Below are 61655 nucleotides of genomic sequence, written 5' to 3'. Positions count from 1 at the left end.
GGGGGGCTACAGGGGTGGCTTCTGTTAGAAGCTGCTAGAACCTTCCCCTGTCCGGTAGACCCAATGCCAGACGGCTTCAGGACAGGCTACCTGCTGCTGGCCAAGGCTGAGCCAATCAGGAGTGATAGTAACGCCTCTGTGATAACATATTTAAGAACTGAAGATTGTTGTGCAGAAGGAATCCCAGACAGGGAAGAATGGAGTGAGAAGATGGGAATAACAAGGTGGACACCAAGGTCAGAGCAGAAGGAGGGGCAGGAGGTGCTCCAGGCACCAGAGCTGAGGCCCCTGTGGCCCATGGTGCAGACCATGGTGGAGCAGCTGTGCCCCTGCAGCCCATGGAGGGCCATTGGGGTGGAGAAACCCACCTGTAGCCCATGGAGAAGCCCATGCTGGAGCAGGTGGATGCATGAAGGAGGCTGTGACCCCCGTGGGAGGCCCAGGATGGAGCAGGGTCCTGCCAGAGACCCGCAGTCCGTGGAGAGGGAAGCCCAGGCTGGAGCAGGTTTTTCCTTGGTAGGACTCGTGGCCCCTGTGAGGGACCCACATTGGTACAGCTCATCCATGAAGGATTGCACCCCATGGAGGAGTGATCCATGGGACAGCAGTTTGGGAAGAACTGCTGCCTGAGGGATGGACTCACATTGGAGAGGTCCATCAAGGACTGTCTCCCATGGGAGGGACCCCACGGGAGCAGGGGGAGGACTCTTCTCCCTGAGCAGCGGCAGAAACAACAACTGACTGTAACCCCCATTCCCGTCCTCCTGCACCGCTGGGAGGGGAGAAGGGAGAACATGGAAGGAAAGAGGAGTGGGGGGAAGGTGTTTTTTTAAGGCTGTTTGATTTCTCACTCTTTTGCTCTTATCCTGTTAGTACTAAATTTAAGTACTGTCCCCACTTTGAGTCTGTTTTGCCCGTGAAGGTAATCAGTAACTGACCTCTCCCAGCTGTAAACTCAACTCATGAATCCTTAGCTGGTTTTTTTTCTCTCCTCTGTCTGGTTGCAGAGAGCAGCCTTAGTGGGTGCCTGGCATCTTAAAAGGCTGTTACATATTGTATGCTCCGTATCTGTCCGTTACGATTTCCCTCAATTCGTCCCGGTCATCAGAAAGCAATTTTACTATAGGGAGAACAATGTGACAATTAGGGCGGATTTAGCCCTACTTGTGTATCAGCCTCCCAAAATTAACAAATTAATAAACTTTGCCCTTGATTACTATACACAAAAAGAAGGGATTTTGCGATACTTCTGTAAACAAGTTTTCGGCATTCTGCAATCAAAGATAACCGAAAAGTCTTCTGCAGACTTGGACATCATTCTTTCTCCTAGATATTGTATTCTTTGTCTGAATCACTTCCAGCATGCACAGGTCTGTTCCTATACAAACTTGTTGATATTTAACAATCTCCTGGCTACCAAAGACTTCAGCCTTAACACTTCTAGGGAATTTAGTGCTAATTGCATAGCTCTCAAAAATGCAATCCTCACTTGTTAGGAAAAGCACACCTTAAAATCTTAATATTTGCTGTTACCTGTCTGTAGAATCAGAAGACGACAAAAATCTATACCATATGAAGTCACTGAAAGAAATGCAGAATTTAGTTGTTAACTACTTTGACAACCTCTGAGACTTATATGCAACTACTTCTGCTGATGTCTAAGAATCATATGTCCAATAAAGGACAACCTTCCTTTGCTAACTCCTGTCGTGGGTTGACCTTGGCCAGATTCTAGGCACCCACTGAAGTCGCTCTGAGCTGGGAGAGGCCACACAGGCAAAACAGACTCAGTGTGGAACTAATACTAAAATTTATTACTAACAGGATAAGATCTAAAGAGTGAGAAATAAAACAGTCTTAAACACACTTTCCACCCACCCCTCCTTCCTTCCATGTTCTCCCTCCTGCCCCCGCAGCAGTGCAGGGGGACAAGTCCACCCCTCGGGCCACAGGTCTTCCAAATCTGCTGTCCCGTAGGTCACTCTTCCATGGGCTGCAGGGGAACAGCCTGCTTCACCATGGTCCTCACCACAGGTTACATGGGTGCCACAGCACTGAGTCATTCCCCTACTCTGTGGGGTCCCTCCCACAGGTAACAGTCCCTGATGGACCTCTCCAATGTGAGTCCATCCCTCAGGCAGTAGTTCTTCCATATCTACTGTCCCAAGAGTGACTTCTGCATGGGGTGCAGGGGGGGTCTCTGCACCCCGATGGTCCTTCATAGGATGCAGTCTTTCATAGCATGAGCTGTACCGATGTGGATTCCCCACAGGGCCATAAGTCCTACCCGGGAATAACCTGCTGTGGTGTGGATTTTCCTCTCCACAGGACACAAGTCACTTGAAGGACTCCGCTCCATCCTGGGCCTTCCACGGGGGTAACGGCCTTCTTCCATGCATCCATCTGCTCCAGCATGGGCTCAGCTGCACCATGGTGGGCTGCCCCAGCCCCGGCCACCCCTCCACAGGGGCTGCTGCTCAGCTCGGCCAGCACTGCCGAGAGCAGCACGGGCGGCTCAGCTGGGGCGCCACTGCTTGCTCTGGGCTAGGTGCCGAGAGGCCCAGGCCGGGCTGCCGCCACCCACCCCCACAGCAGAGGAGGCAGCAAGGCTGCCCAGGAGCTTCAGTCAGCTCTCCCCTGACTGGAAATCTTCTGCGCAACAGAACTTGTTCTTAAATATGTTATCACAGAGGCATAATTATTGGCTATCCCTTGGTCAGCAGCAGGAAGTCCCTCCTGTAGCCAACTATCACTGGCTTCACTGGGGGGAAACTTCTAGCAGCTTCTAATCGAAGCCACCCTATGTGGCCCCCCCCCACTACCAAAAACCCAGCCACCTCAACCCACAACACTCCCTTTCTCTCCTGTAGGAAACTTTCAAGTATCTGTAGGATTCATATTATGAAATATAGCATAATTCAAAAGGTCACGAAACATTCCTGGACTAAACAAATGACAAACAGGCAAAAAATTTTGGAATATAATTGTTCTGTGTTCTATCCTTCACTGGTAATACAGTAAGAGTAGTTACAGAACAACGTAATTGTAACTCTCAAGAAGAGTCATGAAAAAAGTCTTGTTGAGGAGATTTAGCCGAGAAACAAAATTTTCTAATCTCTCCACCCACCTCTTAAAGCTTGGAACAATATATTTAAAAAGTGAGATAAAAACTTTGCAACTTGGCTGCTACACACCCTATTCAGCAGCAACTAGTTGATCAATCAGTCACCAGCCAGAGAAAGCAGCAGTTACTTTAGGCCTATCTTGCTAAATTAGGTGGTGGTGACATGTAAGAAATGGGCTACTGAAATATTCCACTAAGGTTCAAGACATGCAAAATATTCAAGTCCAGCAAATAAATTTCTTTTTTTTTTCCCACTGCTTTTTTATCATTTTCTCATTAAGCATACCATTTTGGTGGTGGTGATGACTTATCCATCATAGTTTCCAAAGCTCCCTCATCTTTCTCACAACGTTCTTTATTAAGAGAGTCAAAAATACCTAGAAAAGCAAGTAGAAAGTTTTATTATTGCTTCCATTTTCTTTGCTCAGGCTTTCCAGGTGACATGACTGACTCAGACCACTTCTGTAGACTACTCACAGAATGGACTTCATGAAACACTTCAAGAAAAATAAATTAATATGTAAGCAGGACAATGTTATCAATCCTTTTGCTCAGGTACCACCTGTAGCCACAGATGCCACTAGTAGCCAGCTCTTTGTGTTGTTCCTGAACACATGTTCAAGAAGAATGGTACTATCTGCTGCCCTACATGTATCAATCACACATTCCACCTTCTTCCAAACTACAATCCCAGCCACATCATTATTATCCCTCACCTCTCCACAAATGCATCAGCTGTGTGGCACATCAACTACACAAAGCACAATTCCACTCATGTTTACCCCAACTGCATTAATTAATAAATATCTCTCATCCCTTTTGCTGCCTCAGTTTAAGCAAGGCAAAGCACACTATAAGTAAATGTTTTGCACATTATCAGAGGTACACATACCTCAGCTAAGGACCCTCTAGAACAATAAATACTAATTTTGGCACATCTTTAATGAAAAGCTGAAGTTTAACCTCACTAGTTCTCTACTAACCCTAAATTTCAGCTTCTGCAAAGACAAATGGCATTTCCTGTTGCATTCACCTCAACAACACATCCAAAATCCAAGCTCAGTTCAGGTAGTTAGGTGAGGTTAATTTTTAGAGCTTACTATATCAACAGGCAGAAAGTTAAGTTTTCTTAATGGCTGGATTCTCCAATCAAGCATCTTAACCACAGAGTAGAGAGAATGTCACAGACACAGTCTGTTTCAAGCTTTTGGATATTACCAGCTCACAGCATCATTGCACAATCTTCAAAATTTTTAAGGCAAACTACCTTCCTTCCATTTGCAAATCTGTGCCCTTTGCTTTGCAGCTTCTAGCCTTATACCCATGTATCCTCAGACTGCTGGAGAAGCACTTTCACCTTTGTAACCAAAAGGATCTTCTTGCTATTGTTTTGCATCTTGAAATTCCAATACACCTCTGCTATGCCATTTTTCCTAAGAGGGACTACAAGTGACACGACTCAAGCAGTCTTCCGCCTTGCTTTGTAGCTTCTAACTCCATAATAGGGACATCAGCACTTTGTCAATAAGCATTACCCAGTAAAATATAATCAGCCTATCAGCTTATTAGCATGTACAACAACCATGATCAAAGTGAGCTTTGATCAACACTGGTAACCTAATGACTAGAAGCATCAAGTAAGGTCCTAATCAAATGGCACAGTTACTATGGAATTAAGTATTTCAGAAGGCATCAGGGAAAGATAGTTACCTGCGAGGACACCTTCAATTTCTTTTCCTATGTGACCAGTGGGGAAGTTTTATCTTCTTTCTCTCTTTCTTACTACTCCGTCAACCCAATATCTTTACTGAATGTATTTCCTAGAACTCATGAACCTTTGTACACATAAATCTGTCTCAACATCATTTGTACAAGAACAACAAAATATCAAACAGCTCAGCATTGGGTTTTTGCCAAACTTCAGAGGATCTCCCAGATAGGACAAGGCTGAAAAATTGTGACAAAGAGTCATTCAGAACCAGATTACCAGAGACTATTATAGAATATCTGCAAACACAGGCAGGGAGCTTTTTTGACTCCAAGTAACTTTTAACAATTGTGGCAGTGGGGGAGAAGAAAAAGAAGCTTCTCCTGGTCACCCACCTGAAATTGATGCTAGATATTGATGAAGGTCGCTGTCTTTACCTTCTTCTGGAAGACTAGGAGATTGGGGTGGTGAAGCTGTTGAACTAGGTTCCTTTCAAAATGAAGGAAAAAGTTACACAAGGCTGAAAAAATCTGCTTATCAACAGCAATTAACAGACAGTTATTTACAACAGCTTTTCTGCAAATCAGCTGTCAGACTCAACATGAAGCTTCTCTCTCTGCTGGGTAGCTAGGTAAGGGTATAATCTTTGAGTGTCAGAATGGAAATTATTGTTCATTCATCAAGCACATCACTCTAAAAGGAAAAAACAGAACTCGGACTGAGAGCACACAAATGCTCAACTTCCACAGGGGGGTGAACAGAGACAAAACCAAAACCAATTAATTCACTCTTACACTGATCTACTATCTTGACAAGATGGTTCCATTCCCCCATCTCAAGTGAAGACACCAGCTGTCATAAAGTCAAATGTATTCTCTTTTAGAAAGACTTCATAAAGCATAATCAGCTATTCTGCACTATGTAATTCCCCCAGCCTCACATATAAAGCTTAAGTGTAAATCTACATCCTCCCTCACCTTCTCTTCCCCAGAATCAGATAAACTGAACACTACTTACTAGATCCTCTTTAAAGATTGAATTGAAAGGATAATGGCCAAGAAATGTTTTCCACTTCATTTCCCAGTCTTCCTCTTTTCTAGAAATAGATTCACACACTGACACACAATGTTGTTGCTCTCTTTCTAGCCTGTAACATATAAGTACAGAAAATGGTAACACATCTGTTTGTGGAGATAACAATTCTGCATAAAGATGTACAGTATTATGTGTTCTCCTTATTCTGCCAAACCTGTGATATGTACAAACTTATTCATGCATTTGTGCCTGTACTAAGAACTAACTGAAATTCCCAACCGTCCTAGTTAGAGCAGCCAAGAGCAGTTCATCACTGTGTGGGTGCAACCCAAACTGTGTATTCTACACCCTCTATGTCATTTCCCAGGAACTGTTAACAATAGACCATTTGCAGCAGCTGCCCAGAGCACACCTGACCCCTCAGGCTATAAGCTGGGTGTTAAGAAGCCTGTGAGATAGGAGGATGTTCCTATCCTCACACCAATGACTCAGGTGTGATAACTCCCTCCAGGGAGTTATTAGCATCTCCACACCCAGCCTGAGGGGTCACGTCTGCTAATGGGCCATCAAGGATTCCAAAAATACCTCACAACTCACAGTCACCTACTATGGAACTCCCCGCCCTGGGGGAGGTACTGGGCATTCCCACTCAAACCTGAGTGTATATCATCTTGGGGTTGTGGGATTTCTGGGCCCTACTCGTTGGATCCAGAGGAGGACCAGAACCTCGACCAGACTGTGACCACCACCCTTGACCGGACTGCGACCAGCACTCTCACCAACAGGTTTTTCTCCCCTCTTACTTTGGACTCAGGGGGACCACGTGGGGCTCAGTACAGGGGCCAACAAACACCATTCTGTTTGTGCCCCAGAGTGCTGGGTTATACATCTGGGTTTTGTGGGTTAAAACCAATTGTTTGTCCGTATAATTGTATTTATAATCTCTTTTGAGTTGGGTTCATTTCTCCTGCCAGTTTACCTTTAAACCAGCACAACAACCAAAAAAGTGGCTGTTAGGTATCCTTATGTTCTTGCACCAGAATTAGAAGAACTATATTTAAATACATACATAAATGAAATACACTCTTTAAACTTCCTTAAGCTAGGTTCAGGTAGAAGTTTTAAAAATCTCAGAATCTATTAACATAACAAGAAAAAAAAAGTAAAAATCAGATCAGCTAGCAAATGAGGTTCCCAGGAACAAAGCCTAGAATATTAATGAAGCCAAGACAGAAAGCTGAAGTTACTTACAGAAGAGTCTCAATTAAAACTTATATAAATAATCAAGACAAACGTTAATTTCCCAGAGGCAAAGGAAAATGACTCAACCAAATGTCTTTCCTATAAGTAACATTTTTCTAGAAAAGTCTCCATGGCAGTTAGACATGATCCTAAGATTTAAGAACAAGGGACCAGAGAAAATTTGCCAACAATTACCTCTTTGTGTTCAAATCCTGTAATAATTTATTGCAAGATTTAACCATGTTCTCAATCCTGTGAAGTTCTTTTAATTCAGACTGACAGTGTGCATTTCTCAACATCCTCAAGGCTTCATTTAACACCTGAATGACTGCTAAGAACTTCAATTTTCCATCTTCATATACATTTTCTGTAAAACTCTTGAAGTTTAGCAAGCAAGAAAAAAAAATTAATGAACAGTCCCATATCAAAAAGTTATGTCTTCTGCAGTAAGAGCAGGGACACTATATACTTTGATTCAGTTCCTGATTGTTTCATTTGTCAAATAATGCATTCTAGATTAAACCAATATGAACCAAGAAAACTTCAACCAATGAGGTATTCCGTTTAACCACTATCCCAAAAGCTGTGACACAAACAACACCAATGACGTAACTAAACAACACCATATACTACACATTGGAAACAAAAGCGAAAGTTAAAGCAATAGTTAAACCAGTCAACCTAGTTTTAATGTCTAAGCAACAAAAAAGTCAAGTACTAACCAGGCAGACTTATCAATGTAGCTACTGAACCAAAAAAGTTAATGGATTAAACGTAACAAATACAAAAGAGCATTATAATCCTAACATTTTGCATACAGACTACGTATTTTATGCATCCTTTAGCAATCATCTCTTATAATCCATGAAGTATTTATTTTTTAAGGTATCTAACTGCACCCCTGGGGACTAAAAAAAAAAAGCAGTTTAGCAATTTAGCAAGAAGGACAAAAACTACTTACTTCATCACTTTGAATTCTGTGAGCCAGCAACCTTGGAACTCTCAAAACAACATCAGTTCCATCTAAAATACACTGATGCACACAATTTTCAAGTACAGAATCCACAACTTCCTTATCCTTTTTCAGAGATGTAAGCATTTCCATTATAAGTGTCCACATACTGCGGACCTTAATGGGCAAGACAAAAACACTATGCTAAAATGTTTGCCATAATATCTATAATGACAGAGTATCAAAACAGCGTAAAGGCAGATGAAGGGGCCAGCATAATCAGAGGTAGACAAGGGGAAATAAAAGCATCTGAGAGCAAGTGTTGCAGAAATGTTAGAAGAAATACAATATACTGCCACAGCAGAAACAAAATCCTCACCTTTTCAATTCTCTCAACTGTGTCACTTTTGTTTCGGTCATTTTGTTTCATCCTATATGCACATGCAAAACAAAAGTTCAAGTAGACCGTAATGAAATTACAGTTCCTATTTCACAAAACCGAGCAAGTAAACAATTTTATATATCCTAACATACAAGGAAAAACACTTACCTCGAAGACTGTATCTGCATGACTGCATATTCAGACTTTGTCTCTTCTATTTCTTTAATCAAAACCCTAGGAAAAAAATTAACAGTTACTACAGGTTTATCAGAATTACTTGCAGCCACTAACTAATCTTGCTCATTCTTTCAAAATCTGCATATTGAAACAGTTGTGGAATAATGTTAAAAAAAAAAAAAAGGTTAATAAAACTTCCTTACCATGACTTCATGTAGAATTAGTGTCAAGAAAGCCACTAAGATATATATAAATTAAGCAACCAAGCTGTCTCAATAGAATGGTTTCTGTTATACCCAACAATGATAATGAAGTTACTAGAAATGTACATTATCAACATAAACATCCAAACATATTCATCAATTGTACCACATACCTCAGTTTCAAGACCAGAGAACAGAATATGGGAGTACAAGCAGCTGGACCACTTAAGTTCTTTTGCTGAAGCGCTTTTATTGACTTTTTAAGCATGTAAAAACATAGTGGTCTGATTTTCAGAAACACTGGGTGCCTAATCATGCTGAATTTGCAAGGATCTTCACAGTTATGATCCCTTGTCAAGAATGAAAAAACTATAGAGAACTGCATTTTTGAAGGGTATCATTATGCAACAGCAGTAATGTTTCCCAAGTGGGGTCACAGGAGATACAGAATTATAGAAATCAGAGAAGTTCATGAGAGTTTGACCTCTGGAAATTGTATTGCTGAGCCTTCCATTGAAAGCAGAGCCTTTAGTTATGTTACACATAGTCTTGTCAAACCAAGTCTTGAATATTTCCAGGAATGGAGATTCCATTTCTCTGTGCAACCTTTTTCAGTGTTTAATTGTTCTCATATGAGACTTTTTTTAAATCCAGATAGAGTTTTCCCCCACATACCTTGTGCCTGTTACCGTACATCCTTGTTAAGAGAGTACCTCCATCTTCTTTACAACTACCTTTTAGATACTGAAACTGTGATTACACTCCCTGAGCATTGCCTTTTTCAGGCTAAACAAACCCAGCTTCTGCAGCTTTTACTCATGTGTCAAGTTCTCCAACCCTCTAAACACTGTGGTCCTCTGCTAGTATCTCTCCCACCTTTCACTCTTCCCTCAATTGGGCAATCAAAACTCAACATAGTATTCCAGGTGTGGCATTAGAATTGCCAACCCCAGCCAGCAACTAAGTACCACACAGCTGCTCACTCCCTCCCCGCTTCCCCAGCCCCAGCAGGATAGGGAGCATCTGAAAAATGGTAAAATTTGTGAGCTAAGAACAGTTTAACAACTGAAATAAAGTAAAATATTGTAACAACAGAGATGTAAAGCAGAAAGAGAGAGAGGAATTAAACAAGAAAAACAAGTGATGCTCAATACAATTGCTCACCACACCCTGACCAGTGCTCTTTTCCATACAGCATAGCACACTGCTGATCTCCTTGGCTAACCAGGGCACTCTGCTGACTCATACTCAGCTTATGGCCTCATACTACTCTCACCTCTGGTTCTTCTTAGCAGAGCTACTCCCCAGACAATCATCCACAATCCTGTGCTGCTGTTGGGAACTACTTCATCCCAGGTGCAGGACCTCACACTAGTCTCTGTTAAATCTCACACAATTTTTTTTGTGCAGGTCTACCAACACAGCAAAGTCTCTCTGTGTAATGCCTCCTCATTGCAATGTATCTCCTTTCCTCACAGTTTGGCACCTTCTGCAAGTTTGGCCAGTTTGCATTCAATCTTGTCATTCATATCCCTTAGGAAGACACAGTATCAGCCACAGAAGAACTCCACTCATGGACAGCTACACCAGTTACGACTTTGAGGCACTATCACCCTTTGGGCTCACCCCTTTAGCTGTTCTGAAATGATGCCAGGTAAGTATCCCTGCATGCTTCGATGCATTCCATCAGGTAGCAGTGAAACCTCCACTGTACCCTCTTCTACTATCAGTGTGTCGTTGCTTCTTTCAACATTGCTTCTTGGCACAGCGGCTGGGCTACTGACCTAAGCCATGCACACTGAGGCAAAGCACACAGTATTTTAGCCTGTGAAACTTTAAACTTACCATTTCATTCAGAGGTAGACCTAAATCCACCATATACTTCCACTTCCTAACAACATACCTACATGATTCTTTTTCCAGGCTTTTATCAGGTTCTTGAAGCTTTAGGTGAACTTTGACTCTCATAGGTACCTCACTGCACACCTGAGAAATACTTCTGTATTCATGTCTGGGAGTCAGTTCCCTTTTCTATATTCCATATCCTGCTACTCTGGTTTGTGAACTCTATCACAGGCTCACTGCCCTAATCTGGTTGGTTCTTTGTTACCCCTGCTTCTTTTTCCACTTAAGGTGATGGACCACACGTAAGCTTCATCAAGGATCTCTGAAAATATCACTCTTGAGCCTTTCTGCTTTCCACAAGATGCCTCCTAGCAGTTTCCTGGGCTAGTGAAAATTCACTCAAATTATAAATCCATTGTTATTAGTTTTCCACTCAATTTCCTCACATTCCTTAGGATCTTAAGTTCTACAGTCTTAGCTACAGTGACCATAAAAGTCCTGTAATGTCTCCAGAGAAGTTTCTCTTACTTATATGCAGTGAGTTCAAAAGAGCACCAATCCTATATGGAACACTGTGATTGCATTACAAAGTCATCCTCTAGGCACTCCCACTTCCCACATTGCTAATGCATCACTGAAATGCTTTCTCAGCAAATACCAGGGTGAGCTGAAGTTGTCTGTAAGAATCAAGGCCAGCTGACATCCACCATGAGGTCTCCCTGGATGCTAAACCCTCAGATCTTGATCCAAAGCCATGAAACCTGATTAGTCCTTTTGTATGGAGCTATGCTACATGCACTGTCACTGCTCTTTTACCTATAGTGCAACTCATCGCCCTTTGCTGCCATTAACTGAACAGCTCACAACTGCCCATGACAGTGCTCCAGTCACAAACTATCCCACACCAATCCTTTAAATTCCATTGATACGTAACTCTGTGCCTGCACAGAAAGTTCCAGGTCTTCCATAAAAAAGAGTAACGAATAGCATACTTTTGGTGAAATAATTAAGGTTCCTGTAAACAAAATGTGTCTCACAATTACTAAGCAAAGCCAAACGTTTCATCCTGAGACAGTTATATTTTAAATATATGACCCTTCAAAAGTTAAGAAATCATAGTGTGCTATACATGCAGAATTCCCTGATCATTTTAATGCCCTACTAATCATATCTTCCAAAATACAGCATCTCCTAAATGAAGAACTAATTTCTTTAGACTACTATGCTTCACAAAAGATCTACAAACAGTAGAACTGTCAATTAAAAGACGTAAAGGGGGAAAATATGGGAGAACTCATGAGGTAAAGCAGATGTAGCCTCCTCAAATCCCTTCAAAAACACACACGCATAAGTCAGCTTTTATGAAAAGACTCAATTTCTTTAAATGCATTACTTACTGTGCTTTTTTCCCATATTCTTGAATAACAATGTCTTCCTTTTGAAGAATTTGCAGCATTTTATTGTATCCAACTCTATGTCTTGCTTTTGCAATGTACATGTCCTCAGGTCTCAACATTACAGCTTCAGCAAAAGGTATACAAGTGCCTAAACACAAGTTAATGTTTGGATGACATCATTCACTTTTAGCAAATGGATAGCTTCCTAATCTACCTAGTTTCAACTGAAATGATCACAAATCAAGATGCCCATTTTACCTGGACTGAAATAGAGCATGCAATGTACTGCCTTTTTTGCCATTTTTTTTCTGTTGTATATATCTTGAATCCCTCACTCTCTTTCTTTTTTCTTTAGGTTATCAAAACAATACAAGATGCCTAGAACAGACAGTTCTGATGCTTCAGAATTCATCAAGTTCTGAGGAAGAATATGATATAGTGAGCCAATACTTTTGGACCAAATCACTGCTTGTGTAGCCAATGGTGTAGAGCATTGCATAGATGAGCCTTGGAACAAGACCCATAAAGCAACAGAGAGCAAAACAATTAGCATTGTTCTATCAGCAGTAGCTCTATACAAGTGCACAGGACACTGTGAAAGACTGAACTGAGCAGCCAACTCAGAACTACTTACAGCTCTTGTCATACATTAAAGACCTGACAGATGTACAAACATAACAAACAAAGCATTTTTATTGTTCCATTACAACTTACCTGCAGAGAACTTTTTCATGTCCTCAATCATTACATATCTTGCAAACCAGTAGACGAAGCGAACAAATTTAGCACCAGCAGGAGAAAGAAGTGATGAAGGTGTAATCTTTGGAAGACCGATTTTCCCTTGACTCTAGAAAAGTTAAATTGTTTTAAACACAGACGTAATCTAAGAAATAAAGCATAAACAACAGCTATCAAACACGTAGCTGAGTACCAAAACACTACAGACTACTTGCTAGCAAGCTTGATGCAAAGCTAAATGACTTTGCTACCGCAGCTGACACTTTCTCTAGTCAGCAGAAGAGAACAAAGCTTTTTTCAAAATTCCTACCACCACCCCTAGCTCTGTACACAAGACAGCTTCAATGCAAAGACTGAAATTAGTGTTGGATAAATGTGAGAAATCGCTGCCCTCCTAATTGGTAATCCCTATCTTTGAAAACACATTAAAGTTTTCTTTCGTATTTTCCACTTAAGTAATTAATTAATGCAGTTTTACCATATTCAAAGATACTGCATTGTTGGCTTACACTTTGTCCATTATTACTAAAAAATCGAAAGTTTTGCAGTATATAAAGATGTCAAGATGTCATTTCTAGAACAATTATTAAAACAAAGGCAGCATAACAAGGTAACATAATAACCAATGATATCTGAAGCAATCAATTTTGATTTATCTTTTTAAAAAGCTTGCCTTAAATTTTAGTCCCTTTTCCTATATACAAGAAAAGACTAATATTAAAGTTTTTCATGCATGTGAAACAGCTTTCACAATAATAAACACAGGCAACTTAAGGCAACTTAAACAAACACCTCTCAAACTGAAGGAAGTTATTCTCACCCAGAGCTAAGGAACTCTCTAGACTTATGTTTAATTAAATACCATTACCCAGAAGCAAGCCACAGCAGTTTTAAGACCTAAGATTAGGTCCCTGTCATCTAAATTCCACAATGCCACAATCATTTCTTCAAAGAGGGCCAAAATAAACTATGTGAAAGAATACACATGGTAAAACTGAATTCTTTGATAAAAGTCCTTATTTAAAACTCTGATTTAAAGGAGTTTTCTAAAAAAAAAATGAGGTCACAGAAACCAGTACAGCATCAACTTCCACTCTTCATGATACTTACTGAAATTTCTCTTAGCCAGTCACAGCAGTGCTTCCTAAATTGAAGATCGGCATCCATTCCCAACACATAATTTCTTTCCATTTAAAAAAGATGAGGGAAAAAAAAGAAAAAAAATTCAAAACATGTTCAAATATCCAGATACCTAATTTACCATTATAAAAACAAGACTAAGACAAAGATTTCTTTTTATGCCTACTGGAGGAGCCAGCAAATGAGGGACATATATCCTAGACCAAGAATAGCTAAAAGTTTGTTAAATGACAATGTTTTCTTTCCATAAGTTAACTACAGACTCTTTCAGAGACAGATTTGTCTGCAGCTCTTTCTAACTTAGGATAAGGGAAGAAGAACAAAAAAGGGGTCATAACTCTGACCATTTCCATATCACTAGTCTTCCTCCTGCCATGTCTTCAGATGCATAAGCTAAAACAGCTCAGCTATAAGAGGAAAACCATTTAATGAACATAGGGTTCTTCCCATGCTGAAGATCCTGGCAGCAATTCATAAATGGGAAATGTTACTCTCTGTTTGGTCGGCAAGATGAATGGAAAAGATAGATTACTTTGCAGCTATTAAGTTTATATCAAAGTCACCAAGCTATAGATACTATCAGACACAACTTTAATTATGCCAAAGTTGTGATACAGAGTAGTGATGAAAAGGAAACAAATATTCTGACTGTATGCTCTTCTTCCACAGTATTCCCCAAGTGACCACTTCCCTCCCTCCAGCAACTGTATAAACATATTCTTAATTAAGGGTAGAGCAGTAAATAACCTCACAAGCCAAACACTTACCGAAAAGTTTCTTGTGCGCGGTCCTTATCCAGCTTAGTAAACAAGAAGAGGGCAACAACAGCAAACGCTTTGGGGTTTGGTTTATCAAACATGTTCCTAATACACAAATAAACAGCCCCATCACAAGTAGTTATGGTGACAAATTAATAGAGCATTTTTACTGGCCACTAAAGATTACAAAACATTAGGTTATATTAAAGCATTACAAATTATACATTGAATACTTTGTTACTTGTGTGTAAAAGTATACATCGTCCAGCCTATTTAACACAGGTGAAATCCAGGGCTGCATCAAAAGCATGGCCAGCAAGTCGAAGGAGGTGATTCTCCCCCTTTGCTCTTCTGAGACTCCATCTGGAGTACTGCATTCAATTCTGCTGCCCCCAACACAAGAAGGACACGGAACTGCTGGAACAAGTCCAGACTAGGGCCATGAAATTGATAAGGGAACTGGAGCACTTCCCCTATGAAAGCAGAGAGAGTTGGGCTGTTCAGCCTGGAGAAGAGGAGGTTCTGTGGAGACCTCCCAGCAACCTTCCAGTATCTGGAGAGGTCCTATGGGGAAGCCAGAGAGGGACTCTTCATAAGGAACTGCAGTGGCAGGACAAGGAGTAATGCGTAAAACTTGAAAGAGAGGAAAGGTAGGTACAATATTAGAAAGAAATTCTTTATTGTGTGGGTGGTGAGGCACAGGAGCAGGTGGCCCAGGGAGGCTGTGGATGCCCCATCCCCGGCGGTGTTCAAGCCTTGAACAACCTGGTCTACTGGGAGGTGTCCCCCCGTCCGTGAGGGAGGGGGTGATCTTCCAACTCCTTGACGTGCTATTATTCTATGACATAATTCCAGTGAGAGCGTTGTCTTTCAAGGCCAGTTTTGAAAACGCGCTACGGAGCCGCTCGCCTCGCCTTCCCTACGGGACTGTGCGGAGGAGCAGCTCTTATCATTCCTGGGGTTCATTTCTTCGGACAGAGGTAACACGGACCGCAGTGGCACTGCGGGCTTTTACTCTGCGTTACATATTGCCAGGGGCACCGGGATCCCCGGTGGCTACGGCGAAACGCCCCCGCCCCGCTCCAGCCGAGGGCTCCCGGGTGAAAGAGCTGCCCTCCCCCCCGCCCCCGCCTAGCCCTTCCCCGGCGCTCCCTCGCACTGACCGTCCCACGTTCACGTCCTCGGGGCATTCGTCCGGGTCGAAGCCCAGGGCCAGCAAGTAGAGCCAGAAGTGATTCTTCTCCCAGATGGCGGCCATGGCTGCCCCGGGCGCTCGAACCGCGCGGGCACCCGCGTCTCGCGCCGCAGCCCGCCAAGAACAGCCCCGTATCCGCTCGCCCGCGCCACACCCCCACCCTCGCGAGACCGCTCTCCCCAAAGCGAGGCGGGGCGGCCGCGCTGCCTCACGGGAGGTGTAGTCCGGGCGCCGAGGAATCCGCCAGTGGGCCCTTCCCGTTGAAATGGGTTTGTGATCGGACGGCGAAATTTAGCACGGAACAAACAAACAAACTGAAAAAAAAAAACAACCCCACACTGGCAAGCAGGCTGTGCGGTTCAAACTTTTATTCCAAGGCATTTCAGTGACTAGACTTGCAAGTGCTCACAAGCAGAGTCTCCCAGGGTGCCGCGCAGTAGGGCGATGCGGTGCGAGCGGCGCTGGACGGATCAGCGCCGTAACACGGCTCCCGACGGGCTGCATCGCCCTGGCGGAGCAGCTCGATCTGGTCCTTAAAAACAAATGTTAACAAGCCCGCCTTCAGCCCCGTTCTCACTCTCCCCAACTCCTACAGAACTTACTGTGTGCGAGCAAACGCGGCCTCAACATACCTCAAAAAATAACTGACATTTTATTTAAACAGAAAAAAAACCCCACACTGTTACCAGAAGTATCCTCACGTTCAGTTCCCTCTTTTTTTTTTTTCATTTTCTTTTGTCCCACATCTGTGTCTCTTTGTCCTCCATTTTCCCTCACTTCTTACAGTCTCTTACCTTTGCTAACTGCTACCCTTATTCCTGGAAAACTTTAATTTTTAAGCATTTACCCTGTTCTAGTCTTAGGGTTCAGCCACAACTGATAGCATCACAATGGCCAAAATATTTGCACACAGAAGGTATGTGGAGAGAAAGGGAGTCCTTCTGTGCATAAAGCACTCTTGCCAAAGGAAAGCTCTAAGCTTCTAAGCTCTGTAGGTGCAGAGCCTAACAAAAAGAACTTGAGAAAATCTGAGATAGACAAAGTCTCTTACCCCTTCCAGCAGCAAAGAGGTAGATGCAGAACTGCTTTTCACGTAGACTGAAAGGGGAAATTTTGTGGGCAAATCCTCATCAACTCCTTTTGTTGGCAGCCCTTTATGCAAAGCACTGGGGTGTTCTCATGGCTGCTACCAGCAGGAGAACAAATCATTAACAAAGATCAGATCAGTTGGATACACTGGTTAGGCTATACCTGGCTTATAGAATGGGAGCTTGACACCCATGCTAATGAATTAATGTAGTGTGCATTCCTTATGTAGAAAAAAAACCCAGATTTTTGATGCAGCTAAATGAAACGGTAGTGATTTTTAAAAAAATATCCCCATAATCCCTAAACTAGGCAGGTTCACCTTTAAAAAGGAGAAATCTAAATTAAACATGGCAAAGGTACATTGTATCAAAATACATTTTTATCCTTCTCTATTCAGCTCTTTGCCCTGTAGTGTAAGGGCCATTTGTGCGTGAAAAGTCTTGTTGATCCTCTTCATCCAAATCCAAAATGTCTGGGATATCATCTGACTCTGAAGACAGGTCTGTAATAGTGAAATCTGGAACCTGTGTTGGAATGAAATTTCAATCAATTTAAAAGTAAAACTAAACAAATTTGTGCAGTACTCCTCTCTGAAGTCATGACACAAAGATGCATAGCATCTCTAGAAATCAGACCCAATATACTGAATACAGAGTAAAATATGCTCAGTCACATATGAAACACATAGCATTAAGACAGACCAAACACTGCAAGATGCAGATCAGTTGCTTAGAAAACAGGATTTTATAGTAGATGTAAGTGTAGAAGGCCCTTCTGGAAGATTTTACTGTGAGGAGATTAGGGATTTTCACTTAAGAAAGCTTTCCTCTTTGGCCAGAGACAGTTTTAGATATTTTCTCTTCTTGCATTCCAGAGAAGCTCTCCCTGGCATGAGAAAAGATAAGTTCTTACGGACATGTTTGAAGCCCGGTAGGGCCTGAGACGATAAAAGTCCCGAGAACAGCAGGCATATCTTTTCCTAGGCCTGGTGCAGTTTTGTGCTGATATGTTAAGTGTTCTTGACTCTGAAAATAAATTCTCCTAAATCCTTCCACTGCCTGGTATTTTGGGGGTAGCTGTGCGGTTTTGACCCTTACATTAGAGATGGAATAGAGCTGAACTCAGTGGACTGAATTTGGTGAAACTGGTAAAAGTGGTGACTGGAAAATTAAGAAAGGAGGTTTATAAAATTATTTTGCCTTTCTTCTTTCCATAAAGGCAATGGACTATATTCAGTAATCTGCCCTGAGGAGATTGATACGGATTGCTCTGTACTACCCTGCCTGCCTACTGAATTAAACCTTTCCTGAGGAAACAAATACTTGGAACTGCAATCTCACTTTTGTCTCTGTTTTAACTACATGTGTAGTATTCTGTACTGTTAAGCAGCACCAGGTTTCAGAATTGCCAGAGACATTAGTGGATACATGGATGTTACAGACTTCTAAAAATGTTGGCTAAGACACTTAGGAGCTTAAGTCCCAACCCTTAAGTCCCCTTAGTAAGACTTAGATTACTCAGGCACTTCTGAAAAAGGGGATATAATTAAGCAATTTACTCATAACCGTAAGTTTTTTACATCAAGTGAAAAATGCTTACATCTGTAGTTTGATTAGTAGTTAGTTTTAATGTTGGTGATGAGACATACTTGGAGCCAGATACAGTTTCAGCAAATAACAACTGTTGCATGCTGAAAGGACTTTGGTTCTGCATGTTCAAAGCAGCAACAATTTGCAGGTTTCTATGCATTTCTGTAACTTGATCTCAGTGCTGACTGGAGAAGCAGTTTTAATCCATTCCCTAACTGCAAAACACCTTATGACTTACTTTTATGAAAGACAGTAGGCAAGAAAAAAGCTATGCTGTGCCTGCTTTGAAGACATGTGAGAAGGGCAGAGAATATGTCAAATTATAAGGGGATTACTGTTTCAGCTACCAGGCTGTACACAGCACGGAATCACTGCATGCGAATCACTCAGTTTCTTACGGAGTTGGTAAGTCATAGGGCACCAGGGACTTAGAAATATTAATTATTAATTAAAACTGAGTTTTAGAAGAACTTAAGCAGTGTGTGACTTTTCAGGCACTACTGTTGACAACCTAAACTTGATCAAAATGAGATCTGTAATTTTTGCCTCAATAAAATCAAAATCAAAAGGCACTAAGAATGAGGGAAACACATCTTTCTACCAGGAACAATTATCTCGCATCTTTCTGCTTATGGCAATTTACCTAAAACTCTAATTACTCAACTTAGAGAAATCAACAAGTTTTCCCACTATCAGTATATGACCCTGTATTCCATACTGTAGTATAAATCAGGGTATCTTAACAAGACTAAGGCTAAGTAGTCCATATACAAAACCCTTTAAAAATGTGCCTGAAGGAATTGTTTAAATTAGTTGGTTTATTCTTTATTTACGCTGAGCAGGACACATAACCACCTGTGTCTGATCAGTGAAAATTTTCACTATATCCTACATTTAAGAGGCTTTTACTTATATCCGCGTTGTTCTTACTGATAACAGAATAATCACTGAAATTTAAGTTTGCGCTTTCCTCATCTCCTTAATGCATGCAGTAAAAGCACCTGACTCCTTTAATGTACCAGTAAGATTTTCACAGCCATGAAAGAATTTCAAATTGAAGTGTATGTCAGCATCAGAGTAAAACAGAGTGGATGTCAGTATGATTTATCTCAGTTTTGAACATGCTAAATTGTATTACAATTGCACATTCTAATATCTGCACCAGTCTAACTAAATCAATGCAAAGCTCTTAGCATTATGGGATTGCTTAGGTAAAGGACCTTCACTTCCATACCACTTTTCACAGTTGACTTACTGCTTTGTTTCAACTTTCTATCAATTCTTGCAAGAAGCATAAGATACAACCCTTCTTCATGCTATTTCTCCACAAGATGCAGTTAAATCATTTACATAGAAAAGTGCAAAACTTGCAAAAACCTTACATGGAATAGTACAGAACATACTTCAGTGTTTTGCTGTCTTCATATACAAACATTAATGTCAATACTAACAACTTTGATCAATGTTTTCTTGCTAAATATGTTTTCAGAACTGAGCCACAGTTCGCTCTGGTTTTGTGCATTTTCAAAACAAAGCGCCTATTTTTAGTCATCAGAGACTGTATTATCCAAAAGAAGTGAAATTGCCACCTTAATACTAACACAAATAAATTTAACAAAACACTATGCAATACCTCCAGCAAGTTGTTGCATGTAAAACTTTCTGATCGTGCAAATTACTAACAGATCATGCTTAAAATGTTTAGTTCTGTTTCCTCTTTTTAATTAGATGGTTTAAATAAGTTTCTCCTTGGTAGTTATGCTTTTTTTTTTAAATAACAAAAATAATTCATCAATTGTTCCCAAATCCTTTCACCTATTTTATTAGCTATAAAATATTATTCTAACTTGAATTCCAGAAAATATTAATGCAAAAAAATTAATCTTGAAGAATAGATGACATTTCAAAAGTTTTCCACCTTTCTTTAGTTTGAGGCAAACCAGCTGCAACTCCAGTTCTTACATAAATCTTGTAATTTGGCTTTGGCCAATGCTATAAATATGACGTTTGCAAAGCTTGCATACCATATGGAGTTATTTACAAATGCTTATATTTAGAGCTCTTGTAGAAAAGGATTATTTGCAATGAAAGAATAATAGTTCTCTGTTGATTCACCTAAAAAGACGAAGTGTCAATTGGCATGAACAATTTTTGAGTGATCTCTTAAAGAGAAACAGTATCTGAATTCTAAATAAATGCTAAATAGCCTAGGTAATTATGTTACTATTTTAACCTTTATCTTCCCAGGTTATGTATGGCTATCAGCCTTTGACAGGCTTCCATTTCATCTAGTTTATCTGCCTTGCTGCAAATAGTTAAACCTATTTCCTATCATTTTCAACACATATGGTCTTACCTTTTTTAGAAGGTAACTTCACAGCTCAGAGAAACTTCACAACTTTCTAGCTCAAGCTATATCCTCAAAAGTGATTTTGGACTAAGAGCAAGCAAGTTTCTGTGCAGTGCACTTGAATTGTTTGACACATGCAATTACAGAGAAACAGGTAAGATGGCAAGAAAATTCATGAGCAAACTCTGCTCTGGTTTCCCTCCTTTATTTGAGAGGAAGCACCTCAGCTTCAGTCAAAAACAACAGCGGCAAAAAGAGAAAGATGACTTTGGAAGGTGTCTGCATCATTCTTGCCTCCAGTGGGCATTTTAATAGTTGCTCTCTCTTGCTGCACTACAGATAATAAGTTCTGTCTGTACAGCTGCAGTTAGAGTGTGGGGATATGCTATGCTAAATTACCTACAAGAAGATACCCACACAAGCTCCAGCTGCAATTCAATTTAAACATTCAGTGCCGTCTGTATTAGCAGAGTATAATAATCTCAATCCAGAGAATTTTATTCTATATAACAAATCAAGAATATACTTATTTGCTGTTAGTCAGTACTTTCGTCCACTAGGGAAGGGTTCCTAATTCTATTTGGGGAATGGGGGGTGGATAAAACTTAAAGCACTCGGTGGCTGGGCAGCATCAAACAAAACAACCACTTATCACAATAGCACAGCACAGAAACCTACACAGAGCATTTCAGTCTAACAGGCTATAAGCCCAGCATTTAACCAGGCACTGCTGTTTGCAGCCACCAGTTGTAGGTCAGCTGTCAGAAGTCAATGAACTTCACACAGAAGCAACCTAATAGTGCATGGTGAGGGAGAAGTGCTTTGAAGGTCTAGGCTGGTATCAGTTTCCCTTGCTTTCTATTTCAACTGCTTGCTGAGGCTTAGTAAAGCTGGACAGCCATGTAATGGTACGAACCAGTAGCACAACTTAAGGTTGAATAGAGAGATGTACTGCTTGTTCACTAATAGCAGATGATGCTGTTTATTTCTCAATCCTTAAAAAAAAAACAGTGAAAAGTTTCAGTATTTTATTTGATTGATCACCTCAAGATGAAGTCCCAGAGCACTTAGATTTTAAAATGTATAGAAGAATGGGAATCCCCTTCTTTAAACATCCAGCTGCTCCCAGACCTAATTAGTTCCATTCTGTTGCTGAACACATCTACAACAGTGGATGGAGATAAAGAAGGATAGTCTCTGGCTGGCTCATGCAATAGTTAAAGCAAACTTTAAAAGAAGTTATTTGCTGAAAGCAATCCAGAAGTCTTAACTCAGGCACTAATTGGAGAAGAATATCTCATCCTCTCATGTTAATTTTATGCTAAACAGCTCCCCTATATAAAGTAAATATTTAAAGCAGGGAGGATTATAGATAACACTTCTTTAATTATGTTGTTACAATTTGTTTAATATTGTGCTTAAAAAGTCTTCCTCACACTTCTAGGCCAAACCTGACTTAACAGCTAAGCAATCCCTCTCACAGTAGATGGCTAGATAACAGGTAATTTGTGCCAGATGGAGGTATTGTTCCATGCAGCAATGTGCCACTATGTGATAAGCTTCCTTTGAACTCCATTTGCTTTACACTATTTGGTGACCTCTTTGAAAATGGTGGCCAGCATTGCTACGCTAAATGATTGCAACTCAAAAGGTGTACAGGGTATGCACTAGGAACACAGATACAACTTACCTGGAGAGCCCCAAACCAAGAAAGCTTATTTCCTAGTGACAATAATTCTTTTCCAGTGGAGGGATTCACAGTATTTACTGAGGAAAAATTGTACCTAAGTAGCTGAGGGTTAATGTACATTTGTCACTCAAGTTCAAAGGAGGTTAGATAAAGTTAAACAAGTTTAAACTGGTGTTGCAGGTGAGAAGTATACACTGTTTATAGGTAGCCAACAGACAGCTAGCAGTTTCATGCACACCGAACACCTACTGTGAAGGGAGGAGAGGGTTCTTTTGTGCATATCCTTCTTTTTTCAATATTAAAACATCCAGTAGCTCACAGCTTAGATCATCATTAAAGGTGGACAACAGCAAGGACCAAAAAAAGCAGCAGTAAAGCTAAGATTCAGTGGAGGGATGCACACAGACTCTAAGGGAGGAAGGAAATGCTGCAGCAAACCTTATCTATCTATAGATACACAAACACATTTTCAATGCACATCTACCTCATTTGCACGTCAAGCTTGCTTTCTGCTAGACCTGGTTTGAAGGAGTCACAGAAGAGCAAGTTACTCTGTTTTAAAACACCACTGAAATGGAGACAGACTTTGGCTACTAAAGCATTTATTACTAACATACAACATGAATTACAAAAGGATGCCTATAAAAAACACACACATACAACAGCAGGCATCTGGGTACAAACAGCATGAATGAATACCTTTATACTGCATATGAAAAAAATGTATTGATAATTATTTGGTCCACCACTGGAGCAGAGTACCCAAGGAAACGTTCAAAGAGCATCTGGACGACACTCTTAATCATATGGTTTAGTTTTAGGTAATCCTGCGAGGAGCAGGGAGCTGGACTTGCTGATGCTTATGGGTCCCTTCCACCTTGACATATTCTATGATTCTGTGGTCAAGTTACTGTGTTAAACAATAGTTAAGTTTATTTTAATGTTAACACTGTCACAGCATTTAAATCCAGCCAACTTGTTCAGAAACCCCACTTTCAGCTTTGGCATCCTGCGCTCACAGAACTTTTGTCATGAATTGTGTAGCAATAGAGTCTGAGACAGTCAGATCCATAATTATCAAAAGTGTGATCTGCAGCAAACATAGACTGAAAGCATATCTAGCTAGACTGCAAGGCTTTTAAATGCATTTCACAGTATTAAGGCTTTTATAGCCTTCTGGTAGAGATCAAAGAACAAAACAAAAGCTTTTAGCTAGGGTAGGTTTCATTTATACTAATGGTATTAATACCACTGATAAGCATAGTGAGGTTTCTCGACAGACAAATAAGGCATCTTGACAACTGTAAGCTGACAATACTCAGGCACTTGAGACAGTTTGAGTTTTTAGAGTGGCTACACAGGACAATACACAGCTTATATGTAAGAGTGTCCTGTCTCTGTAGATTCCCCTACTCCTATATTTATGGATTTTTCACCAAGGCTTTTTTGACAGCTACACTTGGTAAGGTCACTCGCTTTGTCAGTCAGCAGAGTACATGCATGCTATGCAGTTTATTCAGTAGTGTGTTCAGGCTGTTTGTCTTTCTGGCTGGAATTTTTCTCCCTTTCACCTTTGCTCTCAGCGTGCTGAATGCCAGGCAATTGTGGGTAAAAGGGACCTACCAGCCAGTTGAGAGGCGTGTTGTTAACAAGATAATCCATCACATCATCCAGAGACTCCTTCATTTTCTTCAGCTGTCCTTTACTAGCTGTAAGAAAGCTGTCTGATAATTCTTGGAAGGAGGATGCAGACCGAAAGCTCTGGTAGACATCACCTGCCATTGACCCAACACTGTAAACCTGATCCTGCACATTCTGTGGCAGCCCCTGTAGGCTTGAGACCAGTGTGAGGCAAGTGGTCTGAAGTTGCTGAGTGAGGCTCTGTGCAATAGCTAGAGTTCTTGACTCAATGTACTAGAAAGAAAAAGTATAACAGCATATTAGTGTCTTTTTATGACTGTAGCAACTTTATGTTGCTCAAGATACATGAAGAAGCAAAGTAAAGGGGATATAAGTGAAATAAAGCTATAGCAGGTAATAAAATGGGCGTTAAGTCTGAAGAGTCAGAGACTTATAAGTATTTGATATCTCTTCAGCACTCAAGTACTTTGTGAACAGAAACATTGATGGCTTCTGCCTAGTGACAGACAAGCAGACTCTTGTTTCAGCTCCGGATAACAAGTCACAGCAGGTAAGCATATTCTAATCAACGAACCACTGTTTAAAGCTATATGTAGGACTACTTGAGTTTGTGTCTAAGACTGCTTTATGCTGACAAATTGTTATTTCTGGTCTGGGCACATCAGATAAGTGAGTTCTAGCTGATTTACATGTGGACATCTCAACACAGGTTCACATACCAAACAGGATGAGCATTCTCATGAGAGGAGAATGAACCCTAGAATGTTTGCAGGAAGTAGGCTCATTTAAGAGCTTAGGTCCCCTACTTTTCATTAGTCAACTGCCCTGAGCTTCAGCATCCCGATTTCATGTTTGCACATAAGCTTCTCTGATGCACACTTCAGGGACTGTTAGTTTTCCATTACCTTCACAGTATACAATCCATTTATATCTAGTGTACATTTACATCTATTTACCTCAGCACTACGCAGTTCACCACCGTCATTTTGGCCTGTATTTTTCTTCCATTCTACCCAGGATTGATAAAGCTTTTCCTGAGCACCAAGAAGTTTCTTATTGGCACTATTCACATTCTTTCTGGCATACTCGATCTGAAAGACAGCCAAATAAGGAAGTAGAGCAAAGAGTCCAAATAGTTCCTTTAGGGCTACTCTACCTTGACTGTTTTATAATCTTCTTTTTAAATACATCAGAAGTTCAGGATAAAGGACTTTGGGAGTATAAGAATGTGTTTCTTCTCTTCAAAGAACTGAACACTGGAAGCAGTTTTGAGACATTACATAGTGTTCCCCTCTGCCTCAACAATTTCTCCCTCCCCCGCTGGCATCCTACAGAAGGAATTGAAAGTGTACAGGTGGCCATGACTCTTTATGTGCAGTTTGTCCTGTACATAAAGGTACATTGTTAGGATAAGACTACTGAAGTACCCAGAAATGCTCAGAGACAGAACCAGCAAGAGCAGCAAGCCCCAAAGGAATCTGACATTTTTTTAACAAAAAGGACCTAAAGAACTGAAGTCTGTCTAAATTGCAAAACACTTGTCACTGAATCAAGTGTCAAACCCAGAACTACAAAACATGAATACAATTTTAAATATGTCACTTTTATTTCTGCGGTGCTTACAGTTACAAGCAGCTGCACAATCGCAGCTCAGCCTGATTTAGGACATCTCCTGAATGGTGATGAAAATCTCTTAATGGCAAATGCTTTGTATTTAGAAAATGCATTTAGTGTGAGGCAGCAATTCCAGTCTTCCTATTACTCTTTCGGCTGTTTTCTTCACTCTAAAACTATGCCAAAATTTGCTTTTTATACATCAAGTGAAAGCTCAAAACTTACCAGACTAACAGTGTGGTGGAGCTGAGAGATTGTTTCCTGGCTTTTCTGTTTAGCATCTTTAACTTTGTTTAAGGCTTGTTGGTAGGCACGTGTGCGGAGTTTTGAAGACAGAGATCCTAATCTAACATAGTAGCTTGGCTTTTGAACTCCAACTTCAAAACCTTCAACATTTGCAGCTTCTTTCTCTACATATGTTGAAAGGAAGCAAATTGATCACTGGAGGAAAACTTAAAGAGGTCTGAGACAATTTTATCTGTGTCGTAACAGCTGAATACTGAAGTTGCTGAGTAGTCCTTTAGCAACAAGATAGATCACCCTACATGGAAATCCTTACTTTCATTATGTTTCCCCTGTGAAGATGTCATTACACCCAGAAAGGCAAAAGGCGGCTTAGGAAGCACATGCTCCCTCCCCACTATACATAAGCAACAAATGGATGATTGCTTCCTTCTCGCTAATACAAACATTCCAACAAAATAAAAGCTTCAATTGGTCTTACCTAGTTCTGCTTCTGTAAGTGGGAAATACTGGTCTACAAGGGTCTCTGATTTAGTGAGAGCACTGTCCACTCCACTGCTCACCATTTGCACCACACGACTTCTCAGGACAGTGTTAATGCTCCCATTGACAACTGACTTTGTCATTTCTAAGCTGTCTTGCATTGCTTCTTTAGTCTTGCCCACAACTCCAGTGATTGTGTGAGCAACAGATTCCTTGGCACCAGTCACAGTGGTTGTTACAGCTTCTCTGGCTCCAACAACTACATCCTTGGCATTGGCAACAACCTGCCGTAGGAAATACATTGATTCACTAAAAATATTTATTGGTGAGAGCTACATAATCCAGGAAATAATAAATTTATGCTAAAGGTAGTAAAAGTATAGGTTATCTAGGAGAAATTCTGCCCTGAAAACATATGTCCTGAAAACATATGTACAAGACACAACAAGATATGACTGCCATGCAGCCTTCAGCTCAAAACACTTCAGGGATTGTAATCCAATCACTATTTTATTCACACTGAGCAGGAAAGAGACAAAGACTTGAGTGTAAAAAAATGACACCCACCAGTGAACTGCACCTATAGACAGTGGTGTCAAACGACGGGAAAATTTAAAGTAAAAAATGCTTAATGGCCTCACAAAGGCATCAAACAGTTCGACAGCTACACCTTTGACTTCCTCATTGCTTTAAAGCTGAGATTCAGGCATGGCTTTTTGAAATCTGTCTCCCTGGTTTTCAGTGATAACAAAAAAGAAGGGTGTATGATTCTTCACCTTAGCAAATTTACATGGAAAGAACTTACCTTATCAGTGGGTTGATTCAGTATAGGCAGCCTCTCTTCAATTTTGTCTAGACCTATACATGCATAGTTGTTGGCAACTACAACTATAAAAGAAATTACAAGAGTTGGCTTTAATTATTTTTTCCCCTGGTATAAATAACTCAAATTGAATATTCCTCTTGAAACAGAACTCATGCAACACTCTTAAAAGTAGTTTCCTTCCCCCTTCAGTGAGATTTGAGGCAACAAAGCCCAAGAACAAGGCAGATTTACAGTGCCAGAAAAAAAAAATCACTTGTAGGAAGAGAAAATCCATTCGATAATTTACAAGCAACTATTAGAAAAAGCTGAAACACCCTGCCCATTGCCATATCATGAAACCAGGCTCTCAGGACAGCCTTGCGACACAGTTTCCAAAGTAACCAGTCCTCAGTGTGAGGAAGTGAAACAGTAGCATTTGAAACCAGGTGAAAGGCAAGAAAGGTGTTGAGCAAGAGATTACTTAATCATCCTGCGTATCAAAAGGAGTCAATCAGTTTAGTACTACAAAAGATGGAATCTGCTTTCGCTCTGCACTGTTTTTTTTTAAGTCATACCCATCTATAGTCAGTTACTTAGACCAGGCAACAGGTTTAGTCAGCTACCCGAGACAGCACTCCAGACCTGCATGACCATGTTAAAGTATAAGTGCATCTGGATATATAAAACAATCAGCTGAACTGAAGTTATCAACAGCTTCATCTTTGCCTTACTTTGCGGTTCCAGCTTCTGGATGATAGGCATAGCACTTGTCACAGCTACCGATGTAATTGTCTTCACTCCTTTCTCTGCTACCTCACATACTGACTTCAAATAAGGATGGTTATCCTTAGTGGTGATGTAAGCTGTAGAGACCATATCATAGGTGGAGCTCACCAAAGGAAGGTTGACAACCCTCAATACAATATTCTGTTTAAAAGAGAAAGGGGTTAGCTGACTCCTATTTTTCTGATCTAGACAAAAAAAATATGGGACTAACTCAGACATACCTGCTGTGGATCAATTGCTGCCAATGCCATTTTTTCAGGTCTTGAACCTTACACAGTCTGTGAAAGAAGCATATACGAGTGATGGTGTTCTCATATCCACTTTATCTAAGCACCAAATTTGAAAACAACAACCTTCTTGTGATCCACCCCATTTAATGGGATCAGAATGTTCACTTCTTGCATACAGGAATTAGATTTTATTGTAACAATTTAGAAATCCAAAACTTGGTTTAGGCAACACAAGCATGGCACATACACGAGATAGGCTTTGAGATACAGCAGTTCATTGCTGAATAACCAGAGTTACCAGCTGGTGGATTCCTTCATTTTTCTAGAAGAATTAAGATACAACTGGGTTTACCTGTTGAGCCAGGCCATAAGGCACTAAAATCTAGTTTAGGATGTCCAAGTCAGATGAAGAATCCACCGGCAACATCTTTAATCAGATTACATCTTCTGTAGGGAGCCCACCTAGGGCTCACACTTGTTCAGTTTGCTTAAAAGTTAGCATTTCTATAACACACAGAAATATTACCCATCCTCCACTGAAACAGGTTGCAAACACTGGTTATTCAACAAGTCTACATCACTCAACATGTATTCCAACATGTATTCCCATGGAGAAAATACTAACAGCTTTCCCCACATGAACCCTATAAAGGAAGTGGTATTGTAGTACCACATAACAAGAGAACACAGAAGCACATTGTCATCGTATCACACATGTAGGGTGAACTAAATGTGCAAGAAGCACTTTTTGCATTGATAATTTCACATGACATTTAGGTTCCAGAAGAACCTGTATAAATGAAGGTAACAAAAAGGCAAAGAGTCCATTCTCAAAAGGACTGTGGTTTACAAGGCCTTTTGCTAGCTTTGTCAAAGAGCCAACAGCAGTTTTCTGTCTCATACGTATGACAGCATCAAAAGGAGTGTGTTAATATTCCCCTTGAGGTAAAGTAAAACTTTTCCCCATTACATAATGGGGAACAAGGACAAAGGCATGCTGTTAATATTTTATAGGCATATTTGCACATATTAACATACACGTGCCATACAGTAATGCCTGTAATGAGATTAACCACTGTACATGGAACACACAAGCAGGTAACAGACAAGGGTTACAGCAGTAACAGAGAAGTTTTCCTTCCATTTATCAAGAACTGAAATATCCCAGAAACATGTTCTATTTCTCACATAGCATTACAAGTCAGATTATTTGGAGCAAAACTGAATTTCACTATGAACTGCAAAGCATGCTGCATAATAGAAGAGGCTAGCAGCACAGAATCTGGAATGGGGAACGAGGAAGGGCCCTTACTTCAAGGATTATTCAATATCTGTAATGAGTCCCACAAGATCCATCCACACACTAGTCACTAAACCATTGGAGTTAGCCCCTGAAGTTATTCCTGCTCTTAAAGAAGATGAAGATAACTAGGATCTTGCACGGTTTCAGAGATCCCTTGAAGAGGTTTAGCCTTGGCAAAAGTCAGATCCGCTTCTCTGGAGCAGGTGAGTAAGACGCCTGGAATCGAAGTCCAAGCATATTTCAGAGACAGCAAAAGATTCTAAACAGGAAAGCACACTGAGCTACGTCACAAACTTAATATCTACTTTTTCCCCTAGCTATGGGAAGAAGTGAAAGACCAGCAAGCAGAACGACAGCCATGCAGAACCGCCACGGCGCCCGCCCTGGCTCACCGCTCTACCCCAGGCAGGAAGGCGCCCCCGTTTCTCAAGTGCCACCACGGGCCGCTTCCGGGATGAGGCTTTTCAACGCCACTCCCGGGGGCGTTCGAGGATCTCGAGACTTTCTGGTCCCGAAAGAACTTCTGCCAGCCTACCAAAACCCATTGGGACGCGGGGCGAAGGGCTCGCGAGGGCAGAGGCAGCGGAGGCGGCCCTGTGGCGAGCGCCGCACCCGGACCCTGAGCCGCAGTCCCCGCCCGCTCCGCCCGAGGCTCCACCATATTGCGGAATTAGCGCCGCGGGGCGGGCGGGCGCCGAGGGCTCTTGCGGCCGGCGAGAGCCGGGCTGGAGCACCGGGGCTGCCGTACTCACCCGGGAGGAGGGAGCAGGGGCCGCCGCCGCCGCCTGGAGCACGGGCAGGGGCAGGGGCAGGGTCAGGGTCACGGGCGCCGCCGCCGCCGCCGACTGGGGAACCCCGGCCTCGCCCCGCTATTTCTGGGGCGTCACCGCCGGCGCGCGTCACCGCCGGCGCGGGGCGGGGCCCACACGTAGTGAGCCCGCGGCGGTCAGCGGGAGGGCACTGCCGCGGAGTCCGAGAAAGGAGAGTGCTGTGCGACTGGGCTTGCAGAAGGGCACGTCACAGAATCACGGAATATGCTGAGCTGGAAGGGACTCGCAAGGGTCACCGAGTCCAGCTCCTGGCCCTGCGCAGGGCAGCCCCAAGAGTCACAACATGACAGCATTGTCTAAATGCATCTTGAACTCTGTCAGGCTTGGTGCTGTGACTACTTCCATGGGGAGCTTGTTCCAGTGCCCTTTTTCTAATATCCAACCTAAACCCTCCCTGGTACAACTTCATGCAGAGCAGAATAACTGGAATAAAACAGAAATTTTCACTTCTCTGAGCTGATTTATTACACCTCTGCTATGATGCATACCAAACCTTTACAGGCACCCCACTCCTTTGATTACATTGTCGTCATCTGAGACCTCCTTTTGTTTCTCAGTCACAGTCATGTGGCTTCTCAAGTGTAAACCGCTCAGTGTACCCATGACAACCACAAAATAAATTAACCCCTTTTCTCAGGAGTGTCTCTATTGAGAATTCTTGAGTATTCCAGGGATTTATTTACTAATGTATATCATCACTATTTGTAGTACAGGAACACCTATGACTTGCATAGCCCAGGGACACACTCTGCCAGAAGGTAGTAATTAGAGACAGTATCAACCCCTCAACAGTCCTTGGCAGGCTAAGTATTTATATTCTGGACATGTTTTTCTTCACATCTAGGTGCCTTTCTGTATTTGATGAACTCGGAGAGGCTTATCTGAATTTCTGGAAATCTAGGAACTTGCCTCTTGGGATCATTGCATGGGTTATGGCTGGGGGGAAAGCTGGGGGGAGAAAGAGGATGATGTTACCTCTTGGATGGACCAAATATCTTAGAACAGAAGTAGGTGTGGTCCCAGCCAAGACTGAAGAAGAGGAAGGCAGGACAGCATCAAGTAAAGCAGTAGAAACAGATAATGCAAAAACATGCAGCGCCAGCCCTTGCTAAAAGAGGAAGGCAATAATAGTAGACCCTACTCTTCTTCTCCATGAGGCAAAGGCAGATGTTTAAAGTCACGTAATGCATCTAATGAAAGAATTGTCATTCTTTCAATTCTACAATTACTACTATAGAACGTAAGTCAACCTACCTATCCTTAACCTCAGAAAAAAAAATAATTAAAAGATATGAGATAATGGATAAGACAATGAACTTGTCTATCCTCCAGTGCATCTCTTTTAAACTCATTCCCTATCTTCCATGATAGGGAATAGCTCAGGTTTCAGCCTCACAAGCTCTGTAACACAGCTCTGCCAGAGATAGCAGTGATAGATAGAATATGGGTCCTTCAGCTTTTCTTACAACTTTAGTACACCCAAATGGAGGAGCTGCTGGGACAACAACCCCAGGGCTCAGCAGGGTTGAGAGGAGCCAGAGCATGACCCTGCTGTGGCCTCACTGGGGCAGGGGCTGGCAGCCCTGCAGAGCTGATGTGGCAGGATGCAGGAGGGTCTGGGGAAGGCTGGGCAGGGCCAGTAAGCCTGGTCAGTGCCATCAAGGCCTGACCGACAGTTCCAGCTGGAGACAGGTATTTCCACTTCAGCTGTGAACCTCATGAGACAAGGTTATCTGCTGTTCCCCAACAAGTGACAGAAAGGCCAAAGGGGAGTGCAGTGATAAGTCTGTAGGGTGCTGAGTAGTCTGCTACTATTCCTTTAGGAACAGATATAGTTTAATATGCTGAGCTAGGGCTGACTGACAGAGTGCTAGTGTATTACCCAGATCTGATACAGGGATCTTCACTTGGCCTCACAGCTGGTGGATGGAGTGATACCCTGGGAACTCAAAAATGGGGTAGTGAGAGCTCTCACAACAGATTAAAGCTACTTTACTAAAAAGTAGTCATGCTTGTACGTCAAGATAGCTAACCAGAGTCTTTACTCAGCCTTTAGGATGAATGTTCAAAGCAATGAAGTGGTGACATACTCATAACTCATAACTCATATGAGAAACTATCCATGCCCTTGTCCTGCAAAACAGAGAGCACAGAAGGGTGGCCATCTGGAGTTGCCAACAAAATATGTCTAGACACAGCCTTAGGAAGCTGGCAGGCTTTAAAGGACTGCCTCCAGCCACAGTTCGAGTCTGACTGTAGGGAGTAGAAGCACAGGAAAATTCTGACATGCCTTCTGTGCTTCAAGGTCTTAGCAGCAAACTACCACTGAAGTAGTTCTCAGCAATCAGGATTGCCACAGGGACACAAAGGAAAATAATCACAGAATCACAGAATATTCTGAGTTGGAAGGGACCCACCAGTAGTATCTCCAGATACTATCGAGTCCAACTCTTAAATGAATGGCCCATACAGAAATCAAACCCACAACCTTAGAATGTGTTCTCAGCTGTGAAGAATAGATGGTTCAGGGTTCATAACATAAATAATCAATTCAATTGGTTACACCAGTGCATCTGACCTTAAAGATACCTAATATTGAATTTACATGTTTATAGATATTGCTTTGTCATGTGAGATGCAAATGATTCTCTTGAACTGGGAATCAATAGACTTGTGTTGAACACCCAGACACTGTTATCTGTGAAAAAACACAATTGTCAAAGGCAGTCTTCCCTTAGCTCTCTCACTGCTCCTTTTTCTTTCCAGTCCCACAGAAATCCATTTCTTGGCTTTGTAATTCTACCTTGCACCAGTCTGTCTTTGGATTTGCAACTAACTTCTTATCCACTTAAACTGTCTATCTACCTCACTCCTTGGTTTTGGGATTAAGCCTTTTGTATGCTACTGTATGAAAAGCTTTTCCCTGGTCTTGGTTAGTGATGCCTTAAACCCCAATGGTTTTCTTATTTTTCTACCTTATAAGTTTTATAGGTAATAGAAGTAGATTTTAGAAACACTCCTTTCTCCCTCCTCCCCTAGCACCCCTTAGTTTATACATTCCTTAAGCCTCTTACCCCATTCCATACTCCCCATATCAACCCTATTCCCATATCCAGTAGAAAATGTTTAGTCTCTTAGTCAAGGCAAGCCTGTCTTGTTTGAGAACGCTTGTATCTTGGCCTAAACTGCAGGACAGAGTCAAGGAACTGGGTGACTCTGCTCTCTGTACCCCGAAGATGATGAAGGATGATGAAGAGGGGGTCCCAAAAAGCCCCCCGACCCAATTCCAGGAGGTGGGCCAGGGGGTGGACCAGGCCAAAAGTTACGGGGAGGACACACTTGGGATTGGCCAGATATTGTTATAAATGTAACATCTCGGGCACAGCCCGGGGCGCGCGCGTCGTGTAACATCTCTTGCCCTGGCACAATTAAATCCTTTCCCTATCTCACCCCAACTAACGGCTCCTAGATTTTTTTCCTAAACGCCAGCTGAGCAGGCATCATTAGTCATGTCAATAGTGTCCCTGCTGTGACTCACTTTGTTTTCCCCTCTCCAGAAGAGGATATCAGATTTTTCAGGCCTGATCCTCCTTTTGTAAGTCCACACTGATTTTACTTACAAAGAATAGCATCCTTATTCTCCTCTGCCCAAAAGTAAAACACTCCCACCCTTTGTTTCTGAGCAGCAAGATCTGCAGGTTTTCTCTGTTTTCTCTGGAATGTAGTTATTTTGCAATGTGACTTATCTTTAGTTAGCTGTCCAAAGCTCTTCAGCTGTAACTGAGTTAACCTGATATTTGATTCAAAAGTGACTAACTGAGTCAAAGCTAGTTCTCCACGAAAAAAGGCAAAGGCAAGCAACAGTACCATCAGGCAGACAGGTGCTATAGCCCAGGTAGTGAATATGAACCCACCCCTACAACAGATGTGACATATTTAATTAGAGAGAAGAAGAGGGAATGGAATCAACTCATGCGTGATAGGGGCAGAGAGTCCCTATCAAGGGGCACATATCTATATACTGTACAGGAATTATTTTTCATTTGGCTACAGTTTGTCTATAACCCTGCCAGATGTACTCAGGAGGCTAGGCAGCAGTTTGTTGTTACGGTAACATGCTGCACCCTCAGAAAGATAACAGCAGGCCTTCATGTCTCCTGTGACATGTAACATCTATCAGCCCACATGTAGCCCTTTAGTTTTCACTCTTTACATAGTCAAACACACTAGATAAGGCCGTGACAGAAGTTTTCAATAAGACAGTCTATTTTAAAAGATGAATTACTTCATAATAAGATACCAGCAGAAAGAAAAATATCCTAGGTATTTGGCAATGCTAACACAATCCTGTAATTGTTTAATTGTATTGTATTAACACCCAGGAGATGCAGCTGTGGGTGAAGATTTTGTTATGGTAGATACAACACAAACACAGCACAAAAATATCCAGGCCCTGTTCTAGAACTAGGGAGTACTTCTAGAACTATTAATATAGCTATCGTATAAGACTTTCCCACCACAAAATCTAAGATACTTCATGTAATTCTCCACCTAAACAGTATTCTTTTTTATATTTTAGCAACCAGCTACTTAATAGCAACTAACTATTCCTTTTTCATCTGAGTCTGAGAGTTTCCTTTATTAAGTTCAAAAAAGTAACTTACCTGAAGTGTGTTTATTCTTTTATGTTATGTAGAAATCTAAGAGGTGTGCCTTACAAAACATCCAAGCTTTCTCTACTACATTTTCTTTTACTTGATACAAAAAGAGAAAAGAGGGCCAGACAGACAGCTACTGTAAATCATTTTTACATCACTGACTTCGTGGGTTCTATGCTGACTTAGCTGTGAAAGATCTTGCTGCAAAAGCCTTTGGAGACAAAATCAAGCCTCAAGTCTGACAGTGTGGAAGATATTCTTCTTTTGGAATGCAAAGAGGCCTCCATGGCAGCCTTGCTCTTACTCTTCCACATTTGTCCTTCCTTGATACTCTGAGTTTTCTGAAAGTTCCACACCTTGGTGGCTTTTTTTCTTGAACAAGGCTAAATTTCTTTCTCTTAGAAGCATTTTAGAGTCCATGGATAGCACTGGAAATTGCTCTCTTGACAAGACACTTGCTTCGAATATGTACTACTGTTATGCAACTAATGCATGGAAGTGTTAACAAACTCTGGTTAAACTCCACTTGGCTGCTTTCCCACAGTCTATAAAAATGACTCATTTTTTATTGCAATGCAGAGTTCACCAACCTGCAAAATCAAACACTACTTTTAAATCAGGCTATTAGATCACTTCTTAACTGTACTGTGCAATGCAGGCATAAGATGCCAGAATTATTCCACGTGTACACAAGATTATGTATTCTGGTCAGTGACACAGGGGAATGAAAATCAGCAGATCAAGGTTCGAAATCCACGGATAACACAGAGGGTCTGCCCTAGAATTCATGGCTAAACACAAAACTGGTGATCCAGAAGTTTTTATTGCTATGTTAGCATGCCACTCCTTTCAAATTCACCAGCTCTAATGAGAGGCGGAGTCTAGGCATCTCATTTTATTGACAATGATGCACAGCTTCCAGACTGCATATATTTGTCTTCCACTCAGACTGGAGCATAAGGCTGGGGAACTGGAGTTTATCTGTGTTGACCAACCCCAACTTACAGAATTTGGAATTAGTTACGTCATTTCTCCATATTTTCTCTAAAAATACTTCACGGGGATGCTGTGAGATTTAATTGCTTGTTTGCTTCTGAACGCTTTTCCCATGTTCAGAAACAGAGCCACTCACCCACAGTTCTCAGAAACAGCAGTAAAGTCAACTTAATAAACCAATAATGCTAATATAACTGGTTTCAGATTAATATCTTACTGTGCTTTATAATGTAGGAGCACTCTCTTTCAAATCAGCAAGTCTGGGCAGGTAGCTAATGTGGCTTTGTGCAAGGGCAAACTTCTCCTCAGCTCTAACTGGAGTTTCCAGATACTCAGTGCATCTGAAAGGCATATCCAAGTCAGACATTCAAATTCAACATGAACAGTGGTATCAAGTGCACCCTCAGCAAGTTTTCTGATGTGGTGTGGTAGACACGCTGAAGGGAAGGTATGTCATCTTTGACAGGCTTGAAAGATAGGCCTGGATGAACTTCATGACAGTCAACAAGGCAGAGGCCAAGGTCCTGCACCTGGATGAGGGCAATCCCAAGTACAAGTACAGGGTAGTAGAAGAACAGATTGAGAGTAACCCTACCAAGAAGGACTTGGGGGTGTTGGTGGACAAGATCAACATGAACTGCCCAGAGAGCAAACAGCATCCTGGGCTACATCAAAAGAGGCATGACTAGCAGCCCTCTACTCTGCTCTTGTGAGACTCCACCTTGAGTTCTGTGTCCAGCTCTGGGGTCCTGAATATAAGAAGAACACAGACTTATTGAAGCTAATCCAGAGGAGGGCCATGAAGATGATCAGATGGCTGGAGCACCTCTACTATGAGGAAAGGCTGAGGAGAGTTTGAGCTGTTCAGTCTGGAGAAGAGAAGGCTCTGGAGAGATGTTATAGCACCTGCCAGTACCTAAAGGGGGCTATCAGAGAGCTGGAGACTTTTTGCATAGACATGTAGTGATAGGACAAAGGGGAATGGCTTCATACTGAAACCCAGTAATTCTTCCTAAATTTGGAAGAAATTCTTTACTCTGAGGGTGGTGAGGCACCAGAACAGGTTGCCCAGAGAAGGTGGGAATGCCCAGTCCCTGGAGGTCTTCAGGGCTGGGTTGGATGGAGCTTTGAGCAACCTGGTCTAGTAAAAGATGTCTCTGCCCATGGTACGGAGGTTCAAACTAGGTGATCTTTAAGGTCCCTTCCAACCCAAACCATTCTATGATTCTGTGGTTTTATGATCTGTATCTAATCTAGCACTCACAGCTTTGTCTGACTACAGGAGGGGGAAAAGTTTTCTTAATCTGAGCAAGAAAGTATTCTTCATCTGAACTAACTAAAAATCCTAATGAAGGAAAAGTGTTCGTAGGTTTCGTATCAGTGGGATAGTGTAGGAAGCCTGGTATTTATTCTGTAATCTTGTGTGAAACCTAAACCTTCACTGATTGTACATTCAGAGGGCTAATTTAAGAACATTTTTTTTTAAGAGCAGGCTAAGAGACTTGCCACCATTTCAGGTGGAAAAGGTTACTTTCCCAAGCTGTTTGTCTTCTCTTTGCTGCATGAAGTTACTTTGTCCTTAGATTTACTAGCAAATGACTTCCTGGGAGAGTTTCTTAATTTACTTCTTGCGAGATCAGCTCACTTAGACAGGTTCAAGGCAGATAACAAGCGACGCACGTGAGGATGTGGGAGGATGTTTCTCAATGTTTTATCCTCCCAATTTCAAGGAAAGCTAGTAAAACAGACACTGAAGGTTTTTCTTTGCCTGCTCCTGTTTCCACTTAAAACAACAGGATTACAGACATCAGTAAGTCCATGACAGTCCAAATCTGTAACAGCAACCGAAGGAGAAGAAAAGCACTTGCAGCAGAATAAAAAGTAGTATCTCCAGATACTATTAGACTTAGTTGAATTTCTGAAAGTGAAAGAAGTTCAGCACTTACGCTATATTTTGTTAAGTATATTCCAAAGGTTTAAAGAATCTGGTCTTCTTTCCCATATGCCCACCAGGGCAGGAGTCCGTCAGGCATGAACCATCAGAATTACCTCGGGTAGCTCAGCAATTACTCATCTAAATGTATCCACTTGTATAAGGTTCATAATTAAGGGATATTAATCCCTCATTTGTTATGGAGGGGAGAAACCACATTTGTTTCAGAGTATGATGACACAGTATTCTGAAGCCTGTACAAAGTTCACTGAAGAGGAATTGAAAGGCATTTTAGTCAAAGAAACCACTAAGTTCATATTTCTCTGATGTCCCCGCACATTAAATGCAAAGACAAAATCACACAAAGAAACTGAGAAGAAATTGCTACTCTAACATATTCCCAGCTATCTACTGCTCTATGCCAGAGGAGGTGTCAACACCCTCTCAGATCTACCAAAGGAGACAATTGTGTAATACTCCCCAACCCACGTCCAGCAAATTAAACTTGGTTATTTCAGATAGTTTAAATAATGAGCGATAATGAATAAATAATTCACACAAGAAACTCAATTTCTAGATCTGAAACTCCTGTAACTCTTATCTTAGTAGAGGATAACAATCTGTTCCATCAGCATTGGTGAAACAAAAAGAAGCTGTCTCCCCTGTAATCTTGCAGTAAGATCATCACAGAAAAAACTTCATAGAATTATATTCTCACCAAAGTAAAATTTCATATGTCTTTCCTAGGATTTCATTTTGAAACAGTCTGAATGAGGGCTTGGTACCCCAATATTATATTTGTAAAGCTCTGTTCTGTAACCAAATGAACAACAGATATTGCCTATGAAAACTCTACAGTAAGACAGTGAAACTGTGATCATAAGAGGTTTCAGGACAAAGGTAAAACCTACTTGAATTACATGTACAGAACAAGCTCATTTGTTGGAACTGCATCGTCCAGTCTAAAAATGGATCACAACAGAGGATGGTGACTTCAAAAAGGAAGGATGCAACAGAATGATCAAGGCCATCAGTTTATTTTTTGGACTGCATCAATGCCAGGTGAATCTGCAGTGGGATTTTTTTGGTAGCTTTTCTTCAAATACATTCCTGGAAAGCATATGTATCTTGTGTACTGATTACAGATTATTGTACTTTCCTCTTTGGTCAACAGTTTTCTATAAGCAGACTGAATTGTGGTTCCTAATTTCTTGGGTCTGGATAGTCACCTTTTATTGTGCTGACTCTGTTAGGTACATTCACAAGCACAATTTTCTCACAGGACACATTTCAGTATTAGTGCTTCAAATGCCAAAATAAATGTCAAACTTTTACACATGTATATATATTAATTGTTGGGAAGAGTAAATTAAAAGGTGAAAGAATAGCGAGAAGGATTGTAAATTGCTCAAGTGACCTTGCAGCTGGGAATAACTTTATAAGCCTGTGTGAAGAGCAGGCCAGTGATCCTCTAGCAGGGACTGAGTTTAAGAATGTGTACATCTCCAATTGTTATACCTCTGCCCAGATATTACTTTGGTGATCCACCGGTTCACAGGGTAATGGAAATAAATTTACTCTTTGTGTTCTATAGCTGCAAGTTTGTGATTGTCTGACTGCCTGCCTGTGTCAACTCACACACTAATGTATGCAAATGTCAGTACTGTGACTGCATCCCTCCTCACAGAAGTTTGGCTGCTGGGGCTGTGAGCTCAAAAAGGTCAGAGGCTGGTTACTCCCTAAGAGAGGGGAGCTGGGAGTTGAAGGAGACCCCAAAAGCTTGCCCAGAGCCCAAGGCCATCACTTTGAGGTGATGAGACAGGGCCAGAGGAAGTCAGGAATACAAGCCAGCAATTCAGAGTTAGGATCAGGCCCTCTAAAGATAATGAGTGATCACCAGACAGGCCTGTAGTGATGAGGAAGGTCCAAGGTAAGGCTGGAACATCATCCTGTGGGTCAGGATCTGGGCCCAGATTGCCAATGGCCAGGCATAGGCAGAGTCATGATGTAGTAGCAGCTGTAGCTCAGATGGCTAGAGCAGCACCTTAGATCACAGGAGGCTGAGGACTTCCTGCAGCATTATCTGGAAAGGATCTCTCTTGAAGGGGTCTCTCCAGGCTTACCAGAAGTAGGAGACAGCCCTCAACTGTACTGAATAGGCTCTGAGCACAGCCAACCAAACCTCCAGGAGGAGGGGTGGTCTCAGGGCCCTTTAAACAAGTATATTTCATAACTCCAGTAACCAACAGCTGCTGGAAGGAGAAAAAAAGTAACTCAAGACCTGAGGACCCTTCTTATATTCTGCCAAACCAACTTCTTGTTCCTTCCAGCCTTCTTTGGCTTTTTCCTTCTTCTGCCAGATACTTAAGGTTTCTATACTTAAGCTTACATGCAGAAGGATGATACGAAAGGAAAACAGAAGGCAATGCTCTAAGTTACCATATGCTAGCTGAAAAGAGGTAATAGTATGCCTCCTCCTTAAAGTGGTTAGGTCAATAGATTTATAAATTTACCCCAGTTTAGCTGCTTAGTAAACAAGTAGCATTAAGGTTGTGACTGATCTTTCAAATAACAATTATGGCAGATATCCAGCAACAATTATTTAATGAAATTGCTAGTAGCATCACATAGGATTGGACAGCAAGAGACTTCTGCAAGTGACTTTTCACCCAAATTCCAGGAAGCAGGCACGGAGTCCGAAGTGTACGCAGAGCCATTTGAATATCCATGTCCTTCCTACTCCAACAACATGAGTATCCTAGATGGATTACTTTCTGAAGACCTGTTTTCTGAATATCTGCAAGTATCTCCCTATAAGGCAAGAACCTCCCCTTAGTACCTTAAGCAAGTGGAACCTACGATAAACATTACTTATCAAAATATCACTAGTCTCTTCCTGATACCTAACAAAAGTCAATGCTTCTTCAGCTTTTCTTACTTTTGTCACAATCAGGTTTTATTGTAGGTATGTTTTTCTCTCAGTCAGCATTTCTGTTCTAGCTAAGTTGCCATTAAAAAAAAATTAACATATCATGTAAAGTTAAAACCTATTCTGTTACACTTAAAAACTCATGATTTTTCCTTTAGTTTCCTCAGAACTATTGAGCTAATTCTGAAGTCTTCTTGTGTGGAAATGCTTTTCCTGGATGTGAACAATAGTGAGTCAGAGAGTCAGAGAGCCAGCAGACAACAAGCTTCCTGAGTGAAGTCAGCAGTTCCTATTTCCTCTCTATTCTGTAATATGGTAGGATGTGTCAGACAAAGACTGCCAGACTGCTATATATATTTACTAGAACTGCTTAATACTTCATCTTTGACCTTTCTCCTAGTTCCTCTTTCTTTTCTTTTTTTTTTTTGTGCTCTATTTTGTACTAGTCTTTTGTATCAAAATCAACTCCCTTGATTTAAAAAATAAGGAAAGACAACAGATTCCCAAATTAGGGTATCATCTCCCTGATCCTTTTTTAACTTGATCAGCCCTTCAACCAGTAACTACATTTACACAAATATTAAGGGCAGAACTAGTCAGGTAGCAGAAATACAATAATGTATTCCACTAAATAATTAAAGTCAGTACCTCACTTTTTTCTAAATCCCTTCATTGTTGTCTATCAGAAAGCTCTTTCTGACCAAGCTGCGAGATTATGGAGCTTCTGGCAGAAATAGGACATCATGGCTTCCTTTACAGGCACATAATGTTTCTTATAGCAGCTGCAATGAGGGAAAACATCTCCATGCTATTTTTTCATAAGAACTTTCAAATTTTGGAACCACTAACAGTGACATCTGTAAAATGTCATTCCAAAGAAAAAAATACTAATTTTCCAAAGCCAAAGGATCTTCTCAAAATGTATTATACACTTGCTGTGGTCTAACCCCAGGCAGCAGCAACCAAGTCCCACGCAGCTGCTCACTGACTCCCCCACCAGTGGACTGGGGACAGAATCAGAAAAGTAAAAGCTTGAAAACTCATGGGTTGAGATAAATACAGTTTAATAGGGAAAGCAAAAGCTGTGGAAACAAGCAAAGCAAAACAAGGAATTAATTCACTGCTTCCCATGGGTGGGCAGGTGTTCAGCCATCTCCAGGAGAGCAGGGCCCCATCACACATAATGGTGACTTGGGAAGACAAACACCATCACTCCAAACTTGCCCCCCTTCCTTCTTCTTCCCCTCATTTTATGTACTGAGCATGATATCATATGGTCTGGAATATCCCTTTGGTTACTTGAGTCACCTGTCCCAGCTGTGTCTCCTCCCAATCTCCCATGGATCCCCAGCCCCTTGGCCAGTGTGGCAGCATGAAAAGCAAAAAAGGCCTTGGCTCTGCTTAAGCTCTGCTCAGTAATGACAAAAACATCTCTATATTATCAACCTTGTGTTCAGCACAAATCCAAAACACAGCTCAACACAAGACACTGTGAAGAAAGTTAACTCCATGCCAGCCAAAACCAGCACAACACTATTGTTAAAGCACCAAATGTGGTGCTCCTCATGGGAATTACGGTAATAACACTAAGTAATAATGATATTCAGAATGTTTTTTCACAAATAGTCAAAAAAGTATATAAGCACTCAATTAGAAGCGAAAGACCTTTTTTTTTTAATTAAACAAGCACTCCACTTCTGACAGTCCTAATTCTCAGACTTAAAGAATACATTAAATAATTGTTACTAATTTCACTCAGTTTTGGATTATACTCCAAATGATCCATCTAACATCCCTCAATGAGCAGCCAGAGATTCCAACAGGTGTTGCATTTATTTCTCAGGATTTGGAAGCCTCTCTCCTATGTCAGTTATTCTGAGGAAAAAGATTCTTGTTTCTTAGGTTATTGGCAGATAATGGTTCATTTAGACCTGTATCAAAACATAAAAATAATGCATTGTGCTGTAAAATGACTGGTATTCATAAGCTCAGACACCATTATAAACCTTGAAAGTACATACAATTTAATACCTTTGATGCACTCTGTTCCCTCAAGTGAAATAGCCTCACAATCTTGTGTTTGCTTTTGTAGAATGATGTAACCTTCATGCTCACTTTCACATCCCTCTTTCAAAGAAAACCCTTATGAACTTATACAAATTGCTTGAGTCTGTTGGCTTCCAGGTAAACCCCAGTGTATTCTGTGTTTGAATAAAAAATAATTAGATGTGACCTATGGACTGTTGGTAAGTATACAATTCCTAAGCCTACTAATCTTTCTTCTTAACAACTCTGGCTTTATCAGCTTTTCAGCTTTTTTCTTTCTGATCTTCCTAGCTTTTCTCACACTTTAATCAAAGTACATGTATAGTTCAAAATGAATAAATTTCTTTTCTTGATTTTTGATGTAGAATCATAGAATCATTAAGGTTGGTGTCCTGGTTAGAATGGCTGGGACCAATTCATCACTGGATGGGTGTAACCCAAAACTGTGTATTCTGTAGCCTTCCATGCCATTTCCCAGAAACTGTTGTCAGTAGAGGCCTGCGAGGTGGGAAGATGTTCCTGTCCTCATACCCTTTTATGGAATTCCCCGCTCTGATACCCTTTTATGGAATTCCCCTCTCTGAGGGAGGGACTGAGCATCCTGATACCCTTTTATGGAATTCCCTGCTCTGAGGGAGGGACTGAGCACTCCCGCCTGAACTGGAGAATATATAAACTGGGAGTTTCGGAATCTTTACCACCACTCGTGGGATCCAGAGGAAGACTGCAGCTCACCGCTCTCAACCAGACTGAGACCACCACCCTCGACTGGACTGCAATCACCATTTTCTGACCAGACTGCAACAGCTCTCCCACCAGCAGGTTTTTTTCCCCTCTCCCTTTACTTTGGACTTGGGGGGGGGCCAAGGAACACCACTTTTGTTCATGCCCCAGGGTGCTGGGTTATATATTTGGGTTTTGCGGGTTAAAACCACTTGTCTGTCTGTAAAATTGTACTTATTGTATTATTTTAATAAATTGTTATTCTGACTTATAATCTCTCTTTTGAGTTGAGTTCATTTCCCCTGCTGGTTAACTTTTAAACCAGCACAGTTGGAAAAGACCTCCAAGACCATCGAGTCCAACCTTTGACCGAACACCATCATGTCAACTAAACCACAACATGAAGTGCAACATACAGACTAAACACCCCAGCTCCCTCAGCTGCTCCTCACAGGACTTGTGCTCCAGACCCTTCACCAGCCTCACTGCCCTTCTCTGGACCTGCTCCAGCACCTCAATGTCCTTCTTGTAATGACTGAGGGGCCCAAAGCTGACAGGATTTAAGGTGTGGCCTCACCAGTGCTAAGAACGGGGTATCCCTTTCCTAGTCCTGCTGGCCACAGTATTTCTGATACAAGCCTTGATGCCATTGGCCTTCTTGGCCACCTGGGCACACTGCTGGCTCATGTTCAGCCGCTGTAGACCAGCACCCCCAGATCCGTTTCCACCAGGCAGCTTTACAGCCTGGAGGGGTGCCTGGGGTTCTTGTGGCCTCTTAATTCTGCTAACTGTTGTAACTTCACTTGTATTTCCTCCATTAATACTTATTCAATGTTCTTGTAAGTACCACCATTGCTTGTCAAACTGTTTAGGTAGTGCATGTCACAATCTCAGGCTGATCACAGCTAAGCAATTTCAGTTTTATACATATATTTACTAAATTCACAGTAATATGTGAGCACTTTTTTGCTAAAAAGATTCTTGGTATCCTCTCATAGATAAACACTTAGGTTCCATATTCTTGAACAAAGAACACATTATTTATGAAAGCATTGTCTTATGCTGAATATTTAAAAAATAAAAATAGACTTTGGCATTAGTGTTCCATGTCTACTTTGAAAAAATATGAAATTACTGTAAATGTTGGTCATAAATTTTGTCTCACCAAGTTACTGATAATCTTTTCTGTATTTAAGTGGACTTTTTAGTTTCTCAAACCCTTGAGATGTCATTGCCAACCATAAAACAACTTCTTCATGAGGGACAATGGAGGAGCAGGCACTGACCTCTTCTCTGTGGTGACCAGTGACAGGACCTGAGGGAACAGCCTGAGGTTGTGTCAGGGGAGGTTTAGGTTGGCTTTTAGAAAGATGTTCTTCACCCAGAGGGTGGTTAGGCACTGGAACAGGCTCCCAATGGAAGTGGTCACAGCATCAAGCCTGACAGAATTCAAGTATTTGGATGATACTCTCAGGCACATGGTGTGACTGTTGGGAATGATCCTGTGAAGGGCCAGGAGTTGGACTTGATGATGCTTGTGGGTGCCTTCCAACTCAGCATATTCTGTGATTCTGTGATTCTGAATGAGTAGGAAGAAAGCAGAAATCTATACTCTGAGGAGTGTAGTTTTAAAGCAGATGCTGCATTTTTCATAACTTTCATGACTATGACATTATGCAATTTAGAATTTAACTTTTAATACTGGATGCAAACAAATATCCTGAAACCCAGAAAAAACAAATATTTACAAAAATATTTGGAAACACTGAATTATTCAGATTCCTTGCTGTGTTGAGCGGCAAATTTCACAGAGCTCTCAATCTTCAGTCTTTATAACTTATTAGGCACAACAACTGCAAGCTGCTTCACATGGTCCTCACGACAGGCTGCAGGGGAGTCTCAGCTCGAGTGCCTAGAGCACCTCCTCTCTCTCCTTTTTCACTGACCGTGGTGTCTGCAGGACTGTTTCTCTCACTCCTCTCTTCTCTGGCTGCAATTACTTCTGCACATTAACTTTTTTTTCCTTCTTAAATTTGTTACCACAGAGGGATTACTACCACTGCTGATGGGCTCAGCCTTGGCCAGAGGCAGGTCCACCTTGGAGCCAGCTTGCAGTGGCTCTGTTGGAGATGGGAGAAGCTTCTAGCAGCTTGTCAGAGAAGCCACCCCTGCAGACCTCTGCTACCAAAACCTGGCCATGAAAACCCAATACAGATACACAGCATCAAACCTATCACTATCATGAGTCTGAACAACGTTTCACATGAAAGTAAGAGTTCTGGTGTGCAATTCCACATATATCAACATAAAAACTATCTGTAATGAAGGAATTGTTCAAGAAGAAATTATTCAGAAGAAAGAAGAAATTATTGAGAAGTAAGCATACATGTTGCATAAGATGTATAAGAAACCTGTAACCATAGTAGCATGACAAAAGTGCTGCCCAGTTCAGCACGCAAATAGTCGTTGAAGTGAAAAGTTAACTCCTGTTGCATTTATACGGATGTGCTGAGTAGCAACATTAACATACCAGATAAATTCTAAAAAAAAAAAATGTCCTTCTCTGAGTACCTATTTACTTGTTTTCTTCTAAGAACCATTGTTATTCCTATGAAATACTATAGGATGGCCAACCGTAGTCACATGGCTATTGTGAAAATCCATACTTAGAGGTCAAGAAACATCAACCTAAACCACATGAAATTCCTCCTGACTTTTCAAGACTCCTCAAACACACTAGGGGACACTAGTAACTGTGATAAGGGGCAGGAAGAGACTCTTTTATAGATAATAAGAGACTTCAACGGACTGCGACAACTAACCAGGACAGTTTCACTCAGGAGAAAATATTCTCTGATTCAGTTTCCAAAACAGCGACAACCATTAGAGGTTGTAATTATCTTCTTAATGAAAACAGTATTAGGCCCTACTACAGCAAATGACAGTTTTCTGTCCCTCAAAAACTACAGAATAGTGAGTCATTTGACAGAAATACTTTTTTTTGCGTTAAAAAAATGTTTTCTCCTCAATAAAACCAGCTGAAGGATATACTTCTGCCTTGCATGCATCATCTAGCCAAGTCAACAATATTTTATGGCTTAGAGTTTATATACTATTTAAAACAAAACCCATGAAAAACACATTAAAAGAATGCTGGCTTCTATATTTTACATCAGATTTGGAAAGAAGCAAGTGTCACAACAGAAATTAAAGTTTAGACAATTAACCACAATTTTAAATACCTTCATATGAATACTGTGCACATCACTACAAAAAAAATTATCATCATCATCATCATCATGGCTATGCTTCGCGAACGAAGATTTGGGAAGGGCTCTACCCACGTTTCTTGCAAGCGCCACAAAAAAAAAAATTATAAAATATTTACAAAAGACTATATATACTACCAAGGAAGTGTGGGGGAACATTCAGGAAATCTGCAAATTATCTCAATGGATATGAATGAAATAAAGACTTAAAAAGCAGTTTATTCAATGTATAATAACCACAAACACATTTACAAACTTTCAGAAGGAGGAGCTATAATTTGAAATACTTTCCCTTTTTTCCTACAAAAATCACACTATTGCTAACACATTTAGAATCTGTTGTGCTTCCTCCTTCATCCCATGGGAGAATAAATCCTGTAAACCACAAGTCATCCCCTTCTTCCTTCACTTCAGGACAGTTGCATGTTCTGTGAATTACAAATAAAACTAAGACATTTGCACTTCAAGTTACAGCCTCAAGTTACAGCCTCTCTGTGCAGTAACACTCTGCCTAAACAAAGTCAATGCAACATCAGCAGGACACAACACATTCAAACTGCTTTGAAGCGTCAGGACCTCCCAGATCTTCAGTTTTAGCTTGTTTTAACAATTAAAAAAATCTACATCAGAAAGGTAGGTAGTAAGGTATAAAGGTCCATGTGATTATCTCACTAGGTATTTTAGTGTAGCAATTTAGACATATAGGGAATACATAAGATACAATCCATTAAAGTGCTTAAACATTTATTTAACTTAAAAGCTTGACAACATCCATAATTACAGAAGACCTCAATATGACAATTTGATTGCTGAACTCTCGAAAACATTTTCAACTTCTTAAGTAACACCGACTCCAGTGTCTGAAATTTCCTGAGAGCAGATTATACAATGCCACATTCTGTCAGGGAAAACTGAAAGCATAGCAAAACCAAATAGAGGCTGGGATAACTCGATGGAAAGAAATTAAATAACTTTCCCATTTGAGGGATTTTTAGCTCCACCTAATGGTCAGAAAGGAAAATATTTTCCTGTACACCTATTTGCTACGCAATCACTATTTGAAGACAGAACTGAATAGGGTCTATCAAAGTAATAAACATAATTATATCAAAATAACATTATAAGTAGGACTTCCAGTAGCAATAACCAAGAAACATCAACAACTTTACCTCATTACCCAACAGCTAATGAATTTTTGCTATCCTTGGAGCTATATCAATGTTTAGCATGGTAATTTCCAAAGAACAGGTAACAGGCTGTGTTGCTGCATTTGTACATTAAATAATGGGAAAGATCCTTAGTGTGTAAAGATTGACAGCACTTGAATGAACTACATGAACTTACATTGGTGAAGGTCTGGTCATTATGTTATACTTAGTTTGCTGAAGCTTTGTTCCATATTGTACTAGTTTCTTGTGTAAAATGCATTCTCCAGATAAAAACAAAGTCCTTCACACATGCCATTCAAAGTTCTATGTACTAATTCATTAGGTACTTGCAGGTGTCTTTTTTTCACTAAGCATGAACCTAGCATGGAACATCAAGAGCATCAGGCCAAGTCAGTGACATGCTGCAGATCTTTTTTTTTTTTTTTTGTAGACACGCACAAGTTCTGTATTTACTCCAATGCATGTAATGAAAAACACCTTTCTTCTACATTTTGAGAAAAACAATGTGAAGGTACCTAAGGCTTCATAAGGTAGATTTTTATTGTAGGTAATGCAGCTTGAATATTCCTGTGAACACTGCCATATGTAAGCTAAAAAAAAAATTCTCCCAAAGCACTATAAATTACTAAGGAAGGTTTGAAATAGTTTGTTTTTTCCAAAAAAATAATGCTGTTCTCACACATATAGTATCCAAATGATCTTTATCTTTACTAACATATACAGAATACCTTCAATAGTGGTAATAGAGCTGTATGGAAAACCTTTTAGTACTACAGTAGCTTCCATCTTCTAATTTGCCTCTGGTTATAGATACAAAGTAACCAAGTATGTGCAGATTTGGGCTTAGTTACATATTTTCTATGAAGGGTCAGAATGCAGCTGAAATGTGATCTAGCTTGTTTAGTGATTAACTTCAGGGAAGGGTAATTCTGTCCCAGAACGTATGCTAAAGCAGATAACCCCTCCATGTTTCCCTACTTGATAATTTGATGGGAGATGATCACAGGTGATGCAATTAATATCACTTTTGCTCTGCTATATAATAAGAGAATATTCAGAACCACATACCACAAGATACTTCAAAAAGTGGTTTATATGCTGTTCTGTTACATAGGATGATGGCTTAATATTCATTATATCAGCAACTAAAACTATTTTCTTTCCTTGGGAATTTATATAAAAGCAGGAAAAAAAAACAAAAAAAAACCAAAAAAACCCACCACCACAATAACAAAAAAGACAAGGAGAAAATCAGCATTAAATAGACAAGGGGAACAAGATGACCCCAAAAGACAGATTAAAATGTGCTAATAGAAATATTTTTTAAAAAGCCATTAAAACTTTTTAGTTTGCTAAGAATTGAGAAGAAATCTTGTTGTACCTAAATCATAGCTACTCCAACTAAATTTTTATTAGAATGCATTGTCATTAACATCACTTTAAAAACAGATTGTTCTGAAAAATTTCATGCTTAAAAGAAAACCAGTAAACTCATAATGAAAATATAAGAAAGTATGGAATACACAATACTAGTTTCTCATTAAAATACTTAGTGATCCAGATTCTAATCACAGTAAAATTCCTTCATTTTTTATAAGGAAACCTTCTATTCCTACAGTTTTGCAAATAGGAAAGCTTATTATTTTGGAAATGTATGTATTGTAGTATATGGATAAGTAAGTTTAGACTTCAAGCTACAGTACAGAGCTATTCTGAAGTTAAGATTAGCATACATGTATTAAACTTTCCATATATGCTTGTAATATCAAACACCAAAGGAACAGCTTCTGCTGCCGTACAAGAGTATCCAATTATGAGTCTATAAAGCTCTTTATCAAGTATTAATCACTCCATAATTTGAAACACATTCAAAATTAGAAAAATCATACAGTCATAGAATATCCTGAGCTGGAGGGGGCCCCCAAGGAACATAAAGTCCAACTCTTGGCCCCACACAGGTCCACCTCAAGAATCCCACCACATTTCCATGTTCAGAAGTGTTATCCAAACTCTCGCAAGTTTGGAATATGATGAAGTACAGACCAGATAGGACCCAAATTAATGTACAATTAATGTATCTTTTATGTTTTGTAAGTGCCAAAGAATACAAGACTTAAATAAAGATTTATATGAAGTTTGAGCTCTCAACATACAAACTTTAAAAAGAACATATGAATTTTACTGTGTTGCAATAAGTGCCTTAGAAGTTATATATCCACAGAATACCATAGAGCATGTGACATCAGTCCATGCTCTCAGTTTCATCTAGTTGTGCTTGGGCAATACATAATCAAGGCTGACTACTTTATCAGGCAACTATTTTGGAACTAATAAATAAAAGTGTTTTTTATCTGTTGCTAACCATACATTTATTCTTGCTATTAGTTCTTTTGTTTGTAAAATAACATTTGCTTTCAGACAATTCAAGGAACATCTTGTTTGTATGTGTTTGGATTATCTCAGATTGAAACAGAGTCTTCACAGACGTTTTCAATGTTTCATGTATAAACCTATGCAACAGTTAAATGAAGTCTGAAAACATTGTTTTAGCAGAGAAATATTTTTGAGTACTAAGTTTTCTAGTTAGTCAATAGTAATATAAATACATATATAGTTAGCACTTTTAATGTGCTTTTATCCTGATATCTCACAATGTTACAGAAAATATTATTTATACAGTATTATGCTTAGCATAGAGAGATTAAGGAATTTATTAAAGGTAGTTTAAAAGCCCAAGGGAAGAAGTAGAAACAGAGTGGCTGCGTGTATTTCTTGTGCCTTTGCGATATGTTCTGCCTACTAGATTTTCCTGTTTCCTGAAAAGATAAATAAGAACAGCATGCATTTGGAACATATCTGCACATTTTACCACCGCGTAACACTGATCTCATCATATACCTAGGCTTCCTCTTAGTTATGTGGTATGTAACAAAATCAGGAAAGAAGTGGGAAACTGTAGCAAGGATTCAGGAAAAAAGTACAATAAGCAGTTACTCTTCTGAAGAGAGCAAAGAGAAATACATGCAGCAAAGAGAACACAAAGTTCTAAGGCCATGACTGAAACTACCACCCATGGTAAACTGCAGAGAACTCTGTTTATTTACTTAGGAAAGATGAAAGACTGAGTCACTCCTAAACCAGTGACATAAAACTTGGGTAGGGAGATATCCTACCTTATTCCTCACTCATCTGATGCCAGAAATATGTTACAAAGTCATTCCCTCCAGCTTTTTCAAGCAGGAGATAGAAAACTTGAACAGAGGGACCTCTGGGAATGCTGCAGTCTTTTGTGTTCAAATGAAAACACTATCAGCTCAGAAAATAAAAGGGCTAGGCTGCACTCATCTAGCTGTTTACCTGTTAAGCCTTGAAAGAGAATCACTTCTGTACTCTAGGACTCTCCAACAGGATCAAATATTCTATTTCTACATACAAACCAGACTCTGCACATTGTCTACTCTCACATTTGACTTCCCACCGTTTTCCTTATAAAGCAGTTAATTAATGAAAAAGGAACTGTGAAAGGAAAAAAACAAAGCCAAACACATACACACCCATTTGCTAAATTTACATATGATCTGCAACATGTGGCCAAACTGCTTTATTTACACTGAATGATTATTTTTCACCTTGAGGGACGAGTCTTAGGTAAGTGCTTCTAGGATTAAAATCATAAGTGTGGATTTAGCTACTAAATCCACTTAACTTCTAAATTCACTTATTTCAAATGTAAATAGTTTTTTTACAGACACCTGAACTTTCTGGATGAGGCAGCTCTACCTGCTGTCCCACACCTCAAACAGTACTTATCTGCTTCCACTGTGACTAAAACTACTATGAGTATCCAACTGCTTTTTGAGAGGTACTTTCTGAAGAACTCCTTAAGCAAACTGAGTGGCTTGGGAACGGACTGCTCTTGCTGATGTCCTTCTTTTGCTAGAAAGCTAAACTTGCATTTTCTGGGTTTTTTTTCCTTCCCAAATGTTAGTTGCCTGTCTTAAATCACTCCACCTTAATATGAACTGTCTTGTCAGCATAAAAGAGTTAAGAAGATAACGAAAACCTATGCACTTGAGTGTGATGGAGGACTCCCTTATTGGCTTGAAGTGTTTGTGGAATCACAACCTGAGTTAACAAGTCTCAGATTGCATTATGACATCTGTCTCTGTAGATATACGAAACCTAGCCTTCACTAGTGTGTGGCCAAGGACCCTTGTATTAGAACTGCTTGATAGCAAGTTTTCTCCAGGACATGTGGCTGTCACTGAGATTAGACAACAGGAGGCAACAGGGAAGAAATTCCTAGGGAAGGGGTAAAGTCAGAGGACAAAGTATTTAGAAAGCTACAGTCAAGCAACAGACACCTCTCGTTCACTCTCAGGAAGAAATACTCCCACATGCTCTCATCAGTGAGGATTACTGATGCCATGCAGCTCTCAGACACTTGGGTTCATATTCAAAGATCCTCACAGTAGCTGTAGTCCCCAGCCACATCCCTGCTCCCTTCTCAGAAAGCATTTTGCACTCCCCTAGTGTAATTGTTGCTTCTCTAATTCTTCAATGAAAACAGCAATAGAATGATAATGTTTATGTTTACTTGCTTACAATTCCTTTTCTCTTGTGTTCAGTTTTTTAGAAGCGTGTCCAGTTTCAGCAGTATCTCTGAGATTCAACAGGGAACATGCTACTGATATTGACAATGCTTTGCACCTCTACATTATCTTTCTGTTAAGCAAAGACAAACTAACAAATTAATTTCGCTTAGTGTTATGCATTTCCAGTCAGTCCTCAGAGGATCAACAAAAGGCTAATTGGGTAGCCTCTGTTTTTTAAAATGAATAGCTAAAAGTTGGAGTTAATCACAGATCTTAAAGCCAAGAAAAATAACTAGCTCATATTGCCTTCTTTAAAGTACATATAGATAAACAATGCTGCCCAGAAAAGCATCTAGAAATCAAATATCTACTGGTTTTCAGTGGGTTCTATCAGTTATTGTTAAATAGTAAGAAACTATGTCTTCTTTCACATTTGAGTTTCATAGAATCATAGAACAGCTTGGGTTGCAAGGGTCCTTAAAAATCACATAGTTCCAAGCCCCCTGCCATGGGCAAGGACATCTTCCACTAGAGCGGGTTGCTCAGAGCCCCATCCAACCTGGTCTTGAACACTTCAAGGGATGGGACATCCAGAGCTTCTCTGGAAACCTATTCCAGTGTCTCACTGGAACACAGTAAAGAATTTCTCCCTAATATCTCACCTAAATCTACTCCCTTTCAGTTTGAAGTCATTCCCCTTTGTCCTGTCACTACATGCTCTTGCAAAAAGTCTCTTCCATTTTTCTTGTAGGCTTCTTTCAGGCACTGGAAGGTTACAATTAGGTCATCCCAAAGCCTTCTATTTTCAAGGCTGAACAATCTCAATTATCTCAGCCTTTACTCAAAGGAGAGGTGCTCCATCCCTCTAATACTCTTGGTGGCATCCTCTGGACTCGCTCCAACAGGTCGATGTCCTTCCTGTGCTGGGGACCCCAGAGCTGGATGCAGCACTCCAGGTGGGGTCTCACCAGACCAGAGTAAAGGGGCAGAATCACCTCCCTCAACCTGTTGGCCACGCTGCTTTTGATGAAGCCTGGGATACAACTGGCTTTCTGGGTTGGGAGCTCACATTGCTGGCTCACATCCAGCTTCTTATCCAACAGCACCCTCAAGTCGTTCTTGGCAGAGTTGCTCTTGATCAATTCATCCCCCAGCCTGTATTGATACCAGGGGTTGCCCCACCCCAGGTGCAGTTTGTATGGCATTATATTCCAGACATTATTTCTTGTTGCTTCTCTCTAAATTAAAAGTACCTTGTGCGAAGTACCTTCATACTCTTTGTGAAGGTACTTACTTATTTTAATCAAGTCAATCCAGGTCTTCTGATAAACTGAGCAAGTTGTTGCTCAAGAAAAAGAGATTTCACATTTCCAAGAAATGAGTTTTCTTGGAAAATAAATTAAAAATTATATTATGTTACTAAGCACAGCCAATAAGACCTACATATGTACCTACAGTTAATAAGTTAGGTAAGTGAGGGACAGTGAGTCAGAATGAACTGACCCGAACTTTAAAACAGAATTTATGTTCAAAGACATTCCTATTAGACAGGATCAATTATCTCATCAATTACAGGTAGATCAAAAATCACATAAATCAGAAATCTGAGTGTACTTAAAAAATTACTGGTTTTTGTGCATTTTTGCTCACATGGACTGACTGGTCAGGTTCAACATTTGGCAGCATACAGAACATTCTGCTGAGTAAAGAGAAGTGGCTGTTGTATAACAGCTAACCCAGGAACCTGCTAAAAAATCCAAAGCCAAATCTAACAGCAAAATCCAGATAATAGGGAGTCCTAGCAGAAACAGATATTGCAACAATTTTGTGCTTACTTAAAACTCCATTTTCTTTGTGTTGCCAAACCCAAGAGATACCATGCTTAATACTTTTTAGCAGGAATAATCTCTTTTTTCAGACTGCTGAGGACTCATGTAACACCTAATACTTGAGGGAATCACAAGCATTTTGAAAACAATTCTAAACCCCTGTTACCTTATAAGCTGGACACAGAGAGACTCTAAGTGAAAGCTTTTATAGGGAAAGGGAACATAATATTTTACAGAAAAATAAACTAAGAAAACCTTTGAAAGATAAATATCTCAAAAAATCCTGCCACATTTTATGCAGAGAAGATCAAGATAACTTGATCTTTAAAAATAAATAATTTCAAAGTATTCTTGAATTTAGGCCAGTGTTTTAAGCAGCTTATATTAATTTGTTAAAGAAGAATTAATATGAAGAAAAGGATCCTTCTCCCTTGCTGATTTTTATGAAAACCTTTCCATCAAAAATAGCCTGTCCAACCTAGGTTTTGATATTGTAACACAGTGACAACTAGCAAAAGTTTACAATACTGGATTAAAATTCTGACACTTTCAGACAAAATGGTGGCTTTCAAAAAGATGGTTTTGCGGAAATAGCATTGCCAGCTATGCTTACTTTCTTAATTAGAGTGAACTGGACACATGGTTTAAGCTGAAGCTGTCTATGACAATGACTGTATGTTTATCCCATCTCTGTGTGTCACTGATTAAATTATTAAAGCCAGAAAGAGCTTGTGACTCCTTAGTTCCCACTCATATAATACAGTCTGAGCAAATAAATTGTGAAACCATAACCAGCTGTACAGTAAGAAGAAACACTTGGACTCAGAGCTTTCTGTCTTATACAGAATCACAGCTACAATTATTCAAAAGTACACAAGATCAAAATCTTCTACATACTACAGTGATAGCATTACTTCAAGCAATTTTTAACAGATCATGATCAGCAGAACTCCTTGGGACAGCAGGCAACTATCCCTGTTCATTTTTATTACCCACTTTAGTGGACACTCCATATGTCAATTCCAAAAGCCAGAGAAGATGAAGTGGTCTCTGGTGTAATTTCCATAGTTCATATGACTGCAGGCAACTGCAGGATTAAAGAATGAAATCTGCCAGCAGTTATGAAGAAATTTTCAAGTATTCAGTCAGGAATTTGAAAAGGGAAGGTATTTTTATGTGGGAACAAGTTAAGCCAGCGGCACCTGCATTCAGTTACTTAGAATCAAAAGCGAGTGTTTCGGCCTTGGAGCTGATAAGGAGTGTGTGAATCAGAACATTGAGTTTGCAAAAAGTCCTGGGAATTCTAGTTAACTGAATGACAACACCAGGTGCTGTTAAGAAAAAAACCTAATAAAGGGGAAATGCAGAGAGAGCTCTGTGGAGAATCCGGAAAACTGAATCATAGTGTGTGTAGACTCATTTCTTCAGTGCCCATATTTGCCATGTTTTTATACCCAAGGACTCAAAGTAAACTTATCACAGACTCAATCTGCATAAATCCTCACCTGTGTATGTCACAGACACCCAAAGCACACAAAGTATTTGCTCCAACTAGGATCAGGCCCTCCTGAAGTTGTAGATTTGGCAACTGGTGACTAATCAAAGTCAAGACAATTCTTGAAAATTACCTGAAAGTACATTGAACAGAGGGCTTTTTTGCTACTCAGATTGAAATTAAACAGAATTATTTGCTATAACATAAATTTCTTCAATTATAATTTTTCAAGATCAGTCACAAACTTCCTGGCTTATGCATGCTATGAAGTACTAATTTTGAGAAAAAAAACATTGATGCTCCAGTTCAAAGATAATAACGGCAGAATGGATCAAGCAACTCATGGTATTCCAGGAAAAATAGATGCAAGGATGAGAGCCAACCCCTCTGGGTGAAAGAGGTTCAAAAATACATAAATTAGCTGCCTTTTTCTTGGCCTCATACTTTCATTTGGAAAGTGGAATTTAATGATGGCATGAGCAATATAGTAACTAAGTGCTAACAAAAGGATGGCTATCTCATGTTTTTATGACAGATCTGCTGCTCAGTGACTATTTGGGGTATGTTATTCAACTCAAAAATTCAGGAAAAAAATGAAAACATTAAAACATTAAAACACCCCTTGAGTTTCCTAATGGGTTAGTGAATAGAACTGGCACAGAGGAATGTGTGATGGATGTCAGAGTTGCCAAGAGATAATAGAAATCTGCAGCCAGAAAGGAAGACACCTTAGGGTAGAATAGAATAGAATAGAATAGTTCCTGTTGGAAGTGACCTACATAGATCATTTAGTTCAACTGCCTGACCACTCCCAGGCTGACCAAAAGTTAGACCCCCCTATTGAGGGCACCATAAAAAAGCCTCTTAGTGACAGGTTTGGGGCACTGATCACTTCTTTAAGGAGTCAATTCCAGTGTTTCACCACCCTCTCAGTAAAGAAATGCTTCCTAACGTCCACTCTAAACCTTCGCTGGTGCAGCTTTGAGCCATTCCCATGCATCTTGTTGCTGGGTCCCAGAGAGAAGAGATTGGCACCTCCCTCGCTACTTCCTTTTCTCAGGAACCTGTAAGGCACAATGAGGTCACCCCTCAAACTCCTTTTCTCCAAACTAGACAAACCCAGAGATCTCAGCCACTCCTCACAGGACACTGCTTCCAGCCCTTTCACCATTTTTTTATCCCTCCTCTGGACACATTCAGGGACCTTCCTATCCTTTTTAAATTGTGGGGCCCAGTACTGCACACAGGACCCAGGGTGAAGCTGCAACAATGCTGAATACAGTGGGATGATCCTCTCTTCTGGCCAGCTGGTGATGCTCTGTCTGATGGGATTTGCTCTCCTTGCTGCCTGGGCACCCTGCTGACTCACATTGAGCTGCTGCCAATCAGCATCTCAGATCCCTTTCTGCAGGACTGCTTTCCAGCCACTCCTCTCCCAGTCTGTACTTGTGTCCAGTGTTACTCCATACCAGATGCTGAATCTGGCATTTGTTCTTGTTAGATGTCATGCCACTGATTATTTCTTAATGCTCCAATCTGTCCATATCGCTCCGCAAGACCTCTTGTCCCTCAAGAGAATCAACAGCACCTTCCAGTTTAGTATCATCAGCAAACATACTAATCACGGTTTCAACTCCTGCATCCAGATCATGGATAAAAATGTTGAATAGTACTGGCCCTAGAATTGAACCCTGAGGAACATTGCTGGTGACCCATCACCAGCCAGATGTAGCCCCATTCACTACAACCCTTGATCTCTGCCCTTCAGCCAATTCTTCACCCAGAGCACTGTGAACCTTCTCCTCTCACACGTGGACAACTTGTCCAGGAAGATGCTGCAAGGGACAGCATCAAAAGCCTCACTAAAATATAGAAAAACTATATCCACCACCTTCCTTTTACCCAAGGCAACCCCTCTGAGCCTGTCTATCCCCTCACACTCTTATATATTCCAGAAAATGCAACGAACACTATTTGGTTAATGAGAGTCACCCATGAAATGCACAGTCTCATCTGGATAGGTGGCTGAGACGACCATAGCCATTCGAGGAGCAGCTAAGGTCACTTCCTCTGTTCAGCCTGGAGAAAGGAGTCTGAGGGGAGACCTCATTGCAGCCAAAACTTCCTCATGAGGGGAGGAGGAGGGGCAAACACTAATTTCTTCTCTGTGGTGACCAGTGACAGGACCCAAGGGAATGGCCCGCAGGGGAGGTTTAGGCTGGATATTAGAAAAAAAGTTTTTCATTCAGAGGGTTGTTGGGCGTTGGAACAGGCTCCCCAGGGAAGTGGTCACAGCACCAAGCCTGACAGAGCTCAAGAAGTGTTTGGACAACGCTCTCGGGCACATGGTGTGACTCCTGGGGATGGTCCAGTGCAGGGCTGAGTTGGACTCGATGATCCTTGTGGGTCCCTTCCAACTCAGAATCTTCTGTAATTCTCTGACACGCCAAGTTCCCTTTCTGGCAATGCTTTTTTCCTGGTACAACCCAACACCCTCACAGAAGCCACAGCGGGCGCACAGGCTCCCGGAGTAACCCGCACCCCGTTGCCTGCCCGAGGCGGTACCTCGGGCCAGCCCCACCGCCTCCCCGCCACAGGTGCCAGGTAGGCGGGACCAGACCACAGGCTACTCCGGCTGCTCCCGCCGGCGCCCCCTGGCCGCAGCAGCACGGCTTCCCAGCCCCGGCGCCACCGCCTCCTTTCGGGGCGGGCCCTGGACCAGCCTGTAGGCGTTGGAGGGGGAGAAAGTAACATGGTGGCCGCTTCCTCTCTAAACAGGAGCGGCGGCGTGTCTGGCAGTTCCTGAGGAAGCGGCGGGCGCGGAGAAAAGCTCGGGGCGGGAAGCGCCCCCTCTGCTGGCGCGTACGAGGGGCGGCTGTCGGCGTGCGGGCCGGCGGCAGGTGAGAGGGGCGGGAGGGAGCGGACGGAGGGGGCCTGACAGGCGAGGAGCGGGCGCTGGACCCGGCGCCTCGCCCGCCTCCTACCGCCCCTGCCGCGGAGCGCGGGGCTCTGGCGGGGGACCACTCTTCTCCACGCTATTCCTCGGCCTTCTCCTGAACGCGTCCGGAGGAAAATTCCCTCCTCGCTGGACAGGCAGGAGGTTCAGGGTGTTCCCCGGCGCCGAGTTGGTCCCTGAGAAGGGCTCCTGCCCTGCCCCAGTAGAGCTTCCGTGCCGGGGCTCGTCCTTACCCCGCACCGCGCGGGCCGGGAGGGGCGGAGACGCTTTCCGGGCTTTTTCACTTTATTTATTATCATGATAATGGTTATTTTCCCTGCTCCCGTTGGCCGCGGCCGCCCGAGGGAGAGCGGGGCTCTCCGGCTGCGCAGGTGGCAGCCGCTGCAGGTGGGTCCCCGGGCAGCTGCCTTCTTTATTTCTCCATTTTTCTCTCCCTTTCCATACCCCGACTCCTCCCCTGAGCTCCAGCGTCAGCGTGTTTAACCCTTACGGGGGTCTGTGGCGAAATGGAGACCGTCAGCGGCGGTGCCGTGGCTGTGGGAAGGGTGTTTGAAGAGTAGGGGTAGTCCCTCCCCTCCTCGTCTTGCACCCTAGTGATAAAGGCACCGTAGCTCATAGTCGCGCCGTAAGTGATCGTATGAGTAAGAAAAGTAATGTTCTGCAGATTTGACAAAAGGAAGAGCTAAAACTGTAACTTTTAATCAACCTGTACTATCATCTGAGGATATCTGATGTGTCTTTGCTGCACGACCATATAATCTGTGTAATGACAGGATCTGGTGATATGCCTTCGTCTGTCAAATAGTGAAAAGTAATAGTCACAGAAGCTTTAAATACGATGTAAGCTGATTAACTTTGCTGTTAATGTCAAACACAGTCTTTCAGAGTTTTCAGAGCACAATTTAACATAATTGTTGATGCTGCAATCTTAGAAAGCATGTGAAAACTCGACATTATATTAAATCTAAATTTAATGTCTCTTCTATACTAGTCTTTTTCATGCTGTTGTCTTTTGCTGTTAAGCTCGAACATATGGCAGACATGGATTGTTGTGTTGATATTAAACAATGCCTGTGGCTAACCTTTTGTATCTGCATGAAGGCATAGCCTGTAAACAAACAGGATATTTGACCTTTCTTTTTTTTCTGCAAGCTGTGTTAGTGTGACATCACTAGTATTTTCTTAGCTTACTATGAAGTTTTTAACCAAGATACGTTTGAGTACGGATGTGTTAGTAAAAAGAAAATTATTTGCTGTTAGTTTCATTGGCTATTTCTTTGTGTAGACTAACCACAAAGTTAGTAAAAGTTTTTGCATCTCTCTTTTTAAGTGGCATATTAGGAGTTGAGGCAGTAAATGTTCTGTTCTTTGGGAAAAAAATAATGATGGAATGCAAACTACTTCATATCTGTTTGGAAAATGAAAGAATTTGTATTTGTATTTTTTTGTGAAAAGCAATCATGACCAAACTTAAGTGACTAACCAGGTTACTAACCATACTAGCATATATATTTCAAATGCTTGGCACAAAGGACACAAAAAAAATCCAAAACTGTTAGATAGTTTGAGAATGCTTTTATTATAAATTTGATTGTCTTTTTTAAGAATTTTTTTTTTTTAAGAATTGACTGCTTTTTACCATTCCAGTTGATATTAAATACTAATAATGCATTTCTGTCTTGAGAAGTGCAAGGAAAAAGTTCAGTAGAAACCAGAAATGTTTGCCTACATGACTTCTGACTTCTGTGTTAAGACAGTTACTAGCACAACTTGATACCTATTAACTGCTAAACTCTCAATAATTGGATCTTTTTAAAAAAAGAGATCTTACAAATTAAGATGGGCATTTTCTTAAATACCTGTGGATAAGTATAATGTTACATTTGGCTGTTTATTCATAGGTTAAAGTTGGCCTCTCCATAGGCCGAAGTAAAGCAGTGACATCTTCTTGGACCATGTCTTACATATTTGTTTGCTTATTTGAAGACTGTGTGTGCGGTTTCTTTCCAATCAATGTTTACATGGTTTTCATTAAACAAACAAAAAAAAAAACTCGAGCAAAACTGGAATATTAAATGTTGGTATGGATAACATTCATCTGATTCAATGTGTATTGAATTCTTGTTTGGAGTGGCAGTGAAATATATATTGTCGAAATATAGTGCTTGAAATGGTACCTTTTTAAGCTTAGTTCTTTCTTAGGTCTGTGTTTGACCAGTAGAGAACTGAGTTTGGAATTCAGCCTCAATATGCTTTAGGGACAAATATGTTCAAGTGTTTGTCTTGATGCACTGTCTGGGTTTACTTAAAAATACAGTAGGAGAAAAGACTTGGTAGAATGAGGTAGGACAGGTATATTGGCAAAGTTGTAAGAGGAAAGTAAGGTAATTTGACTGTTATGTCTTACTGTTATGCTTTCAGGTAGATTTCAATGGCAGGTTATCGGCACAGAGAAGGATTTATAAAGGCTAGCATGTTTGGTGATCTTCTTACTGGTTTCATGCCCTT

General features: G+C 41.0%; 3 protein-coding genes and 2 non-coding genes across 8 annotated transcripts in view; 2 read left to right on the top strand and 3 right to left on the bottom strand.

Moving 5' to 3' along the window:
• Positions 1-1051: 1051 nt before the first annotated feature.
• On the bottom strand, positions 1052-1182 carry LOC113960887. The gene has a single exon (XR_003532131.1).
• A 1668-nt stretch (positions 1183-2850) lies between these two features.
• On the bottom strand, positions 2851-16021 carry HAUS6 (HAUS augmin like complex subunit 6). Its single transcript, XM_027670740.1, has 12 exons — positions 15865-16021; positions 14711-14806; positions 13914-13986; positions 12780-12912; positions 12066-12213; positions 8612-8677; positions 8441-8492; positions 8071-8238; positions 7305-7486; positions 5850-5979; positions 5228-5321; positions 2851-3501 (listed from the first exon to the last, which is right to left on the bottom strand). The coding sequence occupies exons 1-12, from the start codon at positions 15957-15959 to the stop codon at positions 3401-3403; spliced, it is 1338 nt and encodes a 445-aa protein (XP_027526541.1). The 5' UTR covers positions 15960-16021; the 3' UTR covers positions 2851-3400.
• A 228-nt stretch (positions 16022-16249) lies between these two features.
• Positions 16250-30517, bottom strand: PLIN2 (perilipin 2). Of its 4 annotated transcripts, none has more exons than XM_027670719.1 (9): positions 30472-30517; positions 28408-28464; positions 28132-28327; positions 27401-27483; positions 26594-26879; positions 26095-26279; positions 25212-25346; positions 24238-24528; positions 16250-17509 (listed from the first exon to the last, which is right to left on the bottom strand). In XM_027670719.1, the coding sequence occupies exons 2-9, from the start codon at positions 28435-28437 to the stop codon at positions 17375-17377; spliced, it is 1341 nt and encodes a 446-aa protein (XP_027526520.1). In that variant the 5' UTR covers positions 28438-28464; positions 30472-30517; the 3' UTR covers positions 16250-17374. The 4 variants fall into 4 exon arrangements, with proteins under 4 accessions (XP_027526520.1, XP_027526521.1, XP_027526519.1 ...); XM_027670720.1 differs by lacking the exon at positions 30472-30517 and adding an exon at positions 30112-30228; XM_027670718.1 differs by lacking the exon at positions 30472-30517 and having other exon boundaries at positions 28408-28867.
• Positions 30518-31881: 1364 nt separating this feature from the next.
• On the top strand, positions 31882-31991 carry LOC113960888. The gene has a single exon (XR_003532132.1). It is a non-coding gene; the product is annotated as a small nucleolar RNA SNORA5 (small nucleolar RNA).
• Positions 31992-58872: 26881 nt separating this feature from the next.
• The window catches only part of DENND4C (DENN domain containing 4C), a 74223-nt gene continuing 71440 nt past the window's right edge, over positions 58873-61655 (top strand). The window contains exon 1 of the mRNA XM_027670697.1: positions 58873-59091. The gene's annotated coding sequence lies outside the window, so the exon portion shown is untranslated. The remainder of the gene's footprint in view (positions 59092-61655) is intronic.

The sequence above is a fragment of the Neopelma chrysocephalum genome, unplaced genomic scaffold (genome assembly GCF_003984885.1).
Source record: "Neopelma chrysocephalum unplaced genomic scaffold, ASM398488v2 Primary Assembly neopelma1_96926, whole genome shotgun sequence".
NCBI classification, from domain to species: Eukaryota; Metazoa; Chordata; class Aves; order Passeriformes; family Pipridae; genus Neopelma; species Neopelma chrysocephalum.
This window is presented reverse-complemented; position numbering and strand designations above follow the sequence as displayed.

What these genes read in the sequence shown, in the direction of transcription:
- HAUS6 (XM_027670740.1), bottom strand. Translation starts at nt 15,959, where the DNA reads ATGGCCGCCATCTGGGAGAAGAATCACTTCTGGCTCTACTTGCTGGCC. An exon ending in ATGCAGATACAGTCTTCGAG is followed by an intron (nt 8,493 to 8,611) that starts GTAAGTGTTTTT and finishes ATGTGCATATAG; the next exon opens with GATGAAACAAAATGACCGAA. An exon ending in ATATCTAGCATCAATTTCAG is followed by an intron (nt 3,502 to 5,227) that starts GTGGGTGACCAG and finishes TTGCTTTTCTAG; the next exon opens with GTATTTTTGACTCTCTTAAT.
- PLIN2 (XM_027670719.1), bottom strand. Translation starts at nt 28,437, where the DNA reads ATGGCATTGGCAGCAATTGATCCACAGCAG. An exon ending in GTGAACTGCGTAGTGCTGAG is followed by an intron (nt 24,529 to 25,211) that starts GTAAATAGATGT and finishes TTTTCTTTCTAG; the next exon opens with TACATTGAGTCAAGAACTCT. An exon ending in ACACGCCTCTCAACTGGCTG is followed by an intron (nt 17,510 to 24,237) that starts GTAGGTCCCTTT and finishes ATTCCAACACAG; the next exon opens with GTTCCAGATTTCACTATTAC.